The 72,089-nt window shown below is 31.1% G+C and overlaps 3 protein-coding genes and 1 long non-coding RNA gene across 4 annotated transcripts in view; 3 read left to right on the top strand and 1 right to left on the bottom strand.

The window, feature by feature from the left end:
• The window catches only part of LOC143075286 (cytochrome c oxidase subunit 6A2, mitochondrial-like), a 5,048-nt gene extending 2,040 nt beyond the window's left edge, over nucleotides 1–3,008 (bottom strand). Inside the window, exon 1 of the mRNA XM_076250657.1 lies at nucleotides 2,786–3,008. Within this exon, the coding sequence (XP_076106772.1) occupies nucleotides 2,786–2,984 (199 nt within the window). The 5' untranslated portion in view covers nucleotides 2,985–3,008. The remainder of the gene's footprint in view (nucleotides 1–2,785) is intronic.
• Nucleotides 3,009–13,470: 10,462 nt separating this feature from the next.
• LOC143075287 (ribosomal protein S6 kinase-related protein-like) lies at nucleotides 13,471–31,737 on the top strand. Its single transcript, XM_076250659.1, has 14 exons — nucleotides 13,471–13,622; nucleotides 20,248–20,448; nucleotides 20,945–21,028; nucleotides 21,791–21,859; nucleotides 23,506–23,578; nucleotides 24,227–24,334; nucleotides 24,953–24,993; nucleotides 26,113–26,140; nucleotides 27,671–27,760; nucleotides 28,268–28,356; nucleotides 28,895–29,005; nucleotides 29,431–29,532; nucleotides 30,365–30,487; nucleotides 31,011–31,737. The coding sequence occupies exons 1-14, from the start codon at nucleotides 13,563–13,565 to the stop codon at nucleotides 31,062–31,064; spliced, it is 1,233 nt and encodes a 410-aa protein (XP_076106774.1). The 5' UTR covers nucleotides 13,471–13,562; the 3' UTR covers nucleotides 31,065–31,737.
• A 1,204-nt stretch (nucleotides 31,738–32,941) lies between these two features.
• LOC143075288 (uncharacterized) lies at nucleotides 32,942–37,874 on the top strand. Its single transcript, XR_012978279.1, has 2 exons — nucleotides 32,942–37,661; nucleotides 37,728–37,874. It is a non-coding gene; the product is annotated as an uncharacterized LOC143075288 (long non-coding RNA).
• A 30,679-nt stretch (nucleotides 37,875–68,553) lies between these two features.
• The window catches only part of LOC143075289 (cellular retinoic acid-binding protein 2-like), a 16,561-nt gene continuing 13,025 nt past the window's right edge, over nucleotides 68,554–72,089 (top strand). Inside the window, exon 1 of the mRNA XM_076250660.1 lies at nucleotides 68,554–68,780. Within this exon, the coding sequence (XP_076106775.1) occupies nucleotides 68,693–68,780 (88 nt within the window). The 5' untranslated portion in view covers nucleotides 68,554–68,692. The remainder of the gene's footprint in view (nucleotides 68,781–72,089) is intronic.

Raw genomic sequence — 72,089 nt, forward strand, 5'->3', positions numbered from 1 at the left:
TCCCTACACTCAATGTGGAAAACAAATGCAGTGGGTCCAAACAATTTAACAGAAACCTGTATCTCTGCCTTGTTTCTTAATGGAAAATCCTAGACACACAGTTATTCTTCTTACATTCAGTCACAGAGCTATTTTTTCATGTTTGAATGTTCATTAACAGGTTGGGCACTAGTGTCAGTATTGAATTCTAGTCAAATCAATACCTGGTTAAGTCAGAACTTGATAAAAAAAGACACCTGTTATCGTCGAATTACTAGTAGTTGTATAGAAAGATTACAAACATTACCAGTGGGGTGAGGCCCAATGCCTAATCTCTGGTGGGTTTATTTCCCCTCTGAGACAAGTGTTCTCCTGCAGGACCTTTTAACATCGGTAATGTTTTGTTACATATACATGTATCTGAATTGATATTCTTAAGTTATAGATATTATGTTATGGAGTGTGAAACTCAGATCAGGAGATTGTGAAATTTTGGTCAGGAGATTAGGACTCAGATCAGGAGGTTTTTTATCGACATAAATTTTGTCGTAAATGTAACTGTAAATATAACCATGTGATGTTTCAAAATTGTCTTTTAATGTGTTTTTTTTTCCTTCAACTTTCCTATGTAATATGTTTTCTGTGTCTTTCTTCAATCTTAATTCTTTTATTTTCATTTACTTACTTTTAATTTCTCTTTAGTTTTAAAATTTATTAAAATTATCATGTTATCATGATTATCTATCCATACTTCTTTTGTAATCTTTATTCAATTGTCCAGCACCATAGATATATTCTGAGTCTTACCATTTTTTTATTTAAAAATTAACATAAATAAATCCCACAACAACAAATTGAAGTTTTTAACGACCTTGAAGTCAAAATTGTTTATAAATTTCAATTTGAGCCTTGAAAAGAAGAATACAAACCTCAAATAATTTCCAAATTATTATTTTTTTATTTGCTCGACATTTAAAATCATTTAATTATCATCCTTTTAGGGTTATTTTTTCAATATATATTTCATTTTTATTCTTTTAAAAATTTGCATTATCATGATTATTTAAAGAAAAATAATTTAAACAGCAAAAAACAGGGGAAGTATTAATCCTAAGTTATTCTTAGATGCACAAAGTTTTTAATACACAACGGCAGTTAGCCTGAGGTAAAAATTGTTGATTACCAGTATGTTCAACACCCAAGCTGGCATGTGAAGCCATACAATTATGCATGTTCTTTGATTTACAGGTAAAATTTACTTCAGGTAATGTCAGTTATACGGGATATGGGGCTGCAAGTTTTTATTCATGAAATATACACCTTATCGCTATTTAGTCCAATCCGGAAAGACAGTCATTTAGACAACTTCCTGTTAAGGTCAACCGGCCTTGAACAGGTACAAAAAATGTAAACAACAAAGGTCATCTGTAACGAGCTGAGGGAGGAAAAAATTTTGAAATCAATCAATACAAAACTTTGATAGATTATGATCCACTTTTGTGTCATTTTAGAACATATCCGGAATGGAATAAATAAATTTCATACACAGGATTTTTTTCTCTTCCGGCAGGACGGGAGGAGACCCCCTGAAAACAGGATTATTTTACCCCCGTTTGGAGGTTCACATGTAACATGATTGTATGTAAATTGTGTTATGGATGTGATGGTATAATACTTTTTTCACTTGGGGCTCGTATGGATAGTAAAAAAGGTATTGTAATCAACTAGTAATGGATTGTTGAAACTTGATATATGTCTGTACATTGTAGAAAATTGTAAATAAATAAAAAACACCAACCATTTTTTTTTTTAACTGAGGTCCAAAAAAGGGAATCCGGTTCCATTCGCGCCCATTCCCGTTCGCACATACTCATGTTTGGCCCTTTCACTTTCGCACCCTACATGTTTGCACCCACAGTCCGTTCGCACCCTACATGTTCGCGCCCAATTTTAATTGGTTTTGTGTTTAATAAGTTACTTTGTAATCAGGTTTTGGCAAATATATATATTTTTATAAGTATATTTGTTGTCATTGTCTCAAAATAATGTGAGACAGCATTTATTTTTGAGTTGAATAAATCTTAATCATGTCTTGGATAGTGTATGTTAAAAAAAATAAAAATTCTTTAAATAAAGTGGGATTCTGTCAACGTTTTATTTTGTGTTGAATAACTCTTAATCATGTTTTGGTTATAGTGTATTGCTATAACTTTGTTTCATTGACTTGTTTCAAAATAAAGTGAGATTCTGACTACGTTTTTTTTGTGTGTGTTAAATAATTTTATCATGTTTTGGTTATAATAGTGTACTGCTATATTTTATTGTTTCATTGTTTCAGATCAAAGGGACCAAGCTGTTAAAAACAATTATCTTTCCTGTTTTTCATTTAAAATCAATGACGGTTTTACTCATACCAAGCTAAATACATTCAGTATTTACACCAACAGATCAAAGCATTTTAAAACAACAATCATGATTTTCCAATTATTAAACTGGAATTTGATTTAAAACTTGGCGCGAATGCACCTTGGGTTCGAACATGGGAAGTTTGAACATGTAGGGTGCTAAAGTGTATTGAGCGCGAACGGCCCAGATACCCAAAAAAGGGGGTTCCATGCATCAAATACCTGTGGTGACTAGTGCCCAACTTGTTAATGGACAATTACCCATGAAAAATAGCTCTGCGACTGAAAGTAAGAAAACAACTGTGTGTTTTTAAAATATTCCTTTAAGAAACGAAGCAGAGATACAGGTTTCTGTAATGGCAGCCTTTTAAAAAGGCGACGACCTTGAAGGATGTCATTACCAAGTTCTGCTACACTCGGTTCTTCAATTGTAAATTTTACTTTCTTGAAATCGCTAGATGTGTTTATAGCCGTCACATTTTCTGGCGTAGCTACGGGTGCACCAGACTGACATCTTTGAGAAGCAATCCGTGGTAAAACTGCTAAACGTCGAGCCAAAGTTGATAGGCCTAAACCCTTTCTCGCCAACATAGAGGCCATGATTGTTGTCTGAATGGTAAAGTGTTGATTTTTATGTGCCACAAATCAACATTTAAATCGTAAACTTCCTTGTTTTTGATTTTTTTTCTCTGTATGGATAGGATTAACATTATTTAAAATAAATTGGGAAAAAATGAAAGCCTTGGAAAGATTAAAAAGGATAAATTACATTAAAATTACAGAAAATGGTAGAAATATAAAGAATAGAATAACTAAGGGGTTGCATGGGTACTACAATGTACTACAATTGTTCTATAGAAATATGCTATTTTGCCGGTTTTAATTAAAATATTTTAACATGTTTAAGGCTATTTAGCCGGCACTGGCAAAATAGAAAAAACGCTATTTTGCCGTCACTGAAAAAAACTATTGATTGGCGGTGTGCTTAGAAGAGAATAAAAAAGCTAAATAATAGTTTCCTATCATTTTATCACAATATCAAGCAATAAAAATACAGTACAATCAAAAATAAGATATTGAAGATGTTCATAAATATACAATATTAGGTATATGTCAGGAAAATATGAACTTTTTTGTATGAAACTAAGAAACTGGGGGAGTTTCTACCGAATTGTTCTTAGTCACATCAGGAACATTAACGTTATATATATTAGATATACTGTTCCAAGGTCACATGATGGGTTTTTTTTCAAAAAGAGAGTTGTATATCAATTTTTAGACTTTTATATTCAATTTGATAGTTAAAAGTGTAAGTGTTTATATCAGAGGCGGATTTAGGGGGGGCAGGGGGCCCGTACCCCTTTTTGGGAAAAAAATGTGGTTGCTTATATATAGGGAATCACTGAGGCGTGACGAAATCGGACCCCCTCTTAGGCAGCCAGTGGGCCCCCACTTATGAAAAATTCTGGATCCGCCACTGTATATGAGTAACAGTAACAAACGCTATTCAATATATTTTTTTAATTTTGATATTATTTTTCATTCTTACATTATACATGTTATAATTCCAGTGAGATTTAATTTAATCAGAGCCGGCAAAATAGCATTTTTTTTCTATTTTGCCGATGCCGGTTAGATAGCAAATTTGCTATATTGCCGGTGCCGGTCAAATAGCCACTGCCATATTTTAATCAGTGCCGGCAAAAAAATCACTGCCTAAATATGAATGATGTAAGGTTTAACACATTATGAATGATTGTAGAATACCAGACTTACAGAATAACGATTTTTTTTCCTTTCATTTTTTTTTATATATAAATAAATCCGTTGGTTTTCTCGTTTGAATTGTGTTACATTTTCATTTCGGGGCCTTTTATAGCTGACTATGTTGGACTTTGCTCATTGTTGAAGGCCGTACGGTGACCTATAGTTATTAATGTTTGTGTCATTTTGGTCTCTTGTGTACAGTTGTCTCATTGGCAATCATACAACATCTTTTTTTTTTATATGATATTATATAAGAAAACAATAATTCAAAGGGTGAGGAGATTAGGCGGCCTTCTTTTTCTGATAAATATTCTGATTCCCAAATTGATAGAAAAATAAATATATTTTGTTCAAGCAGAGGACAAGTGAAATATTTTGAATCCATACTTTTTCCATACCTTTATAGTCTTAAAATAAATTAAATTGTTCGCAAGGAAAAATTCTGACTTAGACAAAATAAACATACCCCCCCACTCCCCATCAATTGCTCCCAAATTATTACATGACCATAATACTCGTGGTACTCAGAACCGGGGAATATTGTAAACATATGGCTATAATTTAAACAGGCATGTTCAACTTTACACTAGAGAATAAGAACTTTCTCAATGAATAGGCTTTGAAAAAATGCCATATTAAATAACCATCCGTTGCTGTCGAGTTTTTTCCCCTCTCTTTTTTTTCTTGCTTTATAACTAAGCCAAAAGTGATGGTCCTGTAACGTTCACAGTCAGTATTCATAGTTTAATGCATGTTCAAATTGGTATAATTCATTGGTATTTATAAATCATTCAATCAATGTTTAATATTTCTTCTTGTTTTCATTTAACGTGTTTTATTGGACTGTTCATGTTACTTATTGTATACGATATTACTGTTTTGTATGATTGGATAAGACAAGCACATTGAACATAACCAATATTTTCGAAATTTTACTTTAACATAATTAATAAAAAAAAAAATTGTTTCGTTAGAGACTGTGGCTTTCTGCTTATACATGTTATAGTTTTATAATAACATTTTCTATTAACACAGAGGTTTTACTATAATTCTCACTTTATTCATTGCAGAGAGAAGGTAAAATACATATAAGTTGTGAAATATAAGAGAGAGAGAGAGAGAGAGAGAGAGAGAGAGAGAGAGAGAGAGAGAGAGAGAGAGAGAGGGTCAAATACGAAGTGCCATAGTATGATGCAGGATTTCATATCATTTACCTGCACAGAAGACTTAACTCAATAGTCAGACGATTTTGAAGTGTATCAAGACATGCCCTTAAACAACAACTGCCTTGGAACTCCAAGGAGTAATGGACGAACCACAGTTATAATTGTAGAATTGAAACAGAATGGGCCACTGTCCTGACATGTTTACAAAGTATAACTTACTAAAAACATTGTAAGTAAGATGTAAATTTTGCCAAACATTTTCAATCTTGTTTTCTACCAGGTATGAACATTTTACACATCAAAAATGAAATCCGTATGTTGGCTGTTGTGATAGAGTTTTAAGTTATACTGCTTCATATATAATTCCATAAGCGTTATCAACTAACTGCAACTGTATCGTGTATACCACCAGATGCTCATTTCGATAATCATTTTCAATGGCATGCAGTGAATTAATGCCCAAAGCCATGGTATTTGAAAATCGTTAAAAAACCCTATTACCATTTAACGTCGAAAAGCTAAAAACCCACAAGGACATAAGGCAAAGCTCAATCTGTACAAGGTTTAAATACTTTGCATGCAGGATATATAATTTTAAAAACTCATTGAACAAATTGTATAATAGAAAATCGCTTTCAAACAATAGCTGTATTTCATGCCTTTATACCGAAGTTCTGGCTACTACATTGTATACTGATACCTTCGGGGACTAGTAGTCCTCTACAAGCAAAATATACAACAGAAAATTGCTATCAAACTATATCTGTGTTTTCATGCCAGTACCGAATTACTGGTTACTATGCCGTCGGGGACATCCAATCTACAAGCAAAATGTATATAACAACAAATTGCTATCAAACAATATCTGTGTTGGGTTTTTTTATGCCATTACTGAAGTTCTGACTACTACACTGATGATACCAGCGTTTTAAACGTGATAATTTGTCGTTCTAATATTTTCAAGAAGCTTAATGACATTCTTCAATCCATACAAAGAAATAAAAGGTTCATGCAAATATGTATTCTGAAGAAGAAATTCAACTTAATATTGATTTTGTACGAATTTAGATGAGAAATATAATAATTTAGCTGCTATGCTTTGTCCTCAAAGGGTTTCTTAAAACTAAAACAAAATGCATAACGGAAAATCGTGACGGGAAAGATAAGTTTTTTTTAGAGGAATATGCCTTTAATCTATAAAAGTGCAAAGATATGGTAACAGACAGTCCTCAAGCTTATGGACTATTGAAATGACTTCATTTAGACATTTTGAAATACCGTCATGTCTAAATACAAAATTTCATATGATTGCTGTTCACGGTAAAAAAAATCGACTTTTCTTTAAAAATATTTGGGACTATTATACTATTAGAACAATATTCCCAGAACATTGAATATTCACGGGTAGTAAGGTCGTCATATCGAGGAGTGTTTAGTACAGTGATTTTGTCATAGTTTGGATAAGTTTGACATGACGGTGTTAAGTGTTTTTGATGACAATAAATGCAAAAATGTAAACATTCGGATATTTTGTAAAAGGAACTTCTGATCAATAATTCAAGCTGGTAAGTACCTTTGTATAAAGTAAATATGTTAGCACATCACAGGTTGTATCATATAGTTAATGATTTAACACAGAACAAAGCTTGCGTATGTCAACATTTAAAAGTTGCTTATTGGTTTAACGTGCATAAAAAAAGTTATTATCTTTATATCTGTTATTATATCACATACTTCTTCGTGATATAAAACTGCCGTCAATTATTCTGAAAAATACCTACTTTTGCACTCAATTCAAAATTTCTGAAATATCTGTGTCATGGTTTGGTTCATTCGTGTCATGGTTTAGTTCATGTTGGACATGGTTCAGTTATGTAATTCTAGTCGTTTATAATGAAGAGTTACTATCAAAATAAACAACAATTGTTTCATTTGAAACACAAAAGGGCATAAGAACGCACATACAATGTAGTAATATGTTATAAGTAGATGCAATATGATTGCCAATGAGACAACCTAAGATCAAATGACGTAGATGTTAGCAACTTTATGTCATCAAGAGGCCTTCAACATTCAACAATGAGCAAAATCATACTTTTAGCAAGTTATTAAAGGCTGCGACAAAATTCAATGTATAGGAATTAAAATAAGAAAACCACCAGCCTAATTTCTGTTCAAAATAAATAGCAAAATACAATATACAGTTACAAACGATATTCACGGCATACAGAAACTTAACTTGAGACAGTATATTATACTATACAAAATATTGCGGAGTTAAACATGTTTGCGGGTTCCCCAACCTCTTCTTTGCCTTAACCATGGCAGACATGTAAGATTTTCCAGATCGGCTTTAAACAATAAAATCAAGTTGATTTAGCGGGACCTAGTTTCAAACCAAAAACAAATTATAAAAAATCATGATTCCAAGATAGCTTCCTTATTGATGGAATTCTGCTGACAATATTGTGTGCTGTACAATTTAGACATATTTTCAATTCTAGGACACACCATACTAAATCACTACATAAAAAGTAAAATATTTGACTATAAAATAATTAAGTGATACTATACATGATGCATTTATACAATATTTAATACTGCCATTGTATGTAAAGTGCAAAGCCAGTTTGTTCATTTTCACTGTTTTATGTGAGTATGTCTATTGTAGAATAAAGGATGACGGGGAAAACTGCGTTTGTTTACTTTTTGAAAGTACGAAATAATTGATTTAAATGCATGTTTTAACAAAATTAAATAAAAATATAATTTTCTAATGTATAATCACAAGATTAAAGTTCAAAAAAGTGTAAATAAAGCAGCTGAATCCATAATATAGTTGACTGGATGCTATTCATTTTAACTATAGTTGCGATGAATTATCACTGAAAGTGCAATCATTTCTGATGTGGAATTTTTGCAGGTGCGGTGAATTTTCATTATTATTTTTTACGATAATTCGACATGCAACAACTGAAAATAGTCTTACAAAATGACTTTAATACTGATGATATTTAAAAAGCAAACTGGTCGTAGATGATCACTTGAATATACACGGATATAACTAACTTACAAATGTATGGTTGATTTCGGACATTGTCGATATTTTTTCTGCACTTAATTTTATGGGTTTTATTTCGTCATAGTTCTGTACGGTTTATTCCCTCTATTCCCACTTTTATAAATCTGGTAAGAAAAGGTAAAATTTCATGTGGGAATAGGAGGAACACTTGTGCAAACAAAGGATTATACTGTACAAACATTTTTTAATCAACTGTTAATTGATCAGTGTTCTTTTTTTATTAGAACAGGTAATAAGTTATTTTTGCATCTGTATGAATTCTGTTTTTTTTTTAAACAAAATAAATATCAAAGAAATTAAAACAAATATAAGTAAATTATTTTAGTACTTTTATAACACAAATTCAACTGTAGATTCAAGCAAGCATAATATAACACAAATTATACAACATTTCTAAATCAAATCACACATTGTAGCACAAACATAAGACAATCACTGTTAAAAAGTCTATTAAAGTTTATCAATCTATTCTACGTGAAGAAGGTGTGAGGCTGCATCACCAAACTCTACTGTTGTGACTTCCTGCATTGTTGATTTCTACATACTTCTTTTTGTGACCACTCTCAGCTTCCCTTCGGCTGCATACTGGATCATGGTCAGGGCGTTGAAGGCTTCCTCATGTTTCAGAAGTTTAATTAGTTGAAAGATGTTAGGATGTGGATGCGTGACATGTTTCTTCAGCTTGCTGTGCCATCCCTCTAGATGATTTGTTGTCCTTGGTTGTACCATCACCATATATGATATCTGCAGCTGATTAGTGTGTTAGATTCTTTTGCGTACTGAAGATTAGCATACGCCCAACTGTGTTGTCGTCTGTTAACAGGAATGGATCACCTTTGGTTGTACGTGTCCAAATACCATATATGTCGATTTGATCAACAGTTTTTGGTAAAACTGGAAGGTTCTTCTTGCGTTTGTTGTACATTGTGTTTTTGCAAGAAGGAATAGTTTGAAACTTCTTTACAAGTTCTGGTGTGTCGTCGTTCCAGTCGTTGGTTCTGAGTTTAACTAGTTCTTCCTAGTAGATGGTTGGAATTGGTTATATTTTTAGAGTATACTTTTATTCCACATCTTGAGATTATACTTGGTTATAATATTATTTATATCATGATTTATTAGTACAGCAGACAATAGTTTAAGGTTACAAATTCAAAAATCCAAAAAAAAAAATCTAACTCCAATCTATTTATCATACATTTCTTTATTATTAAGTATTTCTTTGATAAAAAAAGAAACATATTTCAAATAAACAAGGTACTCTACCCAAATAGTGTACCAAATATGTTAGACTTTGAAAAAAATACAGGTAAATCTTAGGTGAAATTCTAATTAACCTTGATTGTTATAAAAACAAATTATTTATCAAAACATCTATTGTTATTTGCAAGTGGGAATAGAAGGAATAGTATTTTTTTAAAAGTGGGAATAGGAGGAAGACACATTCTGTACTGTTAATAAGTAAAACATCAGGAAAATAGTTATGAGAAATTCAAACACATATCAAGAACACTCGATTGTTGCTCGAACTTTCTTTACTGTATAAGATGTATATAAAATGGCATTACAAAAATTAATTATGCAGCCATCTAGACGTCAAATGTATTTGCAATTGTTTGTGCGAGACGAAAACGTTACCACTCATCAATCGTGAAATGAAGATCTTTATGTGACTTCTCTTTGATTTTCAAAAATGCATCCATTAGAGCTATTTTCATAATACGGTTTGTATGGCTTGTTTGCTTTATAGTATAAATGTGTGCTCTATCTCAATTACAATACCTAGGCAAACATGAATACAAAAAAAGCACGCAAGTCTTAAGTATGTGCTGTATATTTAGACCGAAATCGTAAACTGCTTTTCCGGTAGCAATCATTGATATTCGGGGGAGGGGGATTGAGTTACTTGAAATGGCACATTAGTTTATATAACAACAGATTTCTTTTTGGAAAAAGAACTATATTAATGTGTTACTGAAGAAAATGAGTATAGTCTAATTTTCAAAATTTTCCTAGGGGCAGGGGGAGGACCCATACCCTCCTAGCAGGTTCGGATCACTACGTAAAAAAATGTTTTTGATTGGCCCTGGTAAAAAATGCAAGTTACTTTGCCTGGAAAAGATTACAGTCATAGGAAAGGATATATTTAATCTTACATATAGATCTGGGTCTGAACAAATGATCAGATAATATAGAATTGACAATATAAAAAAGAAGGTGTGCCAATAAGACAACTCTCCACAAGAGACAAAAATGACACAGAAATTAACAACTATAGGTAACCGTACGGTCTTCAACAATGAGCAATAAATGCCATTTTTACGGTATATATTACCTCAGACTTTCACTCACAAGGTATGCATATATCCTTCTGACTTCATAAATTATGTTAGAGAGTCGGCTAAATTACGACTGTATATGATGAAAATTAATTAAAATCCTTCTGTGTATATAAATGCATTGCATATACAACAGTAATGAATTGCTCTACAGTGAAAATGAAATCTTGAAATCATTTATAATCAATACTAAACATGAATCGCATCACAATAACAACAAAGTGGAATTTTATTCAATATCAAAACAACAAACCCTGTTTTAAGTTATACTACATTATTAATCATGTTAAAAGGTACATTTTTCTACAAATGAAACTTGACTGCTACTTTTAAAACTCTTGTACGCTCTGCTCTGTTCGTTAACTATTCTTAATATTTATCTATCTGTCTATCAATTTTACACCTGAATGGCTGTAGGGTCCGCATTAAGTACATTTATCATGAATTTATAAAACAGTACATATATATTATTATTTTTTTTTTCAAAAATCGTGAATTTGTCGTCTGTTTATTTATCATTCTACATAAGAAATTCATCACGGATACAGTGCAATTGGCATTTCGCACATTACGTACACTGATTACAAAGATTTTTATTGATTCGTAATAATAATTGATAAACTTGAAGGTTATGTCGGCTTAAATCCAAATCGAAATTGTGATCTTTCATATTTAAGATTCGAACGCTGAAGTGTTTTTTTATTGTAATTTCACATATAGTTTTAAAACCAATAAGTTTTAACACTGTTGTCCATGTCACGTGTAACGCGTAACTAGTCGGTTTCATAAATGGTTGAAGACTTATGATGACCTCTTGATATCTTTTGGTTAGTTTTGTAGCTGGATTACTGTATCATCGACCCCACGTCTCCTTTTATTCATCATAAACTGGTTCAAAATTTAGAATAAAGAAAAAACAAACAAATGTATAGTTTTCTAGGAAAAAAATGTAAAAACAAGAATTACTTTTTGACTAGCTGCTACTTTTTTGCAACTTTTTATGGAATAACCGTTTCACAAATGATATCGAATATTTTCCTTATGACGTAACTACAATCCCCTTCCCTTTCATGAATGTGACCTACCGAATTAGACTATTGACCGGATTTGATATCACATAAGCACGACGGGTGCCACATGTGGAGCAGGATCTGCTTACCTTTCCGGAGCACCTGAGATCACCCCTAGTTTTTGGTGGGTTTCGTGTTGTTTATTCTTTGGTTTTCTATGTTGTGTCATGCGTACTATTGATTGTCTGTTTGTCTTTTTCATTTTTATCCATGGCGTTGTCAGTTTGTTTTAGATTTATGAGTTTGATATCTTTCGTCCCTCTTTTAAGGAAAACAAGTCTTTAGATATTTGACTAGTGATGCCGCTCGCGATATCCTTGGCAGAGCCAAGCATGGACATACGGAGAAAAGATTCTATGTGAAACAGAAGCAACGCTTTGTATTGATTTGTATAATTATATCGAAAGCTAGTTTAAAAGAGCAGTGTCTTTAAAAATTATATTGTAGAACACTTACGAAAAGTAACATGACATGTTTAATTTACGCTTTGACAATTACACCCACTCAATTTGGTTAAACAGACTTTTTTCTTCTTAGGCAGTTAATATATAGTGTAACTTCGTTCAATAAGAAGCGCTATCAAACAAATTTTCAGTATTAAAGTGAAACACATATATATTTATTTCGATCTAAACCATGACAAACTTGACCAAAACCATGACGAATTTCTAGACTCTTAACCGAACCATGTCAATCTCTTAACCAAACCATAGCAATTCCGATATCTCGCTTATTCTGCATTAATTTCGTGAAACAGCAGTTCCAAGTTAGATCGTTTGACCTCGTATACAGATTCAAACATTTTATTTGCTTTTCAAGTGCTCGTGTGAATAGAACTGAGTTTAGGAAAGTAACATAAATTAACCATGTTAACCATGTCAAACTTATCCAAACTATGACAAAATCACTGTACTAAACGCTCCTCGATATGACGACCTTACTACCTGTGATATTAGTAGGTGATTTTAATATTCCCAGAATATTAGTAGGTGATTTTAATATTCCCAGAATATATATAGTAGGTGATTTTTTCGCATCTTTACCATGTTTACAAATATACTAATTTCAGAAGACCTCAGTTAAATCTTCCTGAGGCAAAAAGTCATATAAACTTTGAACTTCACGATGTAAGAAAGAAAAGAAAAAAGAAGAAGAAAGAAGTAGAAGAAGCACTTATAGCAGGTTTTCCATCTGGAAGATTATTTTATTTTTACCTGTTCAATTTAAATTGCTATATTTTTTTCAGCTTTTTATAAACCTTAACTGTTGTTAATGGCACGTAATATTACATTCTACATAAAATGAAAAACAACAAAAATACCGGAATCCAATAAAAATTACAAATTGGTCGATCCTGAATTAATTTTGACTAAATCAGACTTTTATGAACATGGCGAAATTCTCGTACCATGAGTTACTCTGTAGATACAGAGAAATCGTTACGTTATTGTAATAAAATTCAAGTCAAGTGGCAACTAACAGATAATAATTGTAATCAGTTATCCCCTACAATTACTATATAATTATAATTTGTTTTAAAAAACTATAATGAATTAAAGTGAATACCAACATATTCATTAGTCATAATTGATTTTCTTTTCTTTACAAATCGATCTTTTCGAATGCAAGTTTCCTGTCTTTGAGACTTATTTTTTGCCGGCTGAAGTTATGCTTCCGGTTGAAGATTGTATGATTGAATGATTTTTTTTTTATTTTGGAACTTTTAAAACATGTAATCAAAATGCACTTGTTAAGCTATGGGGAACAGCAATCAGAAGAATCCCTTAAGAAAGGCCCAATCGGTTCCAGAATCCCAGGTGAATGTCGCTTTTAGAAATATTGAAAGCTAAACAAACATGACAAAGAAACATGAATATTTTATAAGTATACATTAAATTAATAAACAAAAGTATATTTGATTTAGCATAAGATTAAGGCAGAAACATAGAAATGGAACCTCGATTTTAAATGTGTACACAAACTAGGTCAAACTAATACAAGTGACAAGTTCTTCAGCTTAAAACTTGTTGCCTTTGATTGGAGGTAATATGAGGCAGGCATAACCTGTGAATGGGGACGAAGTCTGTATGTATTATTTTTTTAATTCAATCACGTTGATAAAAGAAACCGAAATACCGTACGTAACGTTCCCGATTTTGATTCTGTTGTTAGGGAATTAGCTGTGACGTTCTTTAAATTATGACGTCATATTCGATGTAAACAAAAGAAACGCTTTCATCAGGTCACGTTTTTTCATATCAAACAATTATTAAAATTGAATTTGTATTGAGATCCAATCTTATATTTTACTAGACTGATAAATATAAATTTTTTCAAAGACTCATGCAAACAAGACAGATATCTGCGCAAAAGTGGAGAAAACCGGAACAGGAAGTAGATCTGAAAAAAAAAGTTAACGATTTTGAGTTCATTAGTAGAATGAAAAATTCGGGAAATTTTCCCTATTTTTTTTTTTTTTTTTTTTTTTAATTTATTTTTCTACCGTAATTGGGGACTTCGTCCCCATATTAGGTCCATTTGCACCCAATACACTTATGCAGCCTACATGTATGCACATCTCACATTTACTCTGAGATCTGTTTGCACCCGCCAAATTTAAATTCAAATTTCAGATGAATTATTAGAAAATTATGATCGTTGATTAAGAATTTTACAAGGGTAACACGAATGACCGAATAACACTTATTATTGGGACGAAGTCCCCAATTACGGTAGAAAAATCAATAAAAAAAAAAAAATTGGGGAAAATTTCCCGAATTTTTCATTCTACTAATGAACTCAAAATAGTTAACTTGTTTTTTCAGATCTACTTCCGTTTCCGATCTTGTTTGCATCGTTTGCATGAGACTTTGAATAACATGTATATTTATCAACATATCAACAAATATTGGAAGGAATTCAACACCCAATCATTTTTAATAATTGTTTGATATGAAAAAAACGTTACCTGAATAACAGCGTTTCTTTGTTTACATTGAATATGTCGTCATAACTTGAATAACGTCACAACTTAATCCCTAACAACAGAACCAATATCGGAAACGTTACGGTATTTCTGTTTTTTTTATCAACATGTTTGAATTAAAAAAAAAAATACAGACTTCGTCCCCATTCATTGCCATTCACAGGTAATGCCTGCCTCATATTATCCGAATAACACTTGTAATGACCGAATAACACTTCAAATTTTAATATTAACACATGTTGGTGACTTTTAAACATTGATTATTAAATAATAATATATAACAAGTGTATTTTATTACTTAAAAACGATTTACAGAAAGCAGGTAAGTTAATAATCATCTTTATAAATTTATAAATATTGGTGTGCACATCCAAGATGGCAACCAATGAAATCAATGGATGAATAAAAGAAAGATTGCATACGAGCCCTCAAGATGCCATGGAAGTGAAGTCAAGACAAAGAAAAATTTGAGGTTAGGCGCCTCCCCTTTTAAAGAAAATATGGAATAGTTAACTGTTTAAAATAATTATTGTTTCAATTTTAGTTATTGAAAAAAAAAATAATATAAAATTGCAATTTCTACTTAGAAATCAAAGATCTGTGTAATATATTTTCATTTTTTTAAATATAAAAATGGAGATAAACCAAGCCACTTTGAAAATACTAAGATACCATGCACAAGGCACAGGCTTATCTGTTATAGGGTAAGACATAGAAATAGATATAATTTATTGCAAAATGTGGCGTCCTTGTGGACCCCCATTTCAACTACGAGGAGTGTTTCCAGAGATTTAGCAAGGTAAATATTTAGTAAGATTTTATTTCTCATTAAAGTCGTTCTTGTCCAGTAATATAAGCCTTGAACGAATTTCAATGTGAAAATAAATTCTGAAAAATGAATTTGTCTCCGTTTTCTGAAATTTATCATATTTGGGTATTATTTCTAAACAATTTGTAAGAAAGAAAGTAGTAAAAGAGGGACGAAAGATACCAGAGTGACAGTGAAAATAAACTGACAACACCTGGCTAAAAATGAAAAAGACAAACAGACAAACAACAGAACACATGACACAACATAGAAAACTAAAGAATAAGCAACACGAACCCTACCAAAAACTAGGGGTGATCTCGGTTGCACCGGAAGTGTAAGCAGAACATATCCAATATCATTTGTGATACGGTCAACTAACTCATGATGGCATCCGTAATATTTATGAAGGGATTATTTCAACTTCACCATTTGGAACTTTTGGTTTAAGAGCTTTCTTGTGAGCATTAACCCTCTATCGCAATTGGAAAGCTGAAATTATCTCTTTTGATGTAAAGTTTTGTTTTTAACCAATCCTAAATGTCAATTTCTAGATGCTAGTTTAGATATGAGGCAAGTAAGATTCTAAACTTAATTCTAAAAAAAGGAAAAGACCAAGGACAGCACATACGAACTGAAATATTTTCATAATGACTCCATGTGAAATGTATTTTGTTCAAGAAGAAGAAATACTCTTTAACATCAAATTTCTAAATAATCCAAAAGTTCTTATATGTTTTTATCTTTTAAAATAGAATTTTGCCAAAAGAAAGTATTTTATTAAACAGAAAAACTCATATCAAATTAGTTTCAATAATCTTTTTTTTCAAGTTTTATTTTCTGAAGAAAAGATAATTATTAGAAATTCTTTGGGAATCAATGAAGCTTATTACCCTTTTACATTGTACAGAAAATTTAGTGCAGAGTGTCCATATCGTAAAATTATTTAATGATTAATTATTATTGGGCACGTGTTAGTAAACAACAACTCAATTAAACAATATAATAGAACTGTAAGGTAATAAATATTTTGTTTATTGGGACCTCATTATCACAATTAAATCATCTAATTGGCACAAAATATTTCACTATTAAAACTTATTTAATGTATGAAAATAAAGGAACATAGCAATAAAAAAACGTAAATACTAAGAATAATAATTGTGTTTCCATTTATTACTTTGATTTTTGATTTTTGAGTAAATTAAGTATAAAATTTAATACAAATAAAATAAAATAAGAAATAAGTAAAATATAATCCAATTAGTGAAATGAATGTCTTCATTATAATTAAATATTTATGAAAATAATTACTTTATTCTTCTTGTACAATGTTTTTTTTTCTATTAATAAAATATCAAATCAATTTCACATTTGTTCTTTATATATTTCATACACCTTCTTATAAATAGTACATTTGTGTATGTTAAAAATATATATACTTTAGAAAATACTTGCCTCTCTAGGGCCTTGAAAATTTTAATATGACAACACACATACGAATCATACATTCAGAAGCTTTTTTTAATTTTTAGTATAAAACAATTGAGTCTATTCAATAATTTTTTATTAAATTTAAATTAAATATTTCAAAATTCTTAATTACGTTTTGATTCAATATTGAGTAAATCGTTAAGAAAAGTAATTGGTGATTGGAGTAATTGCATTGCTTTGATGTATTTGTTAACTTTTCAAAACCATTCTGGAAAAACAATTATTAGACAATCTTCTCTTGTCTATACAGTAAATTATGTAATACTAGTTTATTTTCATAGCATTTTCCTTTGCATTCGAACATGCAATCTTTCTTTTATTCTGCCCATTCAATATCTTCCTCAATGGTCGCCATGTTGGATGTACACACCAATTTTTATAATGATCTTTATTAACTTACCTGCTTTCTGTAAATCATTTTTAAGTTATAAAATACACTTATTATATAATATTATTTAATAATCAATGTTTAAAAGTTACCAACATGTGTTAATATTTGAATTTATAGTGTTATTCGGTCATTACAAGTGTTATTCGGATAATAACAGCGTTATTTGGTCATTCGAGGTACCGATTTTACAATGTTCACAAAGCCTTGTCAAAATTTCACTTTAATTTGATACAATGAAAAAAATATGCTTTGAAAAATATAAAGCAATACACCAACTAAAGCTTGATTAAGATTACACTGTACCACACAAAAAACCTTATCAGAATCTCACTAAACTTTGAAACTATGAAAAAAGTACACATTTGTAGCAATACACTAACCAAAACATGATCAACATACAAAAGCATTGTCAGATTCTCACTTTATACTGAAACAATGATTTTTGGGATATGATTGCTTTCAAGCAATCTGTAGACTTATACGATTGGCTCAGGGGCCATGCCCTCACGTCAACCGTTTTATTCTAAACATTAAGGAACATCTCAGATTCTTATCCCTTACCATGCTGAGTTGTTTTCAGAAATTGTCTAAATTTCGAGTATTTGCAAAAATATGCAAATGATATGCAAATGAGCTGTACCCTGATGCTGATGCATACTGATTACAATAAATCTAAAATAGGTGATCACGGGGTGGGGTGGTCGGGGTGGGGAGGCGGAATTTTTTTGTCGGGAATTTGCCCCAAAGTTGGTCCTCAGGTACAAAAAGCGTCAATTTTGACCTTTTTTCGTTCTTTTTCTCGACCTGTAAGTCCGAGAGATGCTAATAGATGCATCCATCTGTAGTTTACATGTAGCGTGGACACCAGTGAACAGTTTTATAACAACAGTTGTTAGGTCGGAGTGAAACTGATCTGGGTTCATCAGTGTAAAGAAGGTCATTTGCACCAAAATTCACCAAATTTCGGAATTTTTCCAATTTTGAACTTTAACTGGACTTGCAACCGGAAGTAGTCGTTTCCTCGGCGTATTTTGATAATAGACACGACCAGTCGTTATGTGCCTTTAGGTTAACGGTATTTGTCAAGGTTTCAATCCTCTGAACTCCGTGATTCAGACCTTGAAGGTAAGCCCACCCCTCCAAAAAACCCAATTTTGTCCGATATCAAATTTTGAAGTTCGTATTTGAGCTCAAAATGAATATTTAAAGTGAGAAACATGACATGAATAGTTTCAGATTGAGGAAACGTTCATACACTACGAAATAAATGGTATTACGATGACCTCTAAATGTATGGAGCGCCATTGATGCCAAAATAACGGTATTCTGGGTGCGGCCGTAATATTACGGCCCCCGCACGACAAGGGTTATGATTGTCTTGGTTTAAAAGGTAAAAACAAACAAATGGATTGAACTTAAACAACTTTCATATAATGTTCTTTTCATAATCTTCATGTTTGATATTTCCCTTGACTTATATATATGCGTGTTTTTAACAACACGGAAAATCAAAATTGAGCAGTATTTATATTTAGTGATTTTATAAATTTTGAAACATGTCAGAGGGAATTTCCCAGTTGTGATAAAAAAGCGGGAGTTCTCTGAATTCTGATAAATCTATTTCTGTCATATAAGAACTGAAGTGGAGTTTTTCATATATATGTCACTGTTATGAACATGATGAAACTGATATTTGATAATGTACTTCCATAAAGAAATAAAGAACCATCTAGGTCGTTTAATAAATGTACGTTCTTGCTCCAGGGTATGTTTAGGTAATTATGCGCATGCATATAGTTTTCTTGACTTCAAGGGGTATTAGATTGAATGGTTGCTCTGAATTCCCCACTCAATTGATTAATTCATAACTCATGGGATCCTTTCTCTGTATGTCTGCTATTGAGAGTTATTGTTGTTGCATAATTTTAAATCATATGCATAATTTAAATTAAAATAAAGTCCACATCACCCCTTCAGGCGAAATGGAGTCTTCCATATTATTATTGTTTTCGAGTTGTCTCCCTTCGAGAAGTAACTTCAGTGAATTCTGAATCAAAACAACACGTTGACAAAAATTAACTCGTTCTGTCAATAAACGTTGTATTATATTAAAAACGATCGCAATTTAAACCTAGGAATGTGTACGGAAAGAAGTCATGATCACTGACTCATATTAAAGGAAATTAAATATTTAAAGAGTTAGGAATGGGGTTCCTCCTAGAATTAACGTAGGAAAATAGGTGATACATGTAAGATACGAAGTGAAATACCTTCTCTCACTCTGAGTCGCAGTGACTGCTGAGGAAAGTAAACTTAGAATTGATAGTACAAAACTAAAACACAATAGGCCTAAGTATATTGTTCATATACTTTTATCCGGGATTGGCTATTTTGTAACTATTCAGATAACCTATATTTTACATTTTACATGTGCAGTTGAATTGGTTTTGAAAATAATATTATCCAGCTACATGTATACATGTGTCAATGAAAACAATGGCAATCGTATCCCTCAGAGCAATCTGCTCTTTGATTTTTTATAGCTATACACTTACTTAAACTCTATTACAAAATTACTAAACACAAAACCAGTAAAAAGTTTGCAAAGTGAAGGGTGAGAACAGACTTTGGGTGTGAAGGGGCGAGCATGTTTTTTGGCGAATGTACCTTATTCTTGTTCATGTTGTTTTGAAAGGGAATGAATTGCTGAATCAAACTGTATTTTAAATATGCTTTAATTATGTGATATAAATTATTTTTCAGTTTTTACAAGAAACAAATCCTGATTTTGTAAGAAGTAAAACAAGAGCATCTGCTCGATTGAGTCGTGGAAAGTCACATGAACAATTAGAGAATGATTCCTCCACTCCAAACAAACCCAAGTGGAATAATGTTCCATTGGTTGAAGCCTTGTTCTTGCCAGATTTTCCAGTACGAGGAGATTTTAAACAGCAAGAGTTTGAGGTACACTTAAAGTTTAAAATTAGTTACCTTTAGTCAACCATTGCTAATGCAGCATTGCACCAAAAACATGAGTAATGGTTCTAATTTCTAAAATTGAAGTAAGGTATACATGTTTATTTAACATTTGTGATTTGATTACTTCTTAGTATGATATGGATATCTATTCTCTTGTAATTCCCTTCCCACATTTCTTCTCTCACATAAAACTGCTGGAATAAAACATTGTAAAATGTTCTAAATAAAAAAAAGCATACACATAAAAAAATCTCAGTTATGAAGACATATACATACCAGTTCATCACTTAAAAACCTGTCTTATAATTACCAAATAAATGGTGCAGTATTTATGAGTGCATCACCCACGACTCCAGCATTTTCAGTGCAAACTACCAGCACAGAGGATTGTTATATGTGTCACCTTGTGTGTATGTGATCAGGTTTTGTATTAGTCAACTTTTAAATATGTCTCTTTGTGAATACTTGTTTTGTACTTCAGGTTATTGATGTTATAGCTAAGGGAGCCTATGGTAATGTGTATTTGGTTCGAAGGGAAGATGAAAAACAGAACTATGCAGTTAAAGTAAGTGGTTCAGACCATTTGTTGTTATTTGCAGACTGCAGGGATTCAAAAACTTTATCAGGTGTTCTAGTCTCATTTTCATCATTATTTTTTAGCAATAAAAAAAAATTCTAGATTGTTTCAATGTTTCATTTGTGAAAACAAATTTTAAAACTGTCGATCACCCACTTCTTACTTCCTGTTTGAAGACTGATTTTTTTTTTATCATTGAAATAAGATGTCCAGTTTATACGTCAATAAGACATCAACTATATGAATCAAATGACTAAAAGACATCTTGAAGTCATCATACAGTCAAAAAACAGTCAATATATAGTCTTCAACAATAGACAGATCACTACAATACATCAAGCTATAAATGATCTTCCAATAGATAGGTGTCCATACAAAATGTCAAGCTCTTATTGATAGATAATAACTGTTACAATTCAATAATATTATATTGTTTGGAAAGTATACATACAATGACATAAATCATTATGAATTGTGCAAAAAAAAAATTAAAACAAATATGTAAATATTAAAATTAAGGTGATCCGAGAAGCTATCTAGGATTTGCCTTTGTCATAAAAAATAACAAAATACGATAACATGATTAAGATATATTAGTAGCATCGCAAAGGTTACATTAAAACCACTAAGAAAAGATAATTTTTGTCAATTTAAAAAAAAAGTGTTGAATACTTTGTACCACATAGCATATAAATAAATGTTTTAAAGTTGGAGTTATTTTAATTAAGGATAATAATATATGTATTGTAGGTTATGGGAAAAACTCAGATTATTGTAGAGAATGCCATACAGCAGTGTAAAGATGAGGCAGCAATCCAGGTAAATACATGCCAAAGTTGACAATAACTTTTTTCTACGTCCCCAGTAATGTTATTAACTCTATCCACACATATCACGGCATTTGCCACACACTGATATCTGCTGCTATGCCTCTATCATGTCTATGTAGATACCATGGCATACAACTATATCATGAACAGTAGAAGAACACACTTTTGTCCAAAAGCATATCTGATGAATGTTGATAGACAGATCATACCAAAGATGTTGGAGTCTAATATATACTGTACCCTTGTCAAAAAAACAATTGTTAGAAGTTGTAGAAAGTCTAATAATTTTGTATACAATTACCATACACACATGACAAATATATCATGCTGCTAGTAAAATACTGTAGTCAAAATTTCAACTGAAGTCTTGACACAAGTAATTGTTTTTAACACACAGAAGTCCATTCCCATTTTGAACAGTTTCATGCTGGTTCCTTTTTCACTTTTTTTTTAAATTGTTTTTTGTCGAGCCTGCAACTTTTGTTGCAGAAAGCTCGACATAGGGATAGTGATCCGGCGGCGGCTACGGCGGCGGCGGCGGTGTTAGCTCACTTCTTAAAAGCTTTATATTTTCGAAGGTGAAAGACCTGGATGCTTCATACTTTGTATATAATAGATGCTTCATGTTATGAAGTTTCCGTCAGTCACATGTCCAATAACCTTGACCTCATTTTCATGGTTCAGTGACTACTTGAAAAAAAAGTTCAAATTTTTTGTAATGTTGAATTCTCTCTTATTATAAGTAATAGGATAACTATATTTGATATGTGCGTACCTTGCAAGGTCCTCATGTCTGTCAGACAGTTTTCACTTGACCTCGACCTCATTTCATGGATCAGTGAACAAGGTTAAGTTTTGGTGGTCAAGTCCATATCTCAGATACTATAAGCAATAGGGCTAGCATATTCAGTCTATGGAAGGACTGTAAGGTGTACATGTCCAACTGGCAGGTGTCATCTGACCTTGACCTCATTTTCATGGTTCAGTGGTTATAGTTAAATTTTTGTGTTTTGGTCTGTTTTTCTCATACTATATGCAATAGGTCTACTATATTTGTTGTATGGAATGATTGTAAGCTATACATGTCTAGCGGGCAGATGTCATGTGACCTTGACCTCATTTTCATGGTTCAGTGGTCAAAGTTAAGTTTTTGAGTTTTGGTCTTTTTATCTAATACTATATGCCATAGGTCAACTATATTTGGTGTATGGAAATATTTTATGATCTTTATGTCAGTCGCGCAGGTTTTATTTGACCATGACCTCATTTTCACGGTTCATTGCACAGTGTTAAGTTTTTGTGTTTTGGTCTATTTTTCTTAAACTATCAGTAATGGGTCAACTATATATGTTGTATAGAAGCATTGTTAGCTGTACTTGTCTGCCTGGCATGGTTCATCTGACCTTGACCTCATTTTCAAGGTTCATTGGTCTTTGTTTAGTTATCTTGGTTAATGTTAAGTTTATGTGACAGTTGTAATAAAGCTTAGCTTTATACTTAGGACTATCAACATAATATCAATGATTAGTATAGAAGGTGAGACATTTCAGCGTGTGCACTCTTGTCTTCTCAGTTAGTATAATGTTTTTGCAGTAAAATTCTTGTTATTGAAATTGTTATATATTTAATTTTCAGGCAATGCTTGGCGATCATCCATTCATTGTAAAGCTTCATGAATACTGGCAGTCTCGTAAATTTTTATATATAGGTAAGAATTTGGTTTACATTGTAGTTAATCTGTTGTTTAATTGCTGGTTAAATTTTGGATTTGATATTTTCAGAAAGTTTAATATGTTAATATATATATTTCATGATGAATAATTCTCAAAGAGCAGTGATTTAATCCATTTGCATTTCATGTGTTTTGAAATCTTTAATATGCTTTTCTATGATACAATAGGAATTCATCATATGGAGTTATGGACGCAACTCATTCTGCTTTCAATTACATGTGCAAGCTTTTCTGAGGGCAGCGCTTACTCTTCTTTTAATAATAATTTACAATCCCTCTTGATTAAACTGGAAATAATCATAAATTAAGATTTTAACATCTATAATACTACCTGACTACTGTAAATTCAGAAATAATTGCATGTATTTATTATTTCAATTTTGTCATTTTGGATTAAAAGTTTTATCTGTTTTTTTGCGATATTGAGAAAATCCTTTTTCATTCAAAAAAAAATTTCAAAATGGGAGGTTTAAATTTACCCTGTCACATTATTTGCAATAATAAAAAATATCGCAAAGATTTCTGAATCTACAGTATTCCAAATGAGGATACCTGTGCTCCTATATTGCAATGCATAATAATGACTTTTGTTTATAAATAATTTGATGATATGTTTTGTTTCAGTATTAGATTATGTACCATTTGGAGACATGTTTACATTGTGGACATTCCATGGATATTTCCCTCAACCTTTAGTCAAGATTTATGTTTGTCAATTAGCTTTAGTAATGGGTATGTAAATCATTTGTTTTATCTTAATGAAAATCTAAGCAGTTGTTAATATACATTTATAAGATGTTTTTTGAAACCAAACAAATAAAAAGTTTAAGAACATTACAATCAAAAGGACCAAAACGGTAGTTAGTAAGAAAATTTCAGCAAAATACTGACAATGATTTAAGAGGATTAAGGAATACAGATTGCAACTTTTATATATATAAAGAGAAATCTATGTTTTGCTATTGGAAACCACACAAATCTTTTGGATAAAAAAAGATAAAAGTTAAAAAAATTTAAATGAGTGATGATATACTGATGCACTATAACTATGATCAACACTATTTTAAGAAATTTTGAGTCGAGTGATATAAAAATTAAGTGTAGAAAATAAGAGAGCATGTGTGTTGTCAATGAAATTAACAACGTCTTCATAGGTAAAATAGCTAAACAGATTATCCTTTGCTTTTCTCACTTTCCCCTTATCAGCTCAAGGGAGAAAATCAATCTCGTTGAGATGACCAAAGATAATCTATAAATATCATGAAACATCCCCTCTCCAGTAACAGAGGATATAGTAAAACTTTTAAATATTTAATGTGTATAACTTGTTAGTCATATTTATTTTTTCAGATTATTTACATAATGCAGGAGTTATTTATAGAGATCTGAAGGTAAATTATAGCTTTATTTCTGCCTTGTAATGAATTATTTATTGTCTAATTTATAGTTGTCTCTCCTGCAATGAAGGACACAGAATATGTTACATATCCATGCTAATTGGGCGGCTACAGCATAAATTATTTGTATGAAAGTATGCAATTTTACATTTTAAAAGTTAGAATAGAATAGAATATTTTTATTTACCGAATTAGGGCACCAGGAGGCCATGTAGTGTATAAACAATATTATTACAAACAATAACATATATGCAATACACAGACAAAAGATATGTGTCATGTGTATTAAAAAAAAATATATATACTACAGGAAATACACTCAACCAAAATAATAGCAATTTATTATTATTCAACTAATACTATGGTACAAGAACTGCATGCTGCTTTTCTTGTATAAAAGTGCATTTTGTTATATTTTCTTCTGACATATGACGTTTTCATGGGTCAATTACTGGTTCAAATATATGACTAATATTTTTTCAAAGAGAATTGATGTATCCAGTTATCATTAGTTATACACATGTAAAAAAATATATTTTTGGTATATATACAATCGTTGGAAGGTATAGTATAAGTCCATCAAACAGGTTTTTACTAACCTTGACCTCATTGCATAGATAAAGTGATCAACTTTATGTTTTTCGGTTAATGTAAATGTTTTCCCGAGTATGTTTGTTTTTCAGTATGTGCATTCATTTATTTTTATATGACTGAAATTCAAAATCCTAAGATCAGTAGCTGTATTGTCAGTCATGTTCAGTGTGAGCCAAGGCTCTGTGTTGAAGGCTGTACCTTGACCTATAATGGTTTACTTTTATGAATTGTTACTTGGATGGAGAGTTGTCTCATTGGCTGGCACTCATACCACCTCTACCTATATCTATGCATAATGTAGACATCTTATTAGGTTTGTCAAAAAATGTTCAGCATTGAATCTACTTTTGAGTACACATTAAAAAAAATTCACAGTTATATGAAGTTAAATCAATATTGCAAACAATACAATGTTATAGATAAATCAAGAAAAACATAAAAAAGACAATATCTTTTATTGTACTCCACCTACTTTATCTTGGTTAAATAGTGATCCTTGTGTTCTTTTTGTGTTTTTAGATGGAGAATATTCTGTTTGATCAAGAAGGTAGGTGTAGCTGTTTTATATTAACATATTGTATGTCTTTCATGTTAAAGAAATTTATCATGTAAAATATTGCTTATTTAAGGCTCTTTTTATTACATGACACGACTAGCTTTGACGTCTTGATTAAAAACCTTGAAGCATGTAACTTCAATTAAGAATATTCAGTTTGACTAAAATATGGACATCTGTATTTAATGCTGATTTCTTTTGTTTGTACTGTTAACTGGGAGGAGGTGGGTGCTGTTGGTTGGTGGTTGACAATTGGTGTTGTCTATCAAATATTTTCAGTTATTTCAGGTGTCAAATTTGTTTACTACATGCCTTTATGTATTGAAATGCAAAAGGTATGAAACCAAGTTTTAAAAAAAATCAGAGGGTCGAAACTTCTAAAAAAAAATGTATATTTCTGAAATCATATAAGAGCTTACTCATAAAATGTGATTTACTGTAAACTTGGAAATTTTTTATTCTAATCATATACAGTTGACTCTCGTTATCTCGAAGTCAGCCGGACCCGAGAAATATTTCGAGATACACATAGTTCGACTCAAACGAAAACCGGAAGTTTGACAGAACAAGGGACACAACTCTTGCTTAGCTTGGTAAAGCTTAAATAAATCCGGGTGAATATTGGAAGGGGATCGATATTCTGGTATCAGATCGATGTACTTATATGTCAAAGTCTTTCATTATTACGATAACATTATTTTTACTTTTTCAATTGTTTCAGTTACAACCTTTTCCTATGGCTTTTATCCGAGAGAGTAATTTTCAATCGATATTTCCGTTATTCAGTTCGTTCATAGTTGACAAAATTGTTTATTCTCGGATACAAGAGACTTTAGAAAATTTAGATTCCTCTTCATTTTGTTTTATCTCACTCTTTTTTTTCAAAAGAAAATACAACAAGATGAAAGACGCCGATTTAGTAGTTTTTAGGTGATCATAAACCGAAGTCATTATCCTTACTTAATACACACCCAAGCTCATTAGTGTAAATCACAATTAATTGTTTTGTAAACATTTTAAATACTTTTTCATGAACATTAACAATGCATCACTAATTATTTATGAAAATTCTATAAAAGATAATCTTAGGTAAACACTCGTGGAAATAGCATGTCATAAATCAATACAGTGGTCAGTGACTGGAAATTTAATTACACGTGTATTATCAGATTAACTCTTCAACCCATTTAAATGCCGGAGGTCATGTTTTGACATATTTGTACTAGTTCGAGATAAAGAATGAATTTTGTTAACCTTGGGATCGTAAATTTAGTTCGACTCAACCGAAATTTCAACTCATAAGGAGTCGAATTACATACATTTATATGGTACCAAGTTCGGGACCACGTGATAACTTCGACTCATCCGAAATTTCGAGTCATCCGAGTTCGAGACAACGAGAGTTAACTGTATTATTATAATAGCAGAATTCATGTCCTTTTCAAATTTTTGATGTTAGAAGCAAAATGATAGAATTAAATCTTTGAAGTTAACAAGAATGTCATTCTTATATTTGTTTAGGCAATATACAGTTGACAGATTTTGGATTATCTAAATGGTTAACAAAAGGAGAGAAAACACGGACAATATGTGGTACTCTACAGTATATGGGTAAATATATATATCTAAAATCTTAAAACATACTGTATATCAGAAAATAATTTAATTTTGGATGTAACACGTCTTCTGATTGGCTGATGTTATTTTGTTATGAGCCCATAGACATAATTTAGTCATGTGACCGTGACGTCATCAACGTTTTTTCATGGTTTTCTACGGTTTAAAATGGAATTTAGAATTAAATTATAAGAAATGACTGTAATATTTTTTCTGTCTATTCGAAATAACATAAAAAATGTGATGCACACTGTTAAATAACCCTCTACGCGCGTTATTTAGTGTGCACCACATTTTTTATGTTATTTCTTCATAGACAGAAAAAATATTACAGTCATTCCTTAAGTGTCTTTCTTTGATAAATATTTGTTAGAAAGTTTACTAATGGATTGGTCTACAAACATTGCTTTAAAAATATTAAAAGATTTAATTACATTCACACATTCTTATTAGTTTAAATGAGTGATACAGCCTTGCTAAACTGATATTGTATGTTTTCAGCTCCTGAAGTCCTCGTGTCCCATCCATATGGTCACACTGCAGACTGGTGGTCCCTTGGTATACTTATGTTTGTCATGTTAGCTGGCAAGGTACGGCTGAAAAATAATGAAGAAATTAATTTGATGTCCTTCTATGTAAAAAAAGTTACATTTGTAAAAGGAAATTTCAGTCTTATTCTGTTCATTAAAAGTAACATGTACACAAATATATTCTATTTCAAATTTTTTTTTTACACAATAACACATTGCGCTTAGGTCACTATATGCTATATATCATGTTCTTATAAATTCTCATTATGTATTATTATTTGTTTATATTGCCTTCTGTAGGTTTCAATTTATTTCCCAGTCACTTCAGTTTTATTATTTTATCTTTAATCAGTCAAATATCTGGTTTACTACTACTGAAATTCAGAAATTATTGCATGCATTTATTATTGCGATTTTGTCATTTTAGAGTTTAATGCAATTTTAATTTTTACGATTTTGAGAAAAATCCTGTTTAATTCATATAAAATATTTCAAAATGTTAGTTCAAATTATTGCGTCTGCAACTCTGTCGCATTTTTCGCAATAATAAAAACCTCACATTAATTTCTGAATTTACAGTACTCTTTATCCATTCCAGTATCCAGCAGAGGGCGCTCTTGACCACATGGAGATGACTAAGTTAGTTTGGGAATGTGATTATTTACTCCCTAACTACTGTAGTGATGCAGCTCAGGAAGTTGTCAGTAAAGTAAGCTTATGTATAAATCATTCCATGTATTTCAGTAGTGTTTTTCTAGCTCAATTTGACTGAGTTGTCTCCCATTTGTCACAATTTTCTAGAGTTGTCTCCCATTTACATAACTGGTCATTTTACATTTTGTGTTTTCAAAATTTTATAAATTTCTTTGAATTACTTGACTTATATAATTCAACTGCATTAATAATGATTTCTTGTTGCAACTTTTATTTTCATTTGCTTTAAATAGATTAAATAGATTAAGGTGATTTGAGAGTTTAACATGATAAAATGGGATGTTTTGTTAATGACAGATTAGTATATGAATTAAAATGAAAAAATGGGGTAACCAACCATCTTGACTTTCTATCAGCTAATAAAAAACAATGTGTTAAAGTTACTTGTAGAATTTCATCTTTATTTTTTTATCTTTACAGTTATTAATTAAAAGTCCAGAAAAGAGGATGACAGATATATCTGCTTTACAAAACCTAGTATTTTATAGAGACATTAATTTTACTGCTGTCATTGAGAAAAAGGTATGACTATGTTTGTCTTAAACACAACACACCCTTCTTTTTGGATTAAATTGTTTTGTGGTTTTCTAGTATCAAATGGTAGATATGACATGTATTTTCATGGTCAGAAAAGTTATTTTTTGTATAATTTTTGTATGATTTAAAAAATGCAGAGTAAATCAAGGGCATATTTAATACATGATTTTATTGAATTTGCTGTTACAGTATAGATCAAATTTTTACTGACTGGAGTTGTTCAGAAATAAATTTTGGTCACCAGGTTGATTGATATTTTTGAGTATTTATTTTCTTTAATCACCATAAAAATCATAGAAGAAAAAATGTGGATACGATATACCTTTATTAAAAAATGGAGAATTTTGATAAGCTAAAGAAAGCTTTATAAAGAGGTGTTTATCATGTAAGAGTGATTGACATTTGGTTGTTTAATGTGGGTCTCATTGTGGTCTGAACGTGACGCAGTATGGCTGATTTTTTGTAAGAGTGACATGTGAAAGTCAAATTATTGTGCCATAAAAACTGGAAATGAAGTCTAGCGGGACACGGAAAATTACAAAAAAAATCTTACAAAACAGTTAGCAGGATCCGGGATCAGAACCTCCAAATGAGACCTCTGTTAATAAGCAGTGGTTAAAATTTCATATGAAATTAGAATTTTTGTGATTAGTTGTTTACTGTGAACATTAAAAATTGATGGTAAAGATAAAATTTTCCTTGAGTTTACTGGTAGTTAGCAGTATAGCAGCTTAAGAAAATATTCATTCCTGCAGACTCTTAGGTTTTACTGCATAAAGCTATTTAAAACATATAATATTGTTACTTTTATTTTCAGATCTCACCAAAGCATTCAGTCCCGGTTGACTTTTTCCCTATGTCAGGTGTTAGCTTTAGCTATGCTCCAAATCCTGATCCTAGCTCGACATATTTAGTGAATGGTAAAGATCCGTTTGCAGGGGTAAGGAATTTTTTTTCCTATTTTCATTTCAGAATGAAATATATTATACTAGCAGAATGATCCTTTATAGATTATGTTTGAAAAGACTTTTTTTTCTATTTTGTTTTTAATTAATGTAAGAAATAAACTAGTATGAAATTTAAAAAAAAATGTTTTAGTAGTGATTATCTGAAGCTGCAAGTAAATTAGTTTCTTAAACAATGGCAGAAAGAAAAAACAAATTTACCGATACAAAAACAAAATTATACAGTAAACTAGATATTAATTAACTTATAACTCGATTAATTGTTGATATTTAAGACCACTCTCAGCCCTCTTGGCTACATTTTGTAGTTTATTGGTTGGAGAACATTTTAATAACATGAATTTAAATTATACTGACTGATTATAGTACCTACATTAACAAATGTAGTAGAATTACCTGAAACCAATGTTTTAATCATTTTTCTGCCACATGGCCAACAGATTATGCCATATCATATTTACATCACAAAGAAATATCAACAAATTTATTTCATTTCAGTTTGATACTGTATGGAATCTACCTCCAGATGCAGAAGAAGCTGTGTATGTATGACACATGACAGTCATGTGACCATCTCTACAAATCAGCTGATCTACACTTTAGTAATCAGAATACAGACTATTCATAATCAAAGATTTATGTACACGAGAAAGTTTTGTATGCAGGATTAATACTAGTCTCATATTGTGCTATTGCTTCATGTATTAAGACAATGAGAAGTAGTTTTTGACAATCGCTTGTATATCATTTGCATAATTTAATATGCATGATGTATATCATTTGCATAATTTATTCTGCATGATGTTTTTACATGGTATGTTACTGATTCAGTGTTTGATAGGAAATCTATTTACATTTTCTATGATGGGCATGTTGATTTGTTTTGCTTTGAAATTATTATGATGGTGCTAAAATTGTGTAGAGTAAGCTGACTATAAAGTAACAGTAACTCAGAAAGCTTATATAAAACCAGAAATCCAGAAAAGAATTGTATAGTTCAGAATATTTCTGTAAAATTATGATATTGAAGGATGTAGAAAAATTTTGTAACTGCTTCCTTTAGTGCAGAGAGCTGAGATACTTCATTTGATTTTGTACAATTACATAAAAGATTACTCTACTGTGAAGAGCTACAACTTTAAAAAAAAGTAATATTCAAAATGTTCTTATGTTAAGACAGTTATTTCACAGTGATGTTACAGAATAATTAAAATCTTTGTATTGTAATGCAGTGATTTAGCTAGCGCTCGTCACTTTCGTATTTTACGAAAAGGTTTTCGAAATGACGAAAATATTTCATATCAATTTCGTCACTAAAATTTGGAAAGTGTAAATATATTTACACATCAAATTTCTTGAATTCTACCTGTCTTTATGTTTCTGACAAGTTTATGACCCTCAGGTAATTAACGTTTACCACAGGTGTTGAAAGTTGTGATGACAAGTAATCCGCCTATCGCCAATCAGATGGGTCACTAATCCCTTAATTATTATTATAAAACCTCATAAATGACCATCATAATAATCTATTTAAGTTAAATCAGTCAGTCAGCAATTCATTTTAATCATTTCTCACAATTCTGTCGTATTTTCGTCATTTGAACAAAATTGATAATCTTCCCGGACATTTCAACTTTATTTTACTTTCAATATTTCCTTTACGATCATAATTTGCAGTTTGATTGTCGTAGTTTCGTCATTTTAACGTATTTTTGTCATACTTTACATAAATATTCATCAAAAACTTTCGACAACTTCGATTAAAAAGAATGAAATTTATTCAAAACGTAAATATTTTCACTTGCAAACAGGTGCTTCCTGTTCTATGTATTGCGCATGCGTGAAAGTTCGTAGATGAATCCGGTTTTATTCTGAAATTATTATTTAATTGTCACTTCCCGTTTTCATTTCATTTCGTTTAAAAATCGAAAGTAAACGTCTACAGTCATTAGAATCGTCACATAAAGTATAGATGCAGATCCTTCTATCCAATATTAAAGAAATTGATTCCAAATAGATATTTAAACGTATTTTCAAGAAAATAAATGATTGTGAAGTGAAAAAGTCGTTACAAGTTCATTTGACTTGTGCAGTAGTTTAAAAAATAGAGGCACACAACTTTTGTTGATCAGGGATGTGCCCTGAAAATAACTGAAGTGAAGTTGTGAACCATATTACCAGATCCCTGATCTTATCTTCATAACTTAGCATCACATCAGTCAATTCATGCAATATTGACAATAACTGCCTACATTAGCAATCCTAAAGATCCTAGACTAGTTCTTGAAGAACTTAAACATATATGTATAGCTAGTTATATAAACATCCTAGACGGTAAGACCCCTTGCTATTATAAAAAATAAGCCTGAATTTTGTCACGCGCAAAAGTGACTAAAGCCCTCAAAATCCTAGCTAAAACCCTGGTAATGCATAAGAAAAATAAATATTTTGAAAATACATTCAATTTAAGATTTCTAAGATTTAAATTTTCGAAGTTCATATGTGAAGAAAACAAAAATCTAGACACAGTTAGCATGGTTAGTCTTATCAATAGTACAAGGTCATTTATTTTAGTGTTTATTATAGAGAGTTCACTCTGGTCAGTGGAAATTATTTTATATCTTAAGTCAGTGTTAGAAACAGTAAATGATTAACTTATATTTTTATGCCCCACCTGTGATAGTAGAGGGGCATTATGTTTTCTGGTCTGTGCGTCAGTCCGTTCGTTCATGCGTGTGTGCGTGCATCCGCCTGTCCCGTTTCAGGTTAAAGTTTTTGGTCAAGGTAGTTTTTGGTGAAGCTCAAGTCCAATCAACTTGAAACTTAGTACACATGTTCCTTATGATATGATCTTTCTAATTTTAAAACCAAATGACCCAAATTTCACGGTCCACTGAATATACAAAAATGAAAGTGCGAGTTTCAGGTTAAAGTTTTTGGTTAAGGTAATTTTAGATGAAGTTGAAGTCCAATCAACTTGAAACTTAGTAGACATGTTTCCTGTATTATGATCTTTCTAATTTTATTGCCAAATTAGATTTTTTACCCAATTTCACGGTCCATTGAACATAGAAAATGATAGTGTGAGTGGGGCATCCGTGTACTTGGACACATTCTTGTTTATGTATGTACCATTATCTTGTATGCAAAGTATTTACGTTATTCATCATCAGAAATTACTTTAGGGATATTATTTTGATATACTGTGCATCATGAGCTTTAAACTAAGACAAGGTATATTAGCAATTTAAAAATATAATTTAATTTTAACTATGGAAGCTTGTACAGATACACAACACACACATGAATGCAGATATATACATTATATATAGTTGAAACTTATTGATATTAGCTTTTTAAATAGATATGAAAAATTTAATCATATACTTTAAACCAACTAATTTTCACAAGTCATTGTCACAGGTAGAAACATAATTTGAATATCTCACATTATGATTTTAAAGATATTCTTAAAAAAGAAGAAAGCCTTTTTGTGAAAATGAATTGTTTTAAAGTTATAAAAATGAATTCTAACTAAATGGGTGGGTTTAGAGTTATTTTAGAGCTAGTTTTCTGTGCTGAGGATAAAAATAGACTTTGAACAAGGGAAGTAGTGTGATTTGATTTTAAATCATCTGAAATAATTAGTTTTCTATGACATTATTTAATTTTTATTTTCTCATGTATTCAAAGCAAATTATGCTTGTGTTGTATTTTGGGAAACATGATTTATAAGAGGAAAAAGAAATATATTTCCAAGAAGATTCTTAAACAAAGAAATACATTCTAGTAGATTTGAATTCACTTCTTAGATCCATTCAATGCATTCCATAAAATGCTTCATTTAAAAAGTTTTCAGCAGAATAATTCTACCTATTTTAAGTTTTTGACAAGTCAAACAACTTTACATTCTTGTTCCGGACTAGTTTGCACAAATATTTTTTTTTTTTTTGAAAAGTCTTTAATTGATGTTTGTGCAAGTCCTGATTTCAATGTTATATCTGTGAATTTAATATTGCATTACATTCTAATTTTTTGAATGTTTTATGCCATACCATGAATCTAATTCATATGTTCATGAGTACTGCGGATTCATATGTTCATGAGTACTGCGGATTCAGATTCATATGTTCAGGAGTACTGCGGATTCATATGTTCATGAGTACTGTGGATTAATATGTTCATGAGTACTGCGGATTCGGATTCATATGTTCATGAGTACTGCAGATTCATATGTTCATGAGTACTGTGGATTCATATGTTCATGAGTACTGCGGATACATTAATATTTGTTGGCTACTAATTTTTGTGGATTTCATGGGAATAGGTTAATGACGAATTTAAATGGTCAACGGAATGCAATATTTCTATTGGCTTGTGCGCAGACTCTAGCAAAACAATGAAATTAAATATCCACGAAAGCATCACTTTTTCTCAATCACAAAAATTGATACCAACAAAAATAAATGAATCCACAGTAATTATACTAGGGCAAAAATGCCACATATGTGTCACACATGTACCTAAGAATGCATGTGTCACACATGTTCACATGTGTGGCATTTTTACGATTATAATGGCACAGATAACTTACATTGAGTATCAATAGCTATAGTTTAAGAAGGTTGTAATTGGTGTTAATTTATTAAGCATGATTGAGGATGCATGAGGTATTAATGTGCTTTTAAGCTTTGATTCTTTTATTGATTTTAGTAAGCTGGTTACTAACAACAGGTATCTGTTTTTATACTTACAATTATTTGAACTTTAGTATATTTTTTTAGATACTTTTACCATGACTGATAATTTGCAAATTGTCTCTTGTCAGTTCTTTAATGCTCCAAAACTAACATTAATAATATATTGTAATGGTACATCAATAAAAAAACAGAAACAAATCCCTAACATTGAACTGTTTTTACATGTATGTGCAAAGTCAGATTTTAGGCAGATAAGAAATGTTGTTAATTTGAATACCAAAAATATCTCTGAACAATGATTTAGTAAATTACATCTTTTTACTGTCTTAGCTAAAATTATCCTACAGAATATATATACTCCTGTCAGTGAATTTTAGCAAGGTTTGTTCTAAATCTCTAAAAAAAATTTAAACGCCTATTCTTATCTGTAAATGTACTTAAAGAAATTGGATGGTAAAAATAAAAAAAAACAACAACCACATTCCAATGTTTATTCCAATATTTATAGATTCCATTTTACACTTTACTTTTTTTTTGTAGAATACGTTTATATATTATTTATTTATACCTACGCATTAATCTTCAGAGGTGTGATATATTTCAAAACTTTAAACACTCTACTACAATAATATCTTATAATATTTTTTACTATTTTATATCTATATGTAAAGGAATCTTTTACAATAAACACTGTTTTTTATCTCAAGATTTTCAATTTGTAATTTTAGATGACTTTGTAATTTTCAAATGGATTGCCAACATACACAATTCAAATAGTAATTGAAATGCATTTTTCTTGCTTTTCCAAAAACTCTATGAAGTTGGAAAAAATTAAGCTTGGTTTAATAATGCCGTCATGGGGTAGTGGAAGCTTCCAATTGATTATTGAGGTCACAAGTTTCTGGTTAATACTTTTTGGAATCATGTCCAATGTTTAACAAATTTGATTTATTTTTAAATGCTTTATTGGACGGAGAAGATGTGAAGATTAGAATTTGCATAGCTCTTACAATATATGTGTATTTATACAGAGAAAATAAGAAATGTTTTCATTTTTATCAGTTTATTCAGATCTGAGATGATTTAAATTATCATCAAATGGTAATAGTATGAAAGCAATACAGGCCATGGATGATATTTTTTTTCAAATGTTAAGTTTTATAAGAAAAAAAACTGTAATCATAGTACTTGAGTTATCAATTAGATGTTATGAATTATGAATTCCAGATAAAAATGTTACTTTATTTATAAACAGGATTTATAAATATGTAAACAGTTTAGAAAAAAGTTGCCATAAGGATGCCATATAGGTACATACATATATACTTGTGTTGCTACTTAATAAGACAACAATATAATCATGACATGTACAATTTAATTTTGAAAATTCTTTCAGTTTGTGCTTTGAATACTTGATCTGTGTATGATTAAAGTTTGTTTTTCATTTTACTTTCATCATTTTGTGTTTGTTGTAAGTCAAAAAGTGAACATAAATAAAGGAGTTGAACTCTAATAAATATAAACTCTTCAAAGAGGATGCATCCCTGTACAGCAGCAATCATTCCTTATCTGTGTAGTTCTACATTGCTTTTTTTATATTAATTTATGTTGTAACCATAAGTATGGTCTTTTATAAATACAAATGCAAAATGACTTTTAATGGCATTATAGGACTTATACATTTTGACTGCTAGCTTCCAGTTTATATATAATTTAGGATGTTTAAACCAAGGTCGTAAGTTTATTAGGCAATGTTGACCTTAGAAGAGGGTTTTCAAATGTTTATATTTTTATTTTCCAATTTGGTTGTCTTGAATTGAATTTTAAATGTATGTATACCATATGCTCAGTTACCAGTGTTTTAGTGCTGTGCTGAACTGAGTCAAAAGATATATGTTTAATGTTAATTTCATTTTTTTAAACTAGTGTTTTCAACTCTTTCAGGCAAAGATAATATTAGACATTTTTGGCTGCACTATTATGCTTAACATTTTTCACTGGCTTTCTAAAATGTGGTAGTCATTATACCTCATCAAGGATTTTATAGAAATCGTTGTAGTGTTCATGTAAATGGGACGGGTAAAATACATTTTATTTGAATCTTAATCAATTATGTCCTGTTTTATGACTAACATTTTACCATCTTATCCTCCCAATTTTAACTTGTCTTTTTAAAAAAAACAAGGTACATGTATGACAATGCTAACACCATTAGATTTTCATTTAATGGTAAGAAATTTCTTATCTTAAAATAATATTGATGATTTTTATGTTAGGAACTTTAAGACTGTATAGTTGTAAAGAAGATTAATTTTTCAGTAGAACTTTTTACAAGTTACATTGTTATACCTCAAATGGAAGAAATGCTCACTTTCCATTTTGTTGTTGTTATTTATAATACATAGTTCTGATGAAGAAATATGAGCCATTTAGTGTATGAAGACCGTAGGCATACACTATAAATAACATAGTTCTGATGAAGAAATATGAGCCATTTAGTGTATGAAGACCGTAGGCATACATTGTGTCACCATTTCCCAGTATGGGAAGGGTGTTTTATCTAGTGGGTTGTTTCTTTTAATAATGAATGTTGTTATTTGTGAATTGTTGAAAATAAAAATATGCAATAGTAAAAATATTAAAAAACCAACCAGACAGATAATGCTGTTTTTCTTTATTTGAAATGAAACACTTGAGCGTTAAGTCAGTTGTTGATATTGTTTGTGGAAGCAACTTGTGTATATTATGCTTAATCATTATATAATTATATTCCAACAAAGTCCTTTCAAGTGCCATAGTTTAGGAGGTTTGTAAATGTCATCTACAACTACTCTGGTTTTTACCAGAATATTCAAGGCAGGAATGCGAACTGGTTTTTACCAAAATATTCCATGCAGAATCATAAAGGCAACAGTAGTATACCGCTGTTCAAAACTCATAAATCCATGGACAAAAACAAAATCAGGGTAACAAACTAAAATTGAGGGAAACGCATTAAATATAAGAAAACAACGACACAACATTAAAATGTAACACACACACAGAAATGGACTAAGCATTAGACAAAATCCTTTGTGAATAACAAATATAACAAAAAATGAAATATTATTCACATTCACATAGACAGTTTATTTGCATCCAGTTTTATTTGGACCATTCCCTTTAGAAGAATATGTTTCTTATCATAAAGTATTGTAAATCACACTCTATACACGGTGTATTAATTGCTCAGACTGGTTTTCTCCTTTTTTATTATGGAAAAAGAGTGGATACATAATATGACAGACAGATTTTCACATAAGTGGCGAAAATAATAACCCTTTCCAATCGAATGAAACAGTTATTTTTGCAGTTATCAGTAGTATCAGGTCGCTAATTTTTCCATCAGGTGTTTGTTTTTTATTTCGTATATCAACGTTGGTTTCATGATTCAATTTTATATTTGTCAAATTCATGTTACCTCATGGCCTTCTGGTATTCTATGTCATAGATGTGAAGATATATCTATACCAGTTCTTCGCTGATTATAACCTTATTATCGGTGTCACTTGCAGCGGTGGTTAGTTATAATCTTTTAAAAAGGATGCCTCTGCCCTTTAGATCCTTTTAAAACCTGCAATGACGTTTAAGAGACGCGCGTCTGGCGTACTAAATTATAATCCTGGTACCTTTGATAAACTATTTACACCACTGGGTCGTTGCCACTGCTGGTGGACGTTTCGTCCCCGAGGGTATCACCAGCCCAGTAGTCAGCACTTCGGTGTTGGCATGAATATCAATTATGTGGTCATTTTTATAAATTTCCTGTTTACAAAACTTTGAATTTATTGGAAAACTAAGGATTTTCTTATCCCAGGAATAGTTTACCTTAGCCGTATTTGGCACAACTTTTTGGAATTTTGGACCCTCAATGCTCTTCAACTTCCTACTTATTTGGCTTTATAAATATTTTGATATGAGCGTCACTGATGAGTCTTATGTAGACGAAACGCGCGTCTGGCGTACTAAATTGTAATCCTGGTACCTTTGATAATTATACCTAACACGATAGGATTTCTTAGAGGGCATATCATTTCCAGGACTATGAAACCTCTGCAGCTGCAGGAATACATCCGTCGTCTAGAAATGAGAACAGAGATACCAGTCTTCCGCACAACAACTTGTTCCCCTTTTGAGTCTCACTCCAATGGAATTTGTTTTAAAATTACATATTTACGAATGTTTGACGTCAGGTTATCCCTCAGACAGAAATGATTTTTTTATTAAGCAAGTACCAGGAGCAGTCTGGTTATCTACACGCGTTGTATACGACTCGAAATTGTTAAAAGTTTTTTTTTTACATATATTTTTTTTAATTTTTAGCAACAAACCATTGGCGCGTATTTTCGATTTTAAGTAAAAAAAGTAAAATAAAATTTGCTTAACTCCAAGGAAAATTCAAAAATAAAAGTCGCATATTTACCATTCTTATGCCCCACATACGATAGTTGAGGGGCATTATGTTTTCTGGTCTGTGACTCCGTCTGTGCGTCCGTTCACGTTAAAGTTTTTGGTCAAGGTAGTTTTTGATGAAGCTGAAGTCCAATCAACTTGAAACTTAGAACACTTGTTGCTTATGGTATGAGCTTTCTAATTTTAAATCCAAATTAGACTTTTGACTCCAATTTCACGGTCCACTGAACATAGAAAATGAAAGTGAGAGTTTCAGGTTAAAGTTTTTGGTCAAGGTAGTTTTTGATGAAGCCGAAGTCCAATCAACTTGAAACTTAGTACACTTGTTGCTTATGATATGATCTTTTTCTAATTTTAAAGCCAAATTAGACTTTTGACCCCAATTTCACGGTCCACTGAACATAGAAAATGAAAGGGAGTTTCAGGTTAAAGTTTTTGGTCAAGGTAGTGTTTGATAAAGCTGAAGTCCAATCAACTTGAAACTTAGTACACTTGTTGCTTATGATATGATCTTTCTAATTTTAAAGCCAAATTAGACTTTTGACCCCAATTGCACGGTCCACTGAACATAGAAAATGAAAGTGGGAGTTTCAGGTTAAAGTTTTTGGTCAAGGTAGTTTTTGATGAAACTTAGTACATATGTTCTCTATAGTATAATCTCTCTAATTTTAATGCCATATTATATTATTTCCCAATTTCACGGTCCATGGAACATGGAAAAGGATAGTGCGAGTGGGACATCCGTGTACTTTGGACACACTCTTGTTATAAACAAGCCCTTGTACATTTTCGATTCCGTGAAAACAGTCTATTAACCATAAAATTTCATTATTTACAACCCGGTGTCGTACATTTTCAGTTTGTAGTCACGTGCCGTCATCGCACATTTTCTATTTTGGCTTTCATATTGACTTAATTATAAAACAGCGAATTCATTAATTGAGATTTAACTAGATTTAATTTTTCCAGCATTCATAATATATTTTTATTTAAAGAAGGATATATCTGATACGATAAATTTTAAAAGATATTTGATAATTTTATCCTTAAAAAAAAGAGAAAGTTTAAACGCGATAAATTTTAAAAGATAAATCAAATACTTAGCATTTTGAAAAAAGAACAAACTTTAATCGTGATCAATTCTATGTGATAAATGATTAGAAAAAATGTTTATGAGCGCCACACTATTCCCACAGATATAAAACAGCTGTGAAGCATCAATTTATGAATTCAAAGTATAAAAACTAGTTGGAGAGTGCATACCGATCAGATCGGCACGAAACAGCAAAATATTCGAAATACTCAAAACCATTAAATGCAAGCTTATATATAAATTATAACTAAAACCAGAGACATATAATGTATTATATGTCTCTGCTAAAACCATTGTTTTTAAGTAACAATTTTAATAAATATTTAATGCGACTATTTGCTGAAGTACGAACAGTGTAATATCATTATATAGATAATTACCAATATAAACAGAACACTCCCATCCACATAAGCGATTCTTCTTTCTCATCGATTTCGAAATGTAATGAAACCTAAAGCAAACTTCCTGCTTGCCCAAATAGATTTGATACTTCTAGTTAAGATTGTGTTGCAAAATTGGTTGACATATAATAACATTTTCATAATTTTTTTGTGTGTAAAGTTAAATATGTACGTCTTCTGTTGTATTAAAGTACAACTATAACTTTGACTTGCTTGATATCTTATCATTTCTAAAGCAATCATTAAAATACGATTGCAATGAAATACATTTTACGTATTTGTAACAGTTATAGCACTACCAAGTCATTGCAAAAAAAAGCTTAAAAAAAAAAAAAAGACAATCTATACATTTTATACGTCAGAGCCAGGAAAACACAAAGCCAAACAATTAAAAGCCAAATATATACAAGTACTTAATCACGAGCTTAAAGTATTGAGATAACTAATATCAATGTGAATAATAATGAAATTCACTTCACAAATTTCGACACTCTACATAATTAAAGCTAAATTGATGGTGCTCTGATTCAATATTACAGGCAGCAGTAACTTACCAAAGAATCTAGTTAATCAATTCTCAAATATAAATTTCTAAAAAGACATACTTAAAATATGTGAAAAATTAATATAGGCATATTCAATCAAATAGAAAAAAACACAAATTTATGGCGTATTAACTAATAATCCTGGTACCTCTGATAACCAATTAATTCACTTCTTAAATAAGACAATGTATAGTATAGTTCTAACTGGTTAGAATTTATTTAACTTTCAATTACAGTTTGCTGTAAAACAACATGTGTAAGGTCAAACAATACAAAAACTACACAGATTATCGCAATAATTCTTAAAACGGGGAGAACTTGTTTGAACATGACAAATTTATATCGTCAATTAAGTGTTCTTTAACTCTGTAGTCAATGGTACTGAATGAAAATAAACAAATTCCATATCCTTTCTTATTAAAATTCCTAGCATTTTGTTTTCGTATATATTATCATTTGTCAAATTATAAACAAAAGACGTAGAGTTATTGATATTGACAAATGTAAAAATGTAAATAGAACTGACAACGAAAACATAGATGTTATTTGACATACTTGTTAACGAAAAGTCCCTAATAAAATGGCAAACTCAAACGATCAAATACATACAACTGGTATATTCCTGACTTGGTAGATTTCACTATTTTTGTTAAAAAGATGAATGAAACATTTCAAGCAAACAGACTTGCATATTGAAAAAAGTGAAATACTGATTATCTCAATATGTTTATTTATTGCAGAAATGGGATTTTCAACACTCTTCTAATACATTTATAGTTCCTGGGTTGCGTAATGTAATACCCTATATTTACATCTGTTATATTTCAATAGCGTACAATATTTGTTTATAGAGAATGATTAGGTATAATGAATAAGACATTCAACCAAAAAGGCAATATTTATTACACATTAACATTCACTTAACTAAGCCGTTGTAATTCGGAAAGCCCCTCGAGGGTCACAAGCCATTATATTCTAGTACGTAGGTGTAAGGTTGTCAGAAAAATTCTAACGGATAAGATACATATATACCGGTCAGACATAAAGTAAAAAGTTAACAGGATGCGCCAATATTCTAATAGTACAATCGACTTAGGAATAGAGTTGTGAATCAGCCTAAGTATAACAAAATATAAACAAGTATCAAAGTAAAATGTAAAACAGCAATACAGATCATGTTATATTGACTTAAAGAAAGAGAACAATAATTACATTTATAACTTCATACAGTCTCGAATTTCAATGGCTAAAATGATGTGATGGACACATTGTCATATGTATACTGAACTTATAATGTAGGTGAAATAAAATGAGTTGTTATAATTTGTAACGTGACAGATGATGTGTCTGGGTTTAGTTTGATTGACTGTTATTTGAAACATGTACAAAATCGAGAAATACTCTTATTGTCTGACAAAGGAGGTTATGAGGGAATGAATTAGAACATTTGTATGTGTCAACAAGACAGCATCCAACTGACAAACATTACGTAGCCAAATAAAAAATGTAAATAAAACCAATAATACACAACTTCTATAGACAGCAAGAGAGTGAAAAAAAATCATAATAAAATTATAAGTATGAAATAAATTATTTAAAAGTAAACATGAATTTGTTGATACACATTGCACCAATTGATATTGTCTATGTTGACGCGTAACTATATTACTACTTTTTATATCATTAATTAAATAGCTTTCATTTTTAGTGGTTAATACAACTTATGTTTTGCTCAATTGTACCGTAAATTTCGGGAATTATACAGAATAGAAGTACCTACACAAGAAACACTGCGGTAGGCTACTTATATTCTTGTCGAGGAGTATTATAAGCATACTATTTGTATCGATAAGGTCGCAAAGTGAAAACATAAAAAAAAAACAAACAATTACACAATTTACAATTAAAAGACAACATACGATAGAGCACTATTTACACCATAAAATTCAAGATACATTGTACAAAACAAATGATTTAAAAAAAATGGAATTTGTTCTTTGAAAAATATTCGTCTGTTTTTACAGTACAACTTGCACTAATTCATACTGTCTATGTTGTAACGTTATTATATAACTCTTTTCTGCATAATTAATCAGTTATTTTCTTTGTAAGCGGTTACTATTCCTAATGCTTTCCTTAATGGCCCCTTTACTGTCGTGAATTTAGAATAATATAAGTACCTGCACTAGAAACATCCAGGTAGGTAACTGATTTCTTTGTCAAATAGCGCGTAATATTTCTGATGACGTTTGGTTCAATCCACCATTTTCTACATTTGAAAATGCCTGTACCAAGTAAGGAATATGACAGTTGTTGTCCATACGTTTGATGTGTTTTATCCTTTGATTTTGCCATTTGATTAGGGACTATCCGTTTTGAATTTTCCTCGGAGTTCAGTATTTTTGTGATGTTACTTTTTTTTAGTACACGTACATTCTATGATATGTGTAGATATAGCAATAATGGCCGGATTAAAAAAAAACTTGATTGTCACAACTATTTTGCATGTTTTTTACTTTTAGAACCGATGATGATCACGGGTTTAGCTTACCTTTCTTCTCTAGTAACACCCACCGTGTTAATCTAGTTGAATGAATCTTATGAGTCAAATCAGGTGTTTTTGCATCATATAATAGCAGATTTGTAAAGGTCCATTGTTTATTAACACAAAGCCATCTACAATTTATAACCAGTGTAAAATTTGTAAAAGAAAAGAATTTCACCAATGAATAGTGTGTCCAATAGCTCTAAGCTACAGAAGATGTAACAAACATCAGTGGGTGACTCAAACATGTAACACGTACGAGATACCTAGAGGTTCTAAAGATCCAATGTCCTTCACCTAGGACCATGTGCAAGTTTAACAATGGACACTTTCAAACATTGTGGATCAGAATGTTATTTATGGCAAAACTGTCTTTTTTGTTTATCTTGTATTACTAATAAAAAAATTAAAGTGTCTATTTATTCAATATTAAAACAACACAATAAAAATTTCATGCGTCCGAAGTTATTTTCTGGATTAACCTGAAAACTATATTTGAAAGCGAAGAATGTTTAAAAACCTAAACAGTTGAAATACTTTATAGCTATAGGAAGATGTGGCATGAGTGCCAATGAGACTCGAATGATGATTGCAGCCAAGTTTGTAAACTTGGTCTAGTAATTCCAGAAAAGACGATTGTTCAAGTAAATGTGAAATAAAAAAATTGTCAATTAAAAATCAAGTTTATTAACATTCATATAAATTTATCCTGTTAAACTTACTTTAAATAAAGCTAATACTAACAATGACCACTGTCCTTTCCTCGATCTTGATATCTATATCATTAACGGGAAGCTTAATACAAAAATTTATGATAAAAGAGATGATTTTTCATTTCCTATCGTTAATTATCCATTTTTAGATGGTGACGTTCCCTTGTCACCATGCATCTTATGGTGTTTATATATCTCAACTTGTACGATTCGCTCGTGTATGTAACAACGTATTAGATTTTAGCAAGAGAAATTTATGTATTACTGAAAAATTATTACACAAGGGTTTTCGATATCACAAACTAGTCAAAACATTTACTAAATTTTATCATCGGTATAAGCAAATAATTCGTAAATATAACTCAACATGCAGACATCTTATACGTTCAGGTATTTCACATCCAATCTTTTATGGTAATATTCTTTACAAAACACAAAAGTGTCAGTATTCACCTCAAAAGTTTACAAAACCTTTAAACAGACTGATTAAGAAGGGATATAGTTACGATACTGTTGTCAGGTCATTAAAGATTGCATATTTTGCCTTTAATATTGATTCACTTATAGGGTCTTTGCATCGGAACTAAACACATTTAAAAAAAAAAAAAACAGTTGTTGGCATGATACGGGTTATGTTCTTCTCATATATTTTATGATAGTATAGTACTAAACCCCTAACGGGAGGGATTGTACCTGATATTCATATGATGAAGACATAATCTTTCAATCAGCTTATTTGAGGTCTGGAGCTGGTATGTCAGTTAACTGCTAGTAGTCTGTTGTTATTTATGTATTATTTTCATTTTATTTATTTTCTTTTGTTACATCTTCTGACATCAGACTCGGACTTCTCAATCAGTTTATTTGAGGTCTGGAGCTGACATGACAGTTAACTGTTAGTAGTCTGTTGTTATTTATGTATTATTGTCATTTTATTTATTTTCTTTTGTTACATCTTCTGACATTGGACTCGACTTCTCTTGAACTGAATTTTAATGTGCGTATTGTTATGCGTTTACTTTTCTACATTGGCTAGAGGTATAGGGGGAGAGTTGAGATCTCATAAACATGTTTAACCCCGCCGCAATTTTGTGCCTGTCCCAACAATGTTAATTATGAAACTCGCATCGTTATTGTCTTAGAAGAGTGGCGAAAGATACCAGAGGGACAGTCAAACTCATAGATCGAAAATAAACTGACAACGCGATGGCTAAAAATAAAAAAGACAAACAGGCAAATATAAGTACACATGCCATAACATAGAAAACTAAAGACTTATCAACACAAAGCCCACCAAAAGCTGGGGGATCTCAGGTGCTCCTTAAAAGTAAGCAGAAAATGCTCCACATGTGGCACCCGTCGTGTTGCTGAAGTGATTACAAACCCGGTAAATAAACTTATTCGGTAGGTCACATTCATGAAAAGGGAAAGGGATTGTAGGTACGACGTAAGGAACATGTCCGATATCATCTGAGAAACGTTATTACATAACGGTCAACCAACTGGTGATGGCGTCCGTAAAATTTACGAAGGGATGATTTCCACTTTGGAACTCTTGGTTTAATAGCGTCCTTTTGAGCAGCAACCCTCTATCAAGGAAATCATGGTAGGATATACAAGCCCGGGAATATCGTATCAATTGAGAGATATATACTCCGTATGCAGGCCTTACTGGAATGTTGCTACATAGAAATGGAAAGTTCACAATTGGGAATCTTAAATCATCTCTTTTGTCGTAAAAGTTTGTTTTCAATCAACCCTCATTGTCAATAAATGTGGATAACACTGTGATACTGAAATAAATAACTCAATAAGAATCGTATAAGTGCATACTAGTATACACTATACAATTCACTCGATAATGATGTAAAATAAGAATGTTAAAAATTGTTATCGTTTGGGTTCCTAGTATAAAATTCGTGATGAAATATCATTTTTTGTACAAAATGTATTTAGGTGAATGTCTTTTGTAAGATTCAAATGCAGGATGACTTGCACTTATCAATACCCAACTAAGTTGCCATATTATATAACTACTTTCTGCACCATTAATCAAATAGATCTCTTTGTAAGAAGTTGTTAATTGTAATGCCTTTCTTAATGGCAATGTACTGTCGTGTTTTTAGTGGATTCTAAATACCTACACGAATAACACCTAGGTAGGTAACTCATTTTGCAATTTATCTTTTATCAACAGTAGTATAACTCGTAACTTTCCCAGTTAAGTATTTAGCTATTTTTCTTGGATGGTTCACTATTAGAAATACTTTTACATATTGCCTAGAATGCGTTGGATACACAAACGGTTAATCGCAACGTATAGTAGACTTGAATGTAGTTTTGTTGGTGAATGCCATATGTGTTGGTTGTTTTGTTTAAAAATCAGTACGATAGTACTTTGATAATATAGAGAGTAAAATTAACACCTTGACGTTATATGATAAAGTTCCTCGTTAATAATGTGCTCAATAAAAAAGTTCAGTTTTGTCAAACAATTGAAAATATCAAAACAATTTTCATTGAGATACATCTCAAAAAGTTATGTTTTTAGAGCTGGACATATTGATAAAATGTAGATATACCAATGATAAAATCTATAGAATTTTATGGTTTACCACAAGAAAAAGATATCTACATACGTTTTAAAATCTCTGTATTATCTTTTTGTGAAGCGTTGTTTTGTTTAATGCCTGATGACAACTGCATATAATTTACAAAAGGAATGAATTTCAATTCAAGTTTCATGTTTAATTCTTTTTAAATTTTGCACTACATCAGTATGAAAGTTAATATAGTGGCCTAAATGGCTGGTGAATTAAAAGAGGGGCGCAAGATAACAGAGGGACATTCATACTAAAACAATCGAAAATAAACTGACAACGCCATGGCTAAAAAAGACAAAAAAGACAAACGATATATAATAGTAAACAAGACACAACATAGAAAACTAAATACAAAGTAACATGAACCCTAACAAAAACTTGAGGTGAACTAAGGTGATACGGAAGGGTAGGCAGGTAACGTCTATCTTATAGGTATAGATTTCTTTACCTACATAATTTTGCTATGTGAAATACCCATTTTATTTGCAGACATTAATTTTATGATCAAAATACATTTTCAAGACATTTCAAAAATACAATTGATGGTTAGTTACTCAAATAATTCAATATTCCATTCAGAGTTCTTCAGGTACTGGAACATGACAAATAACTGTTGCAACATGTAAAGTTAGGTAAGAGGCTTAAGTGTGGAATAAATTATCCAATTATAATGAACAAAGTACGTGCTTTTTCTAAGAAAAGCACTGATGTATGATTAACAAGGGACACTAATATTGCTTCAAGCTTTTATGATCTGGAAGAAGTATATTTAAATCATATTTTGACACTGGTTTTATCTTTTCAGAAACGTTATGAAGTTCTTAGCAGTATGATAAATTTAACCTTTGCTTCTGTCGTCTTTTGTCGTCGGATTCGAGAAAAGGGGCACATAATTTTCCGCCATTTTAGAAATAGCATTGAGAGTAACATAGAACATTTTGTCAAGATTTTGTGCTACAAATTTTATTGTTTCCAGATTAAAGGGTCAACACGTCTTCACGCCTCATTTGAATTAAACAATGCATTAATGTAGAACGAGTGATCACTCTCCGAGTACATGCAAGAAATGCGAGTTATAAATAGAAACCAGATTCAATATCCTAGAAATTTGACCTTTTAACTGGATTGAATTAAAAATAAAATCCTAATATGAAAAGACAAAATGCGGAAGTCATCCTAAGGGGACAAACAAATACTTGCTATCTCTATAAACTTTTGTTCTAAAGTCCCTTAAGTCTGCAGATATCAAATCTTATCTAATAAATGTTTGAATTATCAATACAGTAAATTGATACAATATTGTCTAAGCATTATTAGCTCATTTACCACAGAAATATTGGCTTTGATCATTGACAATAACAGATGTAATTTTCCAGAAGGCAGTCGAATGGGATGTAAATTTCAACGGAAGAATTAAATGTCATATTGATAACATATTATATAATAATTGTGTATTCATGCAGCTTAGTTTTATTACTCAAGGGTTTGTAGGGTTTGTTTGTAGACGTTTTGAACTATTATAAGCATTATCCTCTCTATTACATAGAAAACGAAGAAAAAACATAGTCAAATATACCATTGTGATAGTAGCATTGATTTTTCCACCAAAATGTTATTTAGACTTCAGGGGGAGATCTTTAAATACTGGAAGACTAACTACTTTATATTCGTAAGGAATTACGTATTTAACATATGTGTATTTTAACAAAAGAATACGTAGATTTATCCATTGACTTTTACCCACATCTCTTAAGTATGTATGCAACAACAAAAAAATTATCCATTACAAATTCTTTTCAGTAACGATATAAAAGGGCTATATTCTATTTGATAACATGTTTTTGAAAATTGAAAATCAACTTATTCCATAAGAAGAACATAAGTGGGCTTTTTTTTTTATGAAAAATGAAATAAACATTGGAAAAAATACTTCTATAATATTTATGTCCGTTTACAAATTAATTATCACCTAGTGTAATTAAGGAGTTTTTAAATGTGTCCTTTTTATTGTCGCTTTGCATGACACCTGACACACAGAAAAAGGATTTTCAACAATATCTGCATAAGTTAAGACGATATATGTTATTTGCAAGCAATCGAGATTTAGATCTGAAAAATGTATTTGATCATCTTTGAACCATAATAAAGATATCAATACTTGGTGACAGAACGGTAAGCGTATGCAATACACAACAGAAAAAAAACAAGGCTGAGAAACAGGAATCCTACCAAAACTGGGGTGATCTCAGGTGCTCCGGGTGTGTTATCTGATCCTACTACCCATCTTAGCCCTGTCGTACTGCTGTATACATCAGTAAACAAGTCTTATTCGGTAGATTGCATTCGATGACTGGTTACGACAACTGAACTTGTCTATCAGATAGTGTATCACAGCCAAGTAAGTTTTTGCTTCATTGACTTTTTTCTGAATCGCTGAGTGAAGAACATATCGTGTTTGTTTCATTGTACAGATAAAAAAATTCAGAATAGACACATTTGTTTAAAATATTTGTTTTTGTTTTCAAAATAAAATTTATCGTCTTGTTTCTTGTATTATTTTTGGTAATAACGGTGTCTTTTTTGTTGTAGATTAAATCCTGTTATGATACACAGTTAATGGATTTCGGCAATATCTGCATGTAATTAGACAATATATTATTTGTAAGCAATCGAGATTTAATATATATGAAAGTACATGAAGTACTCAATTTACTTTCACTGGACCAGACTTTGAATAACTAGTGAACAAAGTACAATTTATATCTTTCCAAAAGTGTAACTAGACTTTTATTTTCATATGGTATCTATTTCTTTCATTGAGGGTGATGTTCTGATGGCTCTTTTTTTTATGAAGTGTTCATTTCTCGATTGCGTTGATATGTAATGACGACTTGAATTTCCACAAAAGGGAACTAGGCATAATACATTGCATGAACAAAATATTTACTTCATTTGATAAAAATAGGAAAATAAATATTGATGTAATCATCCATCCGCTAATAAGTGATTCTACTCAATCCACTATAGAAATTACACAGCAACAAAAGGTGGTTGACTCTTTGGTACTCCGGAAGATAATAAATTCCTGTTCTAGTGGAACAGATCGCGTTACTGCTATTTTAATCTGATGCCATTTTACAAGTGCAATCGGTAATAGAGCATAATTTAAAATCGAATTGATAGATGTATTTGTCGAACTCTGAGACATAAAAAATATATGGGAAAGTTTGCAATAAAACAGGCTTTTTATATCAATGGATTGACAAGACCAGTGTAAATTGAAATAGTGCAGGCTTTAAAAAGACATTATATTTGTGCATGTCTTCAGTCAAAAAGCCTGTTATTTCGTTACTTTCGCTGTTCGCTGTCTATCATATTGTTTTGTACCTTTTAAATTTTTTTTATTGTTTATTTTTTAAATTGTTGAATATTTTTTGCTTGGTCTTTTACAGCTTCCTTTGTGGACGTGTTTTGATCATTGTTAGAGACTATGTGGTAATCTATAGTTGGGTAACTGTACATCATTTTGTCTCTGATTGATATTGGCAATAAAATCACGTCATGTTATGTAAGCATTTCTATTTCATCTTCATTCATATTCTAAAAATGCTTTAATTGAAAACTTCTGACCTAAATTGATATATTTCACTCTATTGTCGGTCCTTATTCAACTTTCCAGATCAATTACATATATATTAATTTCCAGATCAATTACATATATATTAATTTCCAGATCAATTACATATATATTAATTTCCTTCAAACCCCACAATTAATGAGGAAATCTTAATATGTCAATTAAATATTATTTCAATATAATGTATTTCCAATATGATAGGACGTGATATAGCTAGTGTGTCAATTAAAATCGAATTGATCGTTTGCAAATCGACGTGAATAGAATAGAACTATACTCCCGTTGTACATTTGGCATTTCAATATAGTCATTATGTTTAGAAATAAATTTAAGTTGTCTATAAAGCTCTAATCCAACACCCACATGTCACTTGTAGATGAGACTAGGTCGATATGGTAATAGTCTTTCCAAATACATACTTATTTTTAGGAAAATTTAATTTGCTAAAATCCTCTATTTTTGGTGACAGTTTGATAGGATGCAGAATATACAATTATTAGAGGTGATTAGCATGTTATGGAATTTTCTTGATACTATGAATTTGCGTTGTTGAAGACCATACCTTGACCTTTAATGGTAAACTTTTACAAATTGTGACTTGGATGGAGAGTTGTCTCATTGACACTCATACCGCATCTTTTTATATTTGTTAAGGAATTTCTTGATAATATGAAACTTTATAATAAGTTTTTAAAATTAATTCAGGTATTGAAAAACGCAGGAACTGTTGAAAGCGGTACAAAATGTATACCTTCATACATGCATCTTTTACTTATATTTTTTAATTTGGAATCCTTATTATTATATTTACTCCTTATCAGCAATTTCTTGTTTGCTGTTTGCAGAGCTGTAAATTATGCGAATTAAACACGCCTTACAGAGAATTGATAAGCACATTCCTTTCCAACCTTTGTTTGTTTTAAAAATCGAATATTATATTGACAATATCAGACATTTGTACTCTTGTAGAACTCCTACTATGTCATTGATAGACACATATAAATTTTACTGGTAAAATGTAAACAAAGGAGTTTAACATCAAGTGCGCCTAAATCTGGAATAAAATCTGATATGGTTACAGTATTTAGATAAGGCTACTCTCTTAACGATTTTTTTTTTATATCAGCACTAGAAGTACACGAAGATTCATACGCGTTTTATTAATTCATCAAAGGTCAAATGCATGAGTATAAATCGGTCACCTGTCGTGAAATATAACCACATTTTTTTATTTCAAAGTCATGGTGATCGAGCAGATTAACCGGCACATTGTATGCGTAAACGCCGTTTAAAGACCAAACAGCCTAATAATTTCTACTATTGATAGTTTCTCAAAATTTTGACTGACGGTATTTCAGCATTTTAGGAATTGAAAATGATGAAAAAAATTAGTGGTCACCGACTTCGTGTCGTCACTATAGCAACCCCAGTTTCGTGTATTTCTGCAATATGAACATTATTTGGTTGTTATTTATAATTTCAAATAATCCAATAAAACCGAACCTACAAGCATTTTCCTCATTAAATAGTAAATTTGTATTTATCAATTTAAGATTGTAGAGTTAAAGATTCTTGGTGCTTTGATTTTAAAAAGTATGATTTATTACATTCCCGCTAAAAATGATACATAAGAATGTGAAGGATTTCCAGTATTAAAAAATATCTACAAGTGAGACTTTTGTGCTATCTTTCAAAAAAAGTCACTAAAACTATATGTCACCGACCTTTCCAAAAAGTTATGAGTAATTTTCATTTTTTTTCATTTGTTTTGAAGAAAAGAATTGTCTTTCTATAGAACACTGAATCTGACGTAATAGTATAAGTTTCCTGTATTTTTGGCAATTAATTTTAAATTTTCAATGTATATGGCCTATTTTTATGTATATATAAAATACGATTTCTGTTATTTCTCTTTCACCGGCCTTGAATACAGTAAATACAAAGTAGAATAACCCGGACAAATACGTCTATGTATAAATATGTCTATATTAAACATGCACTTTTTGTTTGAACTGAAAGTATAATTTTCCACTGGAAACTATAAAGTATTTCTCAAAACAGAATAAAAGTATAAAGATTACAGTTTTATGAATTAAATATTCTTTTGAGAAAAAAACTGACAAAGTATCGAAACTTGTTCATAAAAGTGATTATATCACCGCGGGAGGTTTTTTTTCTAATGCGTTAATAAATAAAAGTTTTGATTTCAATTCCTATTCAACTATTGATTTCGTAAAACTTTTGCCTTGGATATTAGCTAGAGGATTTATATAGTACGGTACATGTCGAGAACACGCGAAATCTTCATAATTTTGTCCCTTATCAAGGCAATGGCAAAAGTTAATGCATCATTTCTTGTTTTTAAAGATTTTGACAAGCTGGCAGTATACATAAAAATGAACTTCATTACAAGTTTGTGATCGAACAATGTTTTACGGGAATCAGGTAGTTTAATAGTCAAAACTGTTGTTTGTAAATCGAAACTACTAGAGCTACTTTTGTTGGTAGCTCAACTGTGTAAATAACGACAATTCGAAACGCTAAGCGTTGGTCTTATGCGTTAATCTTTGTTTGATTTCTTTTAAATATTTATTGTTGTTGTATTATCTAAACGTATGTTGACTCGCGCATTACTTTGGATACGTGAAATACGCGAAATGAAACGTTTGTATTAACCGCAATTTGCCGAGCTTGACACATCATAGAGCTTTCATGTCACAATCAAGTTGAGTTAGATTATGCGCATACACAGTAGGCTGTTTGGTCTTTAAGACTACATACAATCTCATGCAGCGCCAAACATGCAGTAAATCTTGGTTTAAATCCAATTCAGAAACGATACGAAGACTTGAACCGTCGTTATTTATATCAGGAGTTGTACTTTCTCCTTTACCTATGTAATATATAACGAGCTCGGACATAAGTCATCATGTAATTTTCCATAACTTATATAGAAACTGCCTGTAATTACTGCCCCATTTTATTAAAAGAAATGCTAAGAAGTCTTTAAAAAAAAGAATGCCTTCTTCCAGTCATACAGATCTACGTCCAAAGTTTATAACTACATTTTAGGTATACAACTAATATCAAATGTGCTTATAATCGGGTTGATTAGGGACACAATATCTGAAGCTATATTGGCCAATCGCCGCATCGTAAATCATCCTTTTTAAAAACAACAACCACAAAATGGGTTAAAGTTTGTACCAGACACAGTTTGTTTCCTTTTTCCTTTTTTCTTTTTCGATATTCAAATTTTGAAAAATATTATAAGTCCAAACTGAAACACAATTTTTTTTTTCCTCAAAAAGTTTTTTTCCTCAAAAAAATGTTTTCCTCAAAAAAATGTTTTCCTCAAATTTTTGTTTTCCTCAAAAAACTTTTTTCCTCAAAAATTTTTTTCCCCTAAATTTTTTTCCTCCAAAATTTTTTTCGTTCAATTTTAAAGTTTCTTCATATTTACGATGTGGTTAATAAAAAAGAAATGAAAACAAAATGTTGTAAATATCAAACGTCTTAAGTGCTTTTCTGCATTTACCGTCATCAGAAAATCAGAAACGCCAAATATTTGATAGCAAACGATGTATCGAAACCGAATCAGTTGAAAAGCTATAAGAATGTTAAATTATCAGCGAATGAATGATGGAAAAAGAATATAAGTTTAATTTATGTAATTAAAAATAAGAATTATGTGGATATGACTGAAAATATATATTTTTTTTCACAAAAAAAAATTTGGAATTGCCTAAATAGTTGATAATATAAAAACTAATAGTTAACTACAAGAGTCAATAAAAACTCCAGGAGTAGCAAACAGCAATACGACAAAAATGTTATTTAAATTACAAAAAAATATAGTTATAATAAAAAAAATTCTATTCAAACAATTTCACTCGTATATTTCAATATTATAGAAATTCAAAACATTTTCCCGACCAAATTGAAGAGCTTAGTTTTAATCACCATTTTCGTACAGTTATCTAAAAAAAAGTGTGTGGTATATAGAAATAATGTTTCATTTAGTAATGATGAAATAAAAGAACTGTAGATTATTGTTCCATAGAGAACAATAATGGAAAACATATTTTTTAACGAAAAAAAAACACTGAGCACAGTATAATATACAAAAGAACCTACGCATGGTAAATATTTGAAAGCTGACGACAGAGCTTGTTATATTTTATTTAACTTCTGATACTGGCGATTTCTTTTTGTAAACGAAACAATAAAATGATACATATGACTCTCATTAATAATAGGGATATGCATGGAGTCGATATTTTAGTAAAAGCATATATCATTGAAAGGAATTTTATCATCTATTAACCTTTCATATATAGCAGTAAAAATATGGTGTATGATCGTCATTGAGATAACTCTCAACAAGAGACCAACTGACATAGAAATTAACAACTATAGGTCACACTTTAAGTATTGTGTGGTACATAAAAATTATGTTTCATTTGGAAATAATGTTATAAATGAACTTTAAATCATATACACTATTACTCAATGGAAAAAAAATAAAACCTCTTAACATAAAAAACATTGAGGACAATAAAAGAAACAAATGCACTAACGTATGGCAAATATTTGAAGAATGATACCAGAGCTGGTTAGAGTTATATCATGGTGCTCGCTTACAATTGTAAACGTAACAATAAAGTGATATACATACATCACTCACATTAATCTAAGGGATATGCAGTGAGTTTATTTTTAAGTCAAAGCTAGTGATTTTTTTATAAGCAGGAGTTCTATCATCTATCAACCTATCATATGTATACTAGTATATAAAATACAACTTTCAACAAATGCCACAAGAGACTAAATGATAAAAAAAGTTAAAGTTATAGATCACAGTAATCTCGAAACAATGTGTGGTATATTATGTATAATATAGAAATTATGACTTATTCTGAAATAATTACACATTTATTAAATGAACTATAGATAATTGACCGATGTAAACTTTAGCTTACCAGTATTGAGAAAGCATTTAACATTATCACTAAAAAATTAGCACATTAAAGATATACAAAAATATTTTTAAACATGTCAAATATTTTGTAGGCTACACTTCTTTTATGTTGCTGGCCAAAAAATGAAGAAAACAATATTGTTTCATCATTGAGATTTTCAATGAAGTACGTGATTAATATCAAATATCTTTTTTCTTCATATATGAATTGCTTGAATTGCTTTAATCATACTTGTTTATATCTAGTTTCGAGGTATTTCAATTTTCCAAACTAGGACGGAAATATGTGTTTGTTGTCGAACGTGAAAAGTAGATAATCCTTCTATCTGATTTGTCTTACATATTTGAAGTTGTCAAATCAAGTCAGGAAACTTTTTTTTATCTAAATATGACATGAAAGTCTCAAACGACAACGAAAGATATCTTATTAGACTTAGAAAGTCTTCTTGAACGTTTGTTTAGGCTTTAATCTTTGACCTTTGGCGTACTTTGCTCACCCACCATAATATTAACATTTTTTTAGCCAATTCAAGATATTGAAATGTATAAAAAGTCACATTTGAGAGTAGCTAGTTGTTTCGCATCGGGTCGATTCTACAGTTTTATCTGAAATGCGAAACAAATTGCTTTCGAAAATTTCACAGGTACAAACTGTCTTACTATTGAATGAATTAATATAATGAAGGATGTAGATTGTTGATATTGACAAAACTATCTACCAATTGCATGTAATGTATATTCAAATACAAAATGGTAATTTCGCCTTTTAAATTATTTACAAGGCTTTAATTCCTAAATTCCGTTATTTCTAGGCAATATATATCAGACAAATTCAAATTATAAATGAAAAACACAAACATCCTGTAATCTAATCGTACTAAAGAACGGTACAAAGAGTAAATAATAAATGTAACTGATATAATAATTTGTATCCCGAACATCATATTTCTAGATAAAATCAGTATGCAAAGAGTCGATTGATATACGATTACATATTGGCAATGGTCATGATTTATGAAAGCTCTTTTCTACCTATTGGAAAAATTACATTTCCCAATAAACATTGAAAATCTCATTTTTCATAACTGTAATATATTTTCTTTAATTACTAGTACATTAAACAATAATATAAACAAAAACAAAAAAGCCATTAATATCATCGAATTATTCGAAGGAAACTGCAGATTTGAAAACAAAATCTGTAACAAATTCAGTTTAGGATAGCGCTACAGGATATTATAGTAAAATTATATCAAAATTGACGGAAAGTACCTCGTACCTGTACTTTTAATGAAAGATATTGATGTAAAAAAACGTGCAAAAATCGATTGATTTCAGTTGCAATTGTGTACTTAGAAACAAATGAGTTCCATATTTGACTTTTCTCTAAGTTATCATGATATTGTTTGAATACCAATTTTGTGCCATCGTGTACCATAGTTGACCTGGTGACACAGACGGAAGGAATTATACAAATTTATCTTATTGCACTGAGATACACCGTTTGATATTAAGTAATATGACTGAACCAATTAAATTCAAGTATAGATGAGTTATCATGATCGATTTAAATAATAACATAATGACAGAATCAATGGAATGGAATGCAATGGATATTTGCAGATGTATTTCATCATTCTACAGCAGACTTATTAGCATCATACGACAGAATTCATCCAGAACAAAGTACAAAACGTATTTAGTCCTGGCTAGTCTGAATCAAAACGAAGTTGCTACTTGATAGAAACTTACTAGTAAATGACAATTGTATATTTTCCCATGTTTTTATTTTATACAAATGTCATTTGAAAAAATACACAAGTAATTTTTATCTAAATTTACATAGATTTATCACAGCGTAATGTGTGTTTTTTAAGTTCTTAAAAAATATTTTGGCGTATTTGCGAGCTTAGGACTGTAAAATACCTTAAACTAACATCTAGCATTTTGATAGAAACTAAATTGGCCAACGTAAAGGATGTTTATTTAACAAAACTAGTAATGAAAGAGAACACTAGTTCACCAATATATAAAACTAGTATATCCATTTCCACAAGCATTAGAAGCGAGAGAAAAAAATGCAGAAATAGAATAATGTCGAGATTAAGTTTTGGATGAGTTACTAAGCGTCTGTGCAAAGAAGTTAGCACTTTCCTCGCGAATCCAGAATGAGACCTTGAATAGGACACACTCTGTAAAGCTGCAGATCAGAATACACTATTTCGGTGTAGCAAGAATAACATTCTTAACCCAAATCAATATTCTACAGATGATACGGCTTTAAGTTGTCTTTTTAAATGTATAAGACACAATTTATTCAATCTTTTCAAAACATGTCTAGAGCAGAGACAATATAATGGTGATGAGTTGTGAGTAACATAATTTTGTTTACATTCAAAATAGACCAAAAACAAACTGTCATTTTCTAATGTAAACATAACTCTATAATAAGTTGTAAATCAAATTTCTGAACTGTTAACTATATTTTAAAACAATCGAACTGCAGTAGATTGTTTAATGATATAAGAAGATGTGGTATGAGTGTCAATGAGACAACTCTCTAATCAAGTCACAATTTGTCTATTTTGTAATGCTGCTCACAAGGAAGCTATTAAACTAAGAGTTCCAAATGGTGAAGCTGAAATCATCCCTGCGTAAATTTTACGGACGCCATCACAAGTTCGTTGACCGTTCTGAAATTTTGTGGAGCAGGATCTGCTTACCCTTTCGGAGCACCTGTGATCACCCTGTCGGAAAATACGCGAAATACAAACATTACGCTATGGTAAAGTTGTTACCATAACGCTTTTCTCTGTGACGTTATTGTATAAGCATTTAGCCATCACGACGATTAAACGTATAGAAAACACAACGTATGATTTATTAAGATTCTACAACATTTAATGGTGCCGTTACCTTTGGATATATGGATTCAAAGCTGAAGTCAGTTCGTGCTAGACACAAAGGAGCCGTCACGAAGCTACTGGTGAAATTCGACGAGTTTGAATCAAAAACAGACACAGAAGTTGATGAAGTGAAAGCCCTTTATGATGCCGTCACACAGAAACAGAAAACATTGATTGACCTGAATAACAGACTTTTGGAACAGACATCGGAGGAAAATCTGGAGCAGGAAATCACCGACTCAGATGAGTATATGTACGAACTTGATTGTAAAATTAGACAATTCGGAAATTTATCAAGTCCTTTGAAATAAATAATATAATTTCGCATGATACTGTTGGTCCTTCAACGAGCAGACTTAACCCAGACGCAAATAATTTCACACCCGAAGCTAGAGTTGATATGAACACATGTGCAATAGATTCTTTGAACCAGCAGTATTCAATTCTCGCCCCTGCAGTGCATACCCGTCCGTCAGAGAATGTCATGTTTCAATTCCCGTCAGAACCGAGATCTTCAAAAACTAATTACCATAGGCTTCCAAAGTTAGACCTATTTTAATGGAGATATTCTCAAGTGGCAGACATTTTGGGATTGTTTCGAGTCATCCATACACTACAACGACACATTAACGCCAATCCAAAAGTTTAACTATCTTAAAGCCCAGCTAGATGGAAACGCCGCGCAAACAGTAGAGGGATTCGCTTTGACAAATGGTAACTACGAAACCGCAGTCAACCTTCTCAGAGATCGGTTCAGACAACCTAGCAAACTTATACATGCTTACATGAAAGCCCTCATGAATTTATCCGCACCGTCAAGTGATGCTTTTAGTTTGAGGTCTTACGGAGACAGATTAGAATCATACGTACGAGGATTAGAGTCACTTGGTCAAACACCAGAGATGTATGGTTCGCTTTTGGTACCTGTAGTTTTGGACAAGTTACCGATTGACATTAGAAAGAATATTGCACGAGAATACGGAAGAGATAATTTGATATTGGATAATCTACGCAAATCTATACCTAAAGAGATTGAAATACTTGAGGCAGGACAGATTGTACGCGACTGCATTTTTTATGGGTACGCAATCACATACATACAAGGGTAAATACACAGACACACGCAAGAAGGTAAATACACGTACATGTATTTTCTGTTCAGGTGAGCACTATCCGATGGAGTACTCTGAGGTAACAGACGCAAACGCTAGAAATCAAATTGTAAAACAGAAACAGTTAGGTTTAGGGTCACACCGAGTGGCCACATGTAAGTCTACAAAACGATGCAAAAAATGTGACAGAATGCATCATACAAGCCTATGTAAAGGCAAAGAGGTAATTCCAGGAACGACACCGGAGCCTACAATGCAACAGTCAGCTACAGAGATAGTTGAAACACCAAACGAGACTAGAGTAATGTATTCATCGCAACAGAGTCACAACATTCTCCTGAAAACAGCAATTGCACCAGTTATATATAACAACCAAGAAGTAGAATGTAACATATTATTTGACGAGGGAGCACAGCGTTCTTTCATAACTCAGAATTAGGCTGATAAACTAGAAATTAAACCAACAGAAATAGTCAGCATTCAACTGTCTGTGTTCGGAGATTTATCTCGTAACTTAGACACAGCAACAATACAACTACAGACCGACACAGGAGAGAAGGTGCGTATTAACACACTGATTGTTCCGGAAATTGCCGTCCCAATTAAGAACAATATTTCACAGACTACAAGGAGCTTGCCACACTTGAGAGAACTTAAACTTGCACATTCTGTGCAAAGTACAGAACGTTTTGAAATCGACTTACTCATAGGCGCCGACCACTATTGGGACATTATCGAGGACAAAGTAATAAGAGGAAACGGACCCATCGCTGTTCAGTCAAAGATCGGATATCTATTATCAGGACCGATCAATAGAAACATCAACCAGCCGTCAACAGTTCTTGTAAACGTCATTACAGACAAGAACACAGCTATTGAAAACGTGAAAGGCTATTCCATAGAAAGGTTGCCTTGGAAACATGACCATCTAGATGATATTCCTTCAGGCATGACCGTTGCCAAAAGAAGACCAGAAAACCCATCGCAATGGCTCGTACAAAGTAGATCGTACATCAACCAAATTGATGAAACTCTCCAAGGAAGTAACTTGCTACCTAGACCGCCTGAACAAACACACCCTCAACTGTTGGAGTCAACAAGCCATATAGAAACAGGACAGGAACTTATAACGCTTAAGAAAATTACCGCTGAGTGAAGTTACCGTGTGTGCCAGAAGAAACATCCACGAATGGACTAAGAGATAAACTTTAATTGTGTTTATTTAAGGTTAAGGAACTAGATTATTTTATTTGAGATAGACATTAATTTTAAAATTTTAATTTATCTATATTGTGAATTTACAATTTTAATTTTCGTTGCATATTTCACTTTTATCGCCCCCCAGAATGTCGGAAAATACGCGAAGTACAAACATTACGCTATGGTAACGTTGTTACCATAACGCTTTTCTCTGTGACGTTATTGTATATACATTTAGCCATCACGACGATGAAACGTATAGAAAATTTATTAAGATTCTACAACACACCCCTAGTTTATGGTGGGGCTCGTGTTGCTCAGTCTTTAGTTTTCTAAGTTTTTTCTTGTGTTCTTTTATTTGTCTGTTTGTCTTTTTCATTTTAGCCTTGGCGTTGTCATTTTATTTTTGATTTATGAGTTTGACTGTTTCTCTGGTATATTTTGCCCTGCTTGTATTGTATTGTTGAAGTCTAATAGTCGGTTGATTAAAAACAATCTATTTTTTTAAATAATATCATCAAATCATTTTATTTGTTTGCTTGTAATTTTATTAAAAAAAAAAGTATAAACCGTTTTACTTTGACCTCATGTAAAACATTAATGTGACTTTGAGGAATTAAGAAATCATGATAAACCTTAAACAATTCTACTATTGTGTATATGTGCAAACGATAAAGTTGATATTATTTCGGACAAATTACTTATAAATATTGACAGAGAGTTTATACTGAAACATTATTTCCCTATTGGGAATGGATTTAACTATATTTGAAGTCTTCGGTTAAAAATGTAATGTAAGAATTTTTGTTCATTGTCAACGTCAAATGTGCTATAAAAAACGACACAGATCTTCATAAAGCTTCGCTTTACACCAACAGTCATTGAAATAATAAATAAGTAGTAACAAACAAAAATGTAAGCAATAACACTCACACCACTCTCTTCCTCCAAAAAACAGTTATGTTGAATATGATTTATGTAGTAAGCTATGCTTGGATATGTATTTTTGTGTAAAATTTCAAATAACAGAAGTAATGTTCATAACCTTATCTAATTATAAATTTTATTATATATGTCTTTGTTATACACTTATTTTTTTTTCATGAAAAAACTTTCGCATTGTTCTGGAAACATAGATATGATTTAATTGTACTCATCTCTTTAAGACGAGCGAAGTGCTATTGTTTAGAAAATCAGAAAAATATGGTGTTTATTTCTTTGATTTTGAAAAAAACAATAATTTTAGAATTTATTTTGGATAAATTGCTGATACTTATATAGTGATTGGAAAAGAGCCAATCGTAGTAACCACTTATTCAAAACTTATTAAAAGAACCGGTAAATATTTTTTGAAAAGACGCCACCATCACAAAACAAAAACAATTATCTAAATGAATGCAAATAAAAGCCAAACGGAATAGACTGGGTGTGTCGACAGGATTAAAACCCATTGAAGATATCATGATAATAATTTTGTATACCTGACTCAGGTCAGGAATATGACAGTTGTTATTCATTCGTTTGATGTGTTTGAACTTTTGAATTTGCCATTTGATAAGGGACTTTCCGTTTCGACTTTTCCTTAAAGCTCAGTATTTTTTTGTAATTTTACTTTTGTTTTGCATAAGACTGATCAGTGAAGCTTGAGATATAAAAAGTTGTAATGCCAAATAAAATACAAAATCGAAAAGTGTTTAAATGAATACCTAAAATACAAATATAGCAGAGACAGTTTTGACCTGGGGAAGAAAAACATTTATTATTTAGTGTTTTTGAATTTTCATCATTTTATAAACAGTAAATGTACAGAATGGAACGTGACAAAACAGAATTTGGCAACTAGCTTTTTCTTCTTGACGTTGATAAATTGTCGTATGAATTCTTCTTCAAATGAATGTATAAAAGTATGCCAAAAGATTTTCGTAATCAGCACCTATTGGAATATCGTCTGTTAGTTGAAATATCATTTGAACAAACTCGACGCATTAAATTTCGTTTGAGAGATCAAGCATTTTAACGATGTCTTGCTTATTTTTAATAGTCTAAGACTTATTGTGATATTTCACAAATACAGACACAATGACAAGGTTTTTTTCTTTCTCTCCATTGTTTTGTTTAAAGAAAAAGATGTGATAGATTTTTTAAATTAAACATGACGAATAGAATTTGATTTGGTGATTTTTTTTCAAAAACAACACACATGTCGTGATTAGATAATAGATCACTCAAAACCCATGTGTGTAAAGCACATCATATTTTTCAATTATGATTATTATCTAGAATTAAAAAAAAAAATCATCGCAAATTTTTAATGGATTTCTAAATGCATGATATATAATATATTTTATCTATACAGATACCTAGATTCATCTTAATCGCGCTTAAACATTTTTTATGAGTTCTCAACTATATCCATTAATATATGCAATGGAATTTAATGTGACTGTTATACAAGTAAAAGGATCACCTAGCTATAAAACAAGGTTTAACCCACCATTGTGTATTTGAGGATATACATGTAGCAATTCAGAAATATGACAGTTGTTTTCCATTCTTATCGAAGCTTTAAATTTTGATATTTGTTTTTATCCTGTTTTAGTCAGCACTTCGGTGTTGACATGAATATCAATTATATGGGTAGCCACAAAACCAGGTTCAACCCACAATTTTTTAATTAAAATATCCTGTACCAAGTCAGGAAAATTGCAGTTGCTCTCTTATAGTTCGTTTCTGTGTGTGTGACATTGTCGTTGATTGATGTGTTTCCCTCAGTTTTAGTTTGTTACCCGGATTTGTTTTCTCTCAATCGATTTATGACTTTTGAACAGCTGTATACTACTGTTGCCTTTATTAGGGGACTTTTCTTCTTGAATTTTCCGAGGAATTCGGTATTTTTGTTATTTTACTTTTTAATAACCTGAAGTATTTTTTCTAGATATTCACAGTTAGTGTGTTTCAATATTTCATGCATTTAGTTAACATCTCGTTCATTGTTAAAGATGAACACGTGTTCTCGCTCTATTGGATTCCAATCGTTCACATCAATTTTTGTTTTGTTACCTTGATTTCTAATCTTAAGGGCATATGATACAGTTACAGGGGAGGTAATGACGTTGCTAACGTAAAAATGTTATCTTCGCGACGTCAAACTGTGGCATATCGGGAAAAGATGAATTTTTCTACTGATTTATATATCATTCAAACGTATTTAACTTGAAAACGAGTTCATGGACCCCTCTTTTTCAAAATGACGTTTGGTTTGATTACGTATGAAGATTATTTGTACCAATTTTCATGAAAACGTAAATAGTGCAATTTTTAAATTTGATAAATGTACAGCAAAAATGACTTTTTTTCTACATTCATGAACATTTCATAAATATGAGTAATTTGGAAACATAAAATGCGTAAATTTATAGGCCATCTAAATGGAACAGAAAATACAAATAATTAACAAAAAAAAAAGCTTCTGTTTATCTTTTAAAACAAAAAAGTTCGGTATTTCTGTCGAAAGGAAAAATACTTCCACAAATCCTAATTATGGGTAAATATCTGAAATTTCGACCTCATTGTACTCAAAAAGAAGCACATGAAGGTATATTTGTTATTACATATTTGATTTTATCAGGTAAAAAATAGTCTATATAGAAATTTTCATCAAAATTTAAATACGGGATCAAAACTGTATAATATGCCCTTAATCAAATTTACGAGTTTTGAACATCGGTACAATATATACCAAGGATCTCCGGTTATAACGTGCGTGCTTGGCAACACTACATCTGTATAAAAGCGAGGCGAATAAAATAATATTTTGTGAATGTGTTTAATTTTTGCATACGAAATGAAAGATGAAGTTTTCGGATTGAATGTTTAAGGGATTGTTTTCAATGCACCCTTTCTTTTTCTTTTATTGATTACAGCCAAACCTTTCATTAGAGAATCCACCTACGCAAAACTACCGTTTGAGGCATCTATGGGTCTACTTTGTATAGTTGTCATTGGTTACAATAGCATGCGATTTTCAATTTCAAACATATAGATATTAATTTGTTACATAAAATGTTATTTACGGACGTGTAGACGTCTTGAAATAGTGAACTGAGCTAAGATAATGTTAAGAAAAACAGTTGAGTCAGAATGGGTTGAATACTCAAAGGTTTTCAAACAGTGGAGAACAGATGTAAAATTCGAGTATAATATAATTTGCATGTACAAGATATAGGGTAAATCATATTTCAATTGAATAATTGATTGATTATTTTGTCTTCTATAACGTCTTTTGTATTTCAAGTATAAATAAAATATGATTACTATGTATGCACTTTGATATATATCCTACGCTGTCACGTAATCTTGAAAACGCATTCATTAGATTTTGCATTTGTAATAAATCTTGATGGCAACTAAATGAAGGCATCATAATAATTCCTTTATGTATATTTTACTAGACAAAAACAAGTTGATCTAAAAATAAAATTCAACCTACGGACAAATTAGGTCCTAAGATCTAGTTGACCTATAAACTAAACATGTAGTAGTGACACGGGTTATGTTCTTCTCATATATGTTATGATGGTATGATACTAAACCCCTAAGGGAAGGATTGTGCCTGATGTTCATATGATGAAATCATAATCTTTCAGTCAGTTTAATTGAAGTCTGGAGCTGGCATGTCAGTTAACTGCTAGTAGTCTGTTGTTATTTATGTATTATTGTCATTTTGTTTATTTTGATTCTGACATCAGACTCGGACTTCTCTTGGACTGAATTTTAATGTGCGTATTGTTATGCGTTTACTTTTCTACATTGGCTAGAGGTATAGGGGGAGGGTTGAGATCTCACAAACATGTTTAACCCCGCCGCATTTTTGCGCCTGTCCCAAGTCAGGAGCCTCTGGCCTTTGTTAGTCTTGTATTATTTTAATTTTAGTTTCTTGTGTACAATTTGGAAATTAGTATGGCGTTCATTATCACTGAACTAGTATATATTTGTTTAGGGGCCAGCTGAAGGATGCCTCCGGGTGCGGGAATTTCTCGCTACATCGAAGACCTGTTGGTGACCTTCTGCTGTTGTTTTTTTCTATGGTCGGGTTGTTGTCTCTTTGGCACATTCCCCATTTCCATTCTCAATTTTATAGAAGTATTACTTGTTTGAATCAGATTATCAATAAAATAAAAATGGGAAAGGAAATGGGGAATGTGTCGTAGCGACAACAACCCGACCATAGAGCAGACAACGGCCGAAGGCCACCAAAGGGTCTTCAATTTAGCGAGAAACTCCATTAAAAATATATATACTAGTTCAGTGATACTGGACGTCATACTAAACTCCAAAGTATACACAAGAAACTAAAATTAAAAACCATACAAGACTAACAAAGGCCAGAAGGCTCCTGACTCGGTTCAAATTAAATGTTTGTAAATAGCCGGTCCAGGAACCGCACATGCAGTGATCACTAAATATTACCAAGGACGCTCGAAATGAAACGGTACGAAGGTAAAATCAAACACGAGCTTAAAGAGCATTAAAACTTTCAAATTGAGAAGTTATGTGCGAAATACGGTCTCGTATTCAGGTTTGAAATGAAAAATGAACTGCCATACATAATGATCGTCCATGAGATACAAAATGGTATACACATACATTTTCCATGAGTTACGAAATGGCATACATAATAATCTTCCATGAGGTACGAAATGGCATGCATATAAATCTTCCATGAGGTACGAAATGGTATTACATATAAACCTTCAATGAGGTACGAAATGGCATACATGTTAACATTCCATGAGGTACGAAATGGTCCAGGTACGAAATTATCAGGGTACGAAATAGTTTTTGCCAGGGTACAAAATGGGGGGAACGAAATGGTTAGGGTACGAAATGACTGTAATTCCTCGACAGTTTATCGCAATGGTACAAAACATTAGTGTTTCGAATTTATCAACATTTCAATATATAACAAGACTTTAGCAAAAACAAACAACATTTGCTATACTATACTTGTGGTCTCCTAGGTCAATGAGTCATTTTGAATATTATTAAGAAGCGATGTAGGGTACACGTATATGAGATAGGCCAACGAAAAAAGAAGCAAAAAAAAAGTTATGAAGGAATCAGGTTGTCAACAATAACCAATGGTGTATACAATAAGCCACACTCTATATGAATTTAACCCTAGTTCAGAACTTTATTATCATGAATGGAGACTATTTAAAAAAAGGTCTGTCCTGTACATGAAAAACCCTTAACGACACAGTCATCGAGATAAAACTTAAGACAGTCAGACGAGGTCCCAGACTTTAAATAAGTATATAAACACGATTGCAGGTGTTTAATATATTATACAACATGTAGGTTTCTGTTGAAAAACATTGATTACATTCATTAAATAGTTTTCCATTACACGTGGTTATATAAAAAATAATTGATAATGAAAAAAACTACTTGTTCATCCTGTAAAATCGATGTTTAATGGGTCTTGAATATTTTAGTATTTTGATTAACATAATAATGGCCCTTTTATATATATAAACATCGTTTCAATGGTTTAGATCAGATTAATGTTGACATGCCAATATCTCTTCTCATTGTTTGTTCATACTGTTTCTTTGTCAGTCTTTTTTTTATTCTTGTTTCGTTTAGTAGTTGGTCAAATTAATTTTGAAGTATGTTGATGTTTTCATAACCCACACTTATAAAGCAGTCTATATTAGAACTAAATTAGCGTTATCTTGACGGATTTCCAAATAAAGAACAATTACTTTTAATTGCTTCATCCGTAATAACAAGTATTTCTAGCTGCCATAAAAAAAAACTATCCCCATCTGGTTCATAAGCAAATAAAGAAAACTTTAGTATATCTATGTGGGAACCTAATCAATCCGTCAGACGTTGGAATCACTGGGACCATAAAGTCACTTCGACGTTGTTCACACCTTAATAAAAATTACATCAGCATATAAAACCTAATTAGTATTTGATGCTTAAATGAAACAGACACAAAACACATCACTCAACAGTAGGTGTGAATGTTTAAATAATTGACATTTCGTTGCCTATTTATTGGTAAATAACTTTTGATGATCGAGTACTTAGCCGATAGCATTTGTGCATTGATTAGCGGAAATCTAACTTTAGATGTTGTTTGTATTAAGAATTAGCTTTTGACTGCTGATATCGACATAGCTGATTAATGCAACTTTTTTTCTAATGATTAATATTAATCTGTCCGAGAATATTTAATGGAAGGAGGACGAATTCCAATCAAGATTTCTTGGTTTTGAAACATGGCTCTTGATGAAATAAAAGCTCAAATTTGTGGTAAATGGAAATTAGATCGGAGTGAAAACTTTGATGACTTTTTAAAGGAATTAGGTAAGACTGATTTAGTTTTATTTATTGAGATCAATTAATTAGGTTAATTAGTACATAACTTCCATGTAAACAAGTGTTATTATGAGAGAGAGAGAGATGCAGGCAAATTTTTACTACAAGACAGTTTTTTTCAGCATCACATATTTATTTATTTAATTATATTAAAATCCTTATACAATAATTCAATAATATTGTCAAAATGTATCAAATTAGTTCTTAGTATATAAAAAATAAATAAAATAACACTTTAAATTATAAATTGTATGTGTCCGAACCGCGTCGTCTGGTATGCTAAGATAAAAGAATGAATGTCAAAGATGCATAAGAACTTGAACACATGAATAGCTCAACATGACCAAAAGGTATCTGAAAATAATAGCTTAATCCACCCAGGGTCAGTTTTGTCGTCGGTTCTTAATAATTTCTAAGAAGGTTTGTTAAAAATCATGCTTGTACCGAAGCACTGACTATTGAGCCGATATATACCCTCGGTCTTTAAAAACTCACCAGCAGTGCTGTCTTCCCAGCACTACAAAAATGAAACACGTCATAAAGTGTATGCGTTCGGAGCAGTCTTCATTTCAAAGTCAATAAAATGAATTGAAAGACAGACGAAGAGCTAAATGATAAAAAGGGACCTAAAAGTAGCCAACACTATCTACAGTCAACATTGCATGATGGAGTTGGAACCATAATAATTTTTGAAATTATGAACCGACAATTTAAGAAACTTAAGATATGGAATGCAGAATATCAGGAGCTTAGCGCTGGCTACAGATGAAATTTTGTCTTAGAAAAACAACAATTCACTAGCAACGCTATCGACCCAGAGCTATATCAAATGATAATAACACTAAATAAATTATATGGGTGAGAACCGCTTTTGGGAATTTACCTTCATCAGAAAAAGTAAAAGCCAAAAATTCATAACCGAGCATGCATTAATCTGTGAAGAGCTATATATATCATATATGACCAAAAGGGATATCAATTTTGCCTGTGGTAGTTAGAACCTTAGTTTCATAATAATTTCTAAATTTATGAACGAACAGTTAAAGAATAAAGCAAAATACTAGTATTCAAACTACCAAATTCCAATGTAAATTCAAATAGAAAAGTCCCTTATTAAATGGCAATATCAAAAGCTCAAACACATCAAACGAAAGGTATGTTATACATCATGTCAGAACAGTACGGCTGGACTAACTACTAGGCTTATGATACCGTCTGGTAATTACAGTCCATTCCAGCGCTATCAACTCCCTGTATATCACCTGCCACGTAGTCAACACCGTTGACATGAATTATCGTTGATATGGTCAAAGTTAGAAATTAACTGGTTATAAACTCTGAATTTTTTAAATAGTAAGCAATAGTTTACCTTAGCCTTATTTGGCAAAACTTTTAGGAATTTTTGGTCTGCAATGCTCATCAACATCGTACCTTATTTTCTTTTTTTATTTGAGCGGACTGATAAGTCGTTTATAGACGGAACGCGCGTCTGGCGCAAATATAAAATTTCCTGTACATGTATCTATGATGAGTTTGTCTACAAATAAATGAAAATATCACGTTATAAATTGTAAGCGTCAGAATCGCTTTTGGGGACTTACCTTCATCATGAACAGTTCAAGTAAAACAAAAAAAAAAATGAACATCTATGATTTATAAGTACCCACTTAAGTGATGAGCTATAGTGTCTGAACAAATGGAATCTGAATGTAAAAGCCAAATCCGCTTAGGGTCAAATTTGCCTGAGAGAATTTCTATGATGTATTTCACAGTTTTGAAAACTTTTTATCTGATGCGTAGACAATGGCTAGATTTTTAAAAGAAGCCTAATACGTTCTGGTGAAACAAGATTTAGCAATATAAGAAATGATAAAACTACAATAATCTAGATACGAGGCCATATTTTTAATTTAATAATCTTTCTTGTCTCTCGTCTTGTCTAGAATAACTACAATTTACAAAATATTTTCAACTTGATTTTCATTCATTTAACAAACAGTTAGTAAAACCTTGCGAGTATTTAATTCAGATAGTTCAACAAAACAATACTTTTTTACACAGCTACTTTTACATTGGTACTATTTCTGTACTAAAAATCTGTAGTACTGGAAATCTACTTTTAATATCCAGTACTATTTTGTTACTTTAAAATCATTGTAATATTTAGGTACCTGTATTTTACAGTACTTAATTTGCACTTGAAATTGGGTACTACAGCTTTTTGGTTACTACCGTTACATTTTCAGCATTTTGAAAGTTTTTCTATTTCAAATCTCTTAAAATTATGATTTTCAAACATGGAATATTGCATTATTTCTGTACCAAAATATTTAGTACAAATTAAGTACTGTAAAATAAAAGTACCTAAATATTACAATAATTTTAAAGTAAAGAAATATTGCTAAATATTAAAAGTAAATTTTCAGTACTACATATTTTTAGTACAGAAATAGTACCTATGCAAAAGTAGCTGTGTAGGCGCCAAATTGTGGCTTTTATTTTACCCCCAAAATTAATTTGCCATTATAAAACATGTTATTTCCTTTTTTATCCTTTGCTTTGCGTTGCTTGGCAAAACATTCGGTCTTGCTTCTTCGAATGTTCTCAAATTATTATTTCTTCACAACTGTTTCTCCTGTATGATGATGTCCACAAACGAGACAAAACATTTAGGATTGTAATATTGCATCATATTATAGACATTGGCATTAAGAAAAAAAGTCCAAACCTCATTAAACCTGATATTTTAAAATGAATAACGACAATGCAATTTGAAACCAATCTTTGCCATTTTGTACGAATATTCTAAAACAGAACATGTTAATAAAAATCTATTTACGTGTATGCTGAAACCATATAGATAGAAAGCATGTAAAATAATTGAATAATATAGCATTATTCGTTCGAGGTAAACTTTGCCTCGTGGATACGGAACATTAGCTTCAGTAATAATGGAGAGCTATATATAGCATACTAAAAGTTAATTGTCATTTAAAGTTTCTATCAAAACGTGTCTCAAAAATGTTGGTCACATTTACCCTTCGGTCAGCAAAAACCTCGTTATGGCAATAATCCGGAAGTGACCGAGGTAAAGTAAACAGTTACTGTACAATCATGGAGCACGCTTCTTAATTAAGCTAAGTTAACTTTAAACGTGAATTTGATATCACGTTATTTCAATTACCCAAAATGATGATCATGTTGATTGAATGATTGACAAATATCCAAATAAACAGGAAGTGATGATTAAATAAATTATTTTGGAAATTTTATTTATATCTGCATAAATTTCCACAC

This window comes from Mytilus galloprovincialis, chromosome 5, assembly GCF_965363235.1.
Source record: "Mytilus galloprovincialis chromosome 5, xbMytGall1.hap1.1, whole genome shotgun sequence".
Classification (NCBI taxonomy): Eukaryota; Metazoa; Mollusca; class Bivalvia; order Mytilida; family Mytilidae; genus Mytilus; species Mytilus galloprovincialis.

What these genes read in the sequence shown, in the direction of transcription:
- LOC143075287 (XM_076250659.1), top strand. Translation starts at nt 13,563, where the DNA reads ATGGGGAACAGCAATCAGAAGAATCCCTTAAGAAAGGCCCAATCGGTT. An exon ending in TATTCTGTTTGATCAAGAAG is followed by an intron (nt 26,141 to 27,670) that starts GTAGGTGTAGCT and finishes ATATTTGTTTAG; the next exon opens with GCAATATACAGTTGACAGAT. An exon ending in GTAAAGATCCGTTTGCAGGG is followed by an intron (nt 30,488 to 31,010) that starts GTAAGGAATTTT and finishes ATTTCATTTCAG; the next exon opens with TTTGATACTGTATGGAATCT.